Raw genomic sequence first — 72,089 nt, forward strand, 5'->3', positions numbered from 1 at the left:
ATCTAAATTGCTGAATGCATAAAAATTTTATTGGGGAGTGAGCTAAAACGCACGTTTTGAAACTCTGAGAATTTTATTAAGCAGGTGGGGAATGGTCCCTGGAACATGCGCTTAAGAACACAAACAATACAGATTGCTCTAAGATTATATTTTGAGAAACAATAGCTCATACTGATGTCATTATTGCCTTTAAGAAAGAATTGTGAGGAAGATAGTCAGAGTGAACCTTGAAAGTAGAGCTGACGTCGGTAATAGCAACAGAAACAGATCAGATCAATTCTTCTGGATAACCCCAGCATGTGGCCGAACAGCAGCTCCTATTCCTTCCTGTTGACTGGTTTTCCAGGCCTGGAGGCAGCTCATCACTGGATTTCCACACCTGTCTTTTTCGTCTATATCTCTGTCCTTTTTGGCAATGGCATCCTCCTCTTTCTCATTAAGAAAGATTACAACCTTCATGAGCCTATGTACTACTTCCTGTCCATGCTGGCAGCCACAGACCTGGGACTGACCTTGACCACGATGCCCACAGTACTGGGAGTCCTCTGGTTGGATCACAGGGAGATTAGAAATGCAGCCTGCTTTTCCCAAGCCTACTTTATTCACTCCCTTTCCTTTGTCGAGTCTGGAATTTTACTAGCCATGGCCTATGACCGTTTTATTGCCATCTGCAACCCACTTAGATACACTTCCATACTTACTAATGCTCGAGTGGTAAAGATTGGGGTGGGAGTTCTACTGAGGGGATTTGTATCTGTTGTACCCCCAATAACACCACTCTATTTTTTCCCCTATTGCCACTCTCATGTCCTTTCACATGCATTCTGCCTTCACCAGGATGTCATCAAACTGGCCTGTGCTGATACCACCTTCAATCGACTATACCCAGTAGTGCTTGTCATCCTCATATTTGTGCTGGATTCTCTCACTATTCTCATCTCCTATGTGTTGATACTAAAGAGCATCCTGAGCATTGCCTCCAGAGAGGAGAGGGCCAAGGCACTCAACACTTGTGTTTCCCATATATGCTGTGTCCTGGTTTTCTATGTCACAGTGATTGGCTTATCTCTGATTCATCGGTTTGGAAAGCAGGTTCCACATATTGTCCACCTTATTATGAGCTATGTCTATTTCCTGTTCCCTCCACTAATGAATCCTATAATATATAGTGTCAAGACCAAGCAGATCCAGAAGGGTATTCTTCACCTTTTTCATACTCACAGAATTGGAACCTGATGTCAGACAATCACAATCTCTCTCATAGAACATAAAAACCCTGATGTTTGGCAGAGGAATAAAGAAATCTCATACCTACTATGGATGCTCAGATCTCTTGGAAAATAGCTATTAAGTAAAGCTTCAAATTTCCAGAAGGTATCTCTTTAAGCCCAGGTCTTTAAACAGTTTTTTTTTTTTTTTTTTTTTTACATCCCTGTATCTTATTTCTCTGTCAGGTATTAAAATATTAATAATGCTCTAGGCATCTGTAGGTATTTCTGTAATTTAAGCAACATATGTTTTTGTGGAGGTAGAAGGTTGGTAGATAGGAACAGAGTCATAAGAATATGAAATAATGAGTTAATTTGGGTGAAATGAAATAGACTTTAATATATTATGTAAAATCCAATCTCTAACTCTCATAAATTCCCCCGCAGATATACAAAAAGTGGAAACTTATACATTTGGTTACTGAAGTTTGGGAATTTTTCTGCAAAGAAATGTGTAATATTTTTTGATAAGTCTGATAATTAGTTATCATCTTAACCAGGTCATTGGTTTCGCCTTTGTCCTTCAAATAATCATGACTTTGTTTCAAGAAACTGAAATTCATATTTATTCTTCAAGATAGCACCTATTTACAAATTGTAGCAAATGGATCTGAGAAGAGGAGCTATGGATAAATGACAGAAAAATATAGTCAGCACCTTCTTCCACCTTTGATCTCATTCTTATCCTTAGCTCTCATGTTGGTGCCACCTCCAGATCATCTCCCAGTGACTAATTAGTCTGCATGAGTAGAGGAAATGGTTCCCTCATCCTCCTTTTGATATAAAAAAAGGTCTGAGGAAATGAGGAAATAGGTTTCCACTTTTTTTTGGAATAATGATTGCTTTCTGTACATATAACCTGATTCCATTTTGTAAGTGTGAACTTCCCAGGGGATATAACAATATCATTCTTATTTGATTAATTTTTTTCTGATTTATGTAGGGACATGTAAGTCAAAATATCCTTAAAAGATGAGGGTCATGTCTTCATCCAACCAGAGCAGAAAAAGTCTTCAGTGAGCCAGGAGAGGGGACTGCATAGAATAGAAACTGTTCATGTCTTTGGTGCTTTGTCTGCATCACTTTATTTTGAGTGTGAGTGCGTGTATGTGATAAGCAGTTTTTGCTCTGCTTCAAATTATTCATGAAACCAAACATGCACCCCCTTTTCCTGCTCTATCTGCAATATCCACAACTTTTTAAAACTCATTATAATGTCATGAGGTCAATATTATCACTACTTTCTTTTTATTTATTTATTTATTTATTTTTATTAAATCATAGCTGTGTACATCAATATGATCATGGGGCACCATACACTTGGTTCATAGACCATTTGACACATTTTCATCACATTAGTTGACATAGCCCTCCTGGCATTTTCTTAGTTACTTTGCTAAGACATTTACATTCCACATTTACCAAGCCTCACATATACCCTTGTAAGATGCACCACAGGTGTGATCCTTTCAATGCCCCTCCCTCTACCCATCTCCCCCCTTCCTCCCTACCCTTTCCCCATCACTACTTTCTAGATGGGAAAACTAAAGATAAGTTAAATATCTCATCCAAGAACATAAAATTACTAAATGATATAGTTGTGATTCAAATTCATATCTTCTAAGTATAAGGCCTGTGTGAATTGTGTTTTACTACAATAGTCTATCCTTAGCAGAGTCTATTTTTCTACCTAAACTCTACTATGCTTATAGAAGCAAAAAAAAAAAAAAAAAATGTGGTTCCTTATAGCAACTGATATTTTTTTATCTTATCTCCAAGCCCCTGAGTTTAGTAAAATCTTTTTTAGAATTTTTTGATGTGAAATCATAACAAAAACCATGTCTTTATTATGGCACAAGTAGTAGCATGAAATGTTTAGACTTGTTAAGGATAGATAATGTTTTCCATCAAGTGAGTGACCTCAAACTATAATGAGTGTTGAGAATAAATTATAGAAAAAGAAACAATAATAATAAAAAACGAAGCCCCCTTGAGTTTCTGATTCTATGCTTTCCTAAGAAGAATAGTTCAAATTCCCCTTTGATTGTACAGCCTAATAAAGATTTCTTTTTGTATTTCTTTTTTTTTTTGTTCAAACTAGCTTCAATTGAGTTTCAATCACTTAAAATAAAATAGTGATTCAGAGATTAAAAAACTATACTTATTTGAACAGCAGACCTAAAAATGGCTGAAATCCACTTGGACATGTATTTCTATTTAAAATCCATTTTATCAATCAAGATAAATATAATAGAAGTTCAACATGTTAAGGATCTTCACAAAACTTAGAATTTCCTGTGGTTTTCTGCAAGTCTTCCTGTGGTAAATGCTGAGTACTATCAGAGGTAGTACTTCAAATTATTTACAACACTCTCTCCCAGGAAACATGGAAAATACGCTTGTGTTCAGAGACAGGGTGGACTTCACATTCCTGGACCTCCTTTATATAGCCAGTATGATTACTGAAGACTAATTGATTATTCATATAACTTGTGTGGAGAAGGGCTTCCTAATACCTAAATTCATGGATGCCTATTGAGAAGAATAAGCAGCATGTAGTCATAGGAAACCTAAGGTGAATAAGAATATAAACTTTAAAAAAGCTTTGACCCTTACTATCCTTTCTTTTCCATATAATATTACAATTGTATAGTATAGACTTGAAGGAACAATTTACCATGAGGATAGTGACTTTGAGTTAGAAACTGAAAGTCTAAATGTTCATTTCATTTCTGTGGATAAAAGAAAGAAACCAATCTTAAAAATAATCAGGAAGAGAAAAAGGAATCTTAGAGACAGGCTAAAAAAAAATATGGTATGAGTTAACATATCACTTCTCCAAATAAAATGGATTTACACTAGGTTAAGAGTCACATGAATTTTATTCAGTTAATTATCAAATAATTTCTGGGTTCCTTCACCCAAGATGCAGATTTCATAAGGCAAATTAGACACAGAGGTCATTATATCCACTTAAAGAATGTCAATATATTCTTATTTTAAAGCCTTAATTCTCAGTCATTATTATTCATAATAGACAAATACATTTTATAGGAAATTTAGGAGTTTATGTTCCTCGACTTCTAGTGCATGCCACTATGCTGACAGGTGATATCAATTAGTGATAACATACCTCAAAAATGAATAAAATGAGATGAGCCCTTGTTAGTCATGGTTCTCCAGAGACAAAAAACCAATAAGACACTCTCTCTGTCTCTCTCTGTCTCTCTCTCTCTCTCTATATATATATATATACACACACACGTATGCACTCTATATAAATATATGCATATGTAAAATATGTGTATATAAATTACACATATAAAAATATATAAATACGTGTGTGTATATATAAATCTATTTGTGTGTCTGTCTGTACACATGGAGACACAACTCAGAAGGTGCCAAAAGATGTATACACATTTTAAGAAAAGAAAAACTATATTAAAATTGTAATAATCAAGTCACATTTGACTTCTGTAATTGTAAGAGATACAATATACAAGTTAACAAACATTGGTATATATTGAGTATTACAATTTTAATAGAGTTTTTCCTTTTTTAAAATGTGTATACTTTTCTTGGCACCCTTTATATATAAAAGAACCCATAAGATTATATATACCTATGAGGGCTGTTCAGAAAGTATATGGCGATTGTTAATATTATTCTTCATATTACAGGGTTGGATGGTTTTTGAACAGTCCTGGTATACAAACATGCACACACACACAATAAAATATAAATCTACATAAACTACAATAATATTTTTATAAGAAATTAGATGTGGGTGGCATCTGTGGCTCAAGGAGTAGGGCGCCAGCCTCATCTGAGGCAGGTGTTGGGTTCAAACCCAGCCATGGCAAAAAAAAAAAAGAGAGAGAGAGAAAGAAATTAGATGATATTATTATGTTTCTGTTTTTGTTGAGATAGTCTCACTCTGTGACCCTGAGTACAATGGCATCATCATAAGTCACTGCATCTCCAGACCTGTGGGTTACAGTGATTTTCTTACCTTGGGACTATAAGTACATGCCACAATAGTCAGTTGGGGTTTTTATTTATTATTTTTTATGGAGATGGGCTGGTTGAAGATGAGACAACTCTTGAATGCAAGACTAACACAAGACAACAGAGACCCTCAGATCTCTCTGCTAAACTATGAGTATCATATTTTGCTACTCAGGTACATGTTTTTAGAGAAAGCCAGAGATGGAAAGGATATCTAGTTCATACCCTCATTTTTACCTTACTACTGGACACTTAAAATGAAAGATTTTTTTTTTACTTGACTTATATTGCTCCAGAAGCAAGAAACATAACTCCTTGGTAAGACTTATGAGGCAGATAAAAGCTTACTGATGAAAGAATTCACCAACGGTACTCATTTGTGAGAAAATATCACTTCGCGAATGCCTAAGCCAAGTACTGTAACAAGCAATCTCATTTGGAACCAAGGAAAGGTAAATGTCAAGGAATTGTTGAGCTTCATCTAAATTTACTGAGCTTACTTGCTCCAGGATTTAGGAGTGACAAATTTAAAAGCAGTTTGGATGACAGAGCTTCTTCCTGAGGTGGAAAATCGAAAAAAGACAAAGGTGTTTTGATGGCATGATTTTCTTCTGCTGGATGGAATAACAATTTTGATTTTTGCCCAGAGAGACAGGGGGTGTGACTCCAAAATATCCAGGGGTGAGCCCTATTGTTGCCAAAAACAGCTGCTGCTCAGCGCCTCAGGGCACCGCCGCTCCTGTGTGGTTCCATCTCAGCTGACCATCCTCTCCTCACTACCATGCCACAGAATCAGCACTGACTAGCTACAGTCCAGGCCTTGTCCATAGCTCTTGAGAAGACACCCATGAATCTGGACTCCTAGGGGACAGGCCTCCAGACCACAGAGTGAGAGTGGAGGGGAGTGCTGGGAGCTCAGAATTGCAGGTAGAGAGTATATACAGTTTTACACAGTTTTATGCCTGGCAGGAGAGCGTCCATGCCACCCTAGTAGGGGAAGTAGGTCCAGTTTTTAGAGGGTCTCTCCCATGTAGTATAATGGGAGGACTTTTGAACTCTGCTTTTTTGTTTATGGGTACTCTGAGCCATTGTCATCGGGGAGGGGACCCCTGTCCGCTTGGTGATGGATTTTGTATCTTTTTTTTGTACCTTGGGTTTGTAGTTTGCCTCAGCAGGGGTTGATGTACATTCTTCAACCTCTCTTGGTACAGCTCTAATTCTCCAGGTTACTTGCTAAATTTCTGTCCTTTAACTCTCCTGCTGGATGGGAGCCTCTGTGGAAAGCTGGCTTCAGTCAGCCATCTTGTCTCCACCCTGTCTATGTTCTTAATTTTTTCACACTTATGTTTCCACTTACATATATTAATTTATATAATTTTTACCATTGTTCTTAGAGATATTTAGTCAACAGTAATGTTTTAAATAACTCCTGTCACCCCCATTTCACAAATGAGGAACTGCAGTGCTGAGTATATACAGACACAAAGGCTGTGAGAATTTGACTTGGGTTTCACAGTCAGGGAGACTGGCTCCACAGCCCATGCTCTTAAGAATAATTCTAGTAATATGAAGTAAAGTTTATAATCTAATGTAATTGTATTACTGATTATTGTCAAGTCTTGTCTGCTTAGAGTACTTCTCTAAACTCAAGGTACCCATATACAACCACGGAGGTGACACGTCTACCTGACTGCTTACAGGCACAGAATGTCCAAAACTGAGCTGATTCTTCTCCTTTACTTGAAATACAGTATGTGGAACAATACTTAGTGCAGAAGAACCAATCAACACATAACTATTTATAATTAATAAAGTTGTGCTCTTTCTGTAATTCCTGTAGAGCTACTCTCCACCAACATAAAATCAGAATGCATAGGTCATTAATATCCAGGCATTGTGGTGGGTGCCTAGAGTCCCAGCTACTTGGGAGGCTGAAGCAAATGAATCGCTTAAGCCCAAGAGTTTGAAGTTGCTATAAGCTGTGATGCCAGAGTACTCTATTGAGGGTGACATAGTAAGAAAAAAAAAATGTATAGGTCATGTTTTTTTTATTCTCTCTCCTTAAGGAACCATTTTAGTCAATCACCAAGTTCTCTTCTTTCCAAATCATGGGCTCTCTCTTCCATCTACTTCTATCCAACCTTACTGGCAACAGGCCTTCACATCTACACCAACACTATTTCTCACTCGATTATATAATAGCAATTGTTTCGTATACCCTCCTCATTTACTCTTCTGATATGTTCTTCATTCTTTAATCAAAATAAACAATTGATTAGCTGATCATGACCTTACTTTATACTCATAATTTATAGGATAAAGTTCAAACACCTTACAGTATTTGTAAGACCCTCACAATGAAAACTTTTTACCACAGATATACTTTTTGTAAATTTCACCTTATCTTTTATTTTTCTAGCTTTACTAGAATTCTTTGTATTTGAATTTGTTATACTTTCCTTATCCCATAGACTGTGCAACTTGTTCTTTCTTAATAGAGCTGAACTCTATATTACCTCCAACTACCATATTTCTTATCATTCTAATTGCTTGATTCTCAGGTTAAATAGTTTGGTGGGCCATTTTCCGGGACCCCAGAGATATTTTTTATGGTCTCTCCTTAGTGTGTTGCCATCTATGCAGTAATGATAGTGCTATTAAAATTTATGATAAATTTTATTCATATTACACAGGACGTTTATATCTTATGAATAAAAAGAACACATTTCTCATCATGTAGAAGGCACAAAATGGTCAATGATTGAAACATAATGTAATTTTAAGGTGTATAGTTGGATGTCTTCACATACATGGGTGTTCATAGATCCATGGAGTTTCCTGTGGATTAGAAGTGATTTTTCCAAATCACAGAAAATACAAAAATGCAATCTGAATTCATAAGTACCAGGACAAGCAACGGCACATGTGACCATTGAGGATACATGATATACATTGATCTTTGAGATAAATAAAGGGAAGGACATGAATGGGTTTCGTAAAAGCTGATGCTCAGCATCTGTGTCTTGCATAACCAAACCCTGGCATCCCTGCATCAGCTGGCATTTGATATTCCAGTTGTCCACACTCATCCTTAGGGAAACACCTGAAAGTCTTAAGGACATCAATTCAGTGTCCCAACTCCTCCAGGGCAGAGGAGAGAGGGAGGAGATATCAAGGGGTCTCCTGAGAGTCTGGAAAGGTTCTACCTTGGAGAGTTGACTTTCATATACATGAGATTTTAAACAAAGTTCTATGGGGAACAGAAATAAGGGACTCACCTGCAATGAGTTCTCCAGTGGGGCAGAATAGGTCCCTCCTCCAGCAACAAGAGTGTGAGTGGGCGAGTGCCAGGAGCAGAAATATGGAGTGGATCCTCTCCCTCTTGATGTGAGATTCAGTCAAAACAGTGTAAGGATGTTTGTAGAGGTCTGCCTGCAGGTGAAGATCCAGCTGAGGTGAGAAAAACTACAACACAGATTATTTTATTCCTTCATAAGAAGAAGTATACAAAGAAAGCGTGCTAGACTTGAAATTTCTAACTCAGGAGTCTGAAATTGGCCTAAGAATAATTCTGAATGTGCTGAATAATACACATATGTGGCATTATATATTCTTATTCATTTCTCTAGGTCAGTGGTTCTCAACCTTCCTAATGCTGCGGCCCTTTACTACAGTTCCTGTGGGTTGTGACCCACAAGTTGAGAACCACTGCTCTAGGTAGATGTTTATAGCTTTTTATTAGGTCCAAATAGTAGATCTTTACAAGTATATCTCTGTGTGCACGTGCACACATGTGTTCAAAGAACTTCTCTCAGCAGAGTCATTGGTAGTTGTCATTAGGACTCACTAGAAAAAACTCTGACATCTATCCTGTCACTCTAGCACCGTCCTAGTCTGGGGGGAAGAAGGAAATTTATAAAATGAAAAAATGGGGAATAGAGGAATCACATTTGTCTTCTTTATTCACTTGTTTATTTAGACTGAGTGAAAGATTGACCAGACATATGTTTTTCTTGAATCCAGATCTTTTCCTACTTATATTTTCTTCATACGTCCAAGTTTCCTCTGTCTCTTTCACTACCCCATGTCTGTTCAGTCATGTTAATTTTTCAGACTGAGCATGATGGGCCATTTTGGTGAACATATGAGTATATGTGAGAGAGAGTATGTGTATTAGGGAGAGTGTCCTTACAAGTCTAGGATCTTTGTGCATATAGAAAAATATGATCATGTGAAAATCATGTAGATAGAACATCTAGAATGAGGCCAGATGCAAGCCTCGGATCTACGGTTATTTTTAGCATTGTGGATCCTATTGAGACACTGGGCAATATATAGCATAAAACTGTAAAGAGAAAATTAAGCCCAATTAAAAGCTTCATCTCTACATTGAGAGCTTCTTTAGGACAGACTGTGTTTATTAAATGGTTTTCTCACCAATCAACACAGTGACAGTCATGTGGTATGTAATCACTAATACTGTGCTTAGACAAAATAGCAACCTTTAAGTCCAAGATGATAGTAAGAAACAGTGCTTCTACAGGTTGTTTATACCTTCATGTATAAGGCACCCTTGAAAGAACAATCATCAGATATCAATAAGTAAGGACACTACCAATGGTAGGTAATTGCTAGAGAAAATGCAGGTACTGAATTGAATTGAGAGCTGCATAACAATTTCTCAACAATCTCTGCCAGACCTTGATCCAAATAACCTAGTTCTTATGCTTCTGATATAATTTTCTTTTCTTTCTTTTTTTTTTAGATTTTATTTTATTTATCTATTTGTGTGTGAGTGTGTGTTTTTTCGCTGGGGCTGGGTTTGAACCCACCACCTCCAGCATATGGGACCGGTGCCCTTCCCCTTTGAGCCACTTTTCAATAAATAGTCAAGCTGCCTTCAAGGAATTTTGCCATATAATGTAGCCTTGAGAGGATGCATGCACTATGATTCCATTTCTGATGAAATTGGCTACAGTGGGCCTCAGTTTTATGACAGTATCTTGTGCTTCTAGAAGACCTACACAGTTGCTTCTAGGCAATATCAAAATATCAAAAAATATCAAAAGCCTCTCAGTCCTAGGTAGAATTTTCCTGTGTTTCCTTTTTATACCAAAAATTCTCAGAGAAAGTCTTTTATATTCTTATGGCTACATTAGACTTCCCTGTTTTAATTTTAATCACCCAAACCTAATGGTAGAGGGATATGTAAGCTCATTTTCCATCTTGTAAAATAAAAGAAAAAGAAAAAAGAAATAAAAAAAACACATGTTGTGTTTTTGTTATTGAATAATTTATTGCCTATTCTTGTGATGATCTGATAAATTTCCAAAGAAGAGATCAGAAAATTTGTACAAAGATTGTGTGGTCTAACAATCTAGTTTGATTATCATTCTAAATTACTTTTAAAATGAATCATATATCTTTGGTCTTCTGATGTTACTACCCTTGAAGAAAAATATCATTATGTTACAATCTCTCTAATCTGCATTTTTCTTCCCCTTATACATTGTTCTACCATCCATGCTTTTAAACATAAAAAAACCTCCTAGAAGTGGAACAACATTTATATAATAATCATAACTTAGTCTTCTATAAAATTTCAATGTGTTATAATTTTACAAGATTCTTGGCTTTGGTGATTTCAATCTCAATCAGCACAAATCTGACACAGATGTAGCATCAGAGCATTACCTGAGACAAGAGTCAGATTCTTTGTGATTTGTTCTGATTCTTATTCATTTCTGATACTAAGACTATCTTATGAAGGAGATGGCTCAGTACCATAGACTTCCCCTTAGGCTTCAGAATTTATGGTATAATAAGATTGCACAAGAGGAGGTGAAGTGGGTTTTTTTTTTATTAAATCATAGCTGTGTACATTGATATGATCATGGGACATCATTCACTAGCTTCACAGACCATTTACCAAGTTTCATATATACCCTTGTAAGATGCACCGCTGGTGTAATCCCGCCAATCCCCTTCCCTCTACCCTCCTCCCTCCTCCCTCCCCTCCCTTTCCCCCTACCCCCTATTCTTAGGTTGTAACTGGGTTATAGCTTTCATATGAAAACCCTAAATTAGTCTCATAGTAGGGCTGAGTACATTGGGTACTTTCTCTTCCACTCTTGAGATACTTTACTAAGAAGAAGACAGGCGTGCAGCCTTCAGATATATGAAAAAATGCTCATCATCTTTAATCATCAGAGAAATGCAAATCAAAACTGCTTTGAGATACCATCTAACTCCACTGAGACTAGCCTATATCACAAAATCCCAAGATCAGAGATGTTGGCGTGGATGTGGAGAAAAGGGAACACTTTTGCACTGCTGGTGGGAATGCAAATTAATACATTCCTTTTGGAAAGAGATATGGAGAACACTTAGAGATCTAAAAATAGATCTGCCATTCAATCCTGTAATTCCTCTACTGGGCATATACCCAGAAGACCAAAAATCACATCATAACAAAGATATTTGTACCAGAATGTTTATTGCAGCCCAATTCATAATTGCTAAGTCATGGAAGAAGCCCAGGTGCCCATTGATCCACGAATGGATTAATAAATTGTGGTATATGTACACCATGGAATATTATGCAGCCTTAAAGAAAGATGAAGACTTTACCTCTTTCATGTTTACATGGATGGAGCTGGAACATATTCTTCTTAGTGAATTGTCTTTGGATTGTGGAAATAAAAAAAAAAAAGTGAATAGTTGGGAAGACTGGCATCATTAGGCTGGGGCAACATGAGAATGCTCCCAGTCACAGAGCTGCAGCAGCTCCGCAAGGAGGGGCATGCTGAAGGAAAGGTGCGGAGGATGAATCTAAGTAATTAATTATGTCGAATGATTTTGGAAAGTACAAGAGGCAGAAAGAGAACCAGTGAATGGTGAAGGAGCAATTTAAAAGAAAAATGACAAGATCTATGGAAAGAATGAGGGAATCAACCAGGAATCAAAAGTTTCCATTTCCATGGATGGATGTGATGTGAATCATCTGGGAATCATGACAAAATGGCAATTGCGATTCAGTATGTAGGGTAAGGGATGTGGTCTTAGGCGGCATGTCTGACAAGTCTCTGTGCTTGTGGATTGAAATTAGTCTGCAGCCCAAACATCTGGTAGCTAACTGTAAGAATAAAGGTAGGTGTTGTAATGACAAACTATTAATCGAAAGTGATGGCATAAAACACTGTGCTCCATAAGACAATGACATTTAATTAAAAAAAGTTTTTATTAACTGAAAAGAAAATGTATTTATGTGTTTCATAATCATGAAATATAAAACTAAGGTCAAATTTAAAGATGTTCCAAAAGTCAGCAATCAAAGCAAGAATACAGTTAAACAAGAATATTACCAATTTGAACATATTTATCTTGCTTTTTTTTTTTTTATGGGTAGAGTGCTGTGGCATTACAGCTCACAGCAACCTCCAACTCTTGGGCTTAAGCAATTCTCTTGCTTCAGCCTCCCAAGTAACTGGGAGTATAGGCTCCCGCCACAACATCCTACCATCCTACTATTTTTTGTTGCAGTTGTCATTGTGTTTTATTTTATTTTTTAAAATTAAATTGTAGCTGCGTACATTTATGCATTCATGGGGTACAATGTACTGGTTTTATATACAATTTGAAATATTTTCATCAAACTGGTTAACATAGCTCTCTCATTTTCCCAGTTATTGTGCTAATCCAATTATCTTCTACATTTAGTAAATTTCACATGTACCCTTGTAAGATGCACGATACGTGTGGTCCCACCGATTACCCTCCCTTCACACCCTAGGTGTGGTCGCTCCTCCCTCATCCCCTCCCCACCCTCTCTCCTTTCCCCATATTATTGGACTATAATTGGGTTATAGCATGCCAGGAAGGCTATGTTAACCAGTATGATGAAAATGTGTCAAACGGTCTATGAAACTAGTGTATGGTGCCCCATGATCACATTAATGTACTCGGCTGATTTAATAAAAAAAAAGAAAGCTATAAATTGGTTTCATAGTAGGGCTGAGTACATTGGATACTCTTTCTTCCATTCTTGAGATACTTTACAATTCCTCTACTAGGTATATATCCAGAAGACCAAAAATCACATTATAACAAAGATATTTGTCATTGTTGTCTTAGCTGGCCTGGGCTGGTTTAGAACCTGCCAGCCTCAGTGTATATGGCTGGCATTGTAACCCCTGTGCTACAAGTGCCAAGTGTCGTGTTTATTTTTTTTTAATCACTGTGTTGCAAATATTTTTAAGCACCCATACAACATTGTAACTGATGTTTTAAGAAAAATTAATATAAATTTTTCTTTTATTAAAAATTTAACTAGTACCTTAATGTTTTTCTCCAATTAGAGAAATATCATTTCTCATCTCTAATACTCTGAACATGACTATAGTTATTTTGCAGAAAAACAGTTGCAGACTCAAATTAATCATGCTAATTAATTATCCTTGAGTACGAAGATTGCAATTAGCCTATTGTGATATATTGTCACTGAAGAATCTGGGTTCCTGGCTTCAAAGACTCAAGCAAACCGTTCTCTACCTATGGAAACACTATGTGGACCAATATTAGTGAGGCCCCCTTTTTGCTTACTGGATTCCCAGGACTACAGATAGCTCATCATCAGATCTCCATACCCTTTCTTGCAGCCTATGACTATATCCTTTTTGGCAATGGTGCACTCCTCTATCTCATCAAGGATGACCAAAGTCTTCAAAAACCCATGTACTATTTCCTTGCTATGCTGGCAGGCACAGACATCATGGGGACATTGACCACTATGCTCACAGAGATGGGCATCTTGTGGGTGAATCACAGGGAAATTAGCCATGCAGGTTGCTTCTTGCAAGCCTACTTTATTCACTCCATTTCTATTGTAGAATCGGATATCCTCCTTGCCATGGCCTATGATCACTTCATTGCCATCCACAATCCTTTCAGGTATGCATCTCAGCAATACTCAAGTGGTAAAGTTCGGAGTGGGGATTTTTCTGAGGGTTTTGTACTCATCAGATGTTTAATTGTACGTCTTTTTTCATTTTCATATTGCCACTCTCATGTTCTTTCCCATGCTTTCTGCCTTCAAGACATCATGAAATTGGCCTGTGCTGATATAACTTTCAATAAACTTTACCCAGTAATTCTAATTTGTCTAACAACTTTCTTAGACTTTCTGATTATCCTTTTCTCCTATATTCTAATTCTCAGGACTATCCTGGGCATTGCCTCTGGTGAAGAGAGGGCCAAGGCACTCAACACCTGTATCTCCCACATTTCTTCTGTCCTAATCTTCTTTGGCACAGGCATTGGTCTGTCACTCATTCACAGATTGGGGAGGAATGTTCCAGAGGTGGTCCATATCATCATGAGATATGCCTACTTTCGCTTTCCTCTTTTAATGAATCCCTTTATCTATAGCATCAAGATAAAGCAAATCCATTATGGCCTTATCCACCTTTTCTCTAAACATAGATTTCATAGTTAACCTTGTATCTGAAGAATCAGACACAGAAAGAGATAAAGAGAAAATATGAAACGAATGTCTAGATTAGTAAAGGAAAAGAGGCAGAAAAGAGAACTGTAATGGAGAAGAAGTAACTTTTAAAAATTATATAAAAATATTTGGAGTGGATAACAGAATCAACCACGTCGAAGTATCAAAAGGTGTTTATCTGCATAGATGAATTAGATACCAATTGCTTAGAGCAGAGCTTCTCAGACATTGCTGTGCACTAGATCATTTAAGGATCAAGGTAAAATGCATGTTTTGGTTTCATAGATTGGAGTGGGTGTTGTCCGAGGCTGCATGTCTGATAAGTCTGTGAGCTTGTTAGCTGTGGCTGGTGTGGCCCCCACTTTTTTCAGCCAAGTTCAAGTAAAGTCATAACTGTTGGAATGACAAAGCAATTTATTGGAAGTGATGGGGATGCATGTTGTTCTACATAACATAATAATGTTCAGTTTCAGAAGGGAAGTACAACTCAGTGGAAATCAAGCAGGGAGTAAGGGGACGAGGGGTTGAATGAAAACCTACCTAATGGATGTAATGAACACTATTTGAGTGATGGGCACATCTGTGGTCCTGACTCAAGCATTACAAAAGTGATCAATGTAACCAAGAATGTTTGTACAACCACAATGTTTTGAAATTGAAAAGCATAATATTTGTATTACAAAAAATGAAAGTTTTATTAAATCGTAAAAGCATGTCTTCAACACAATTGTGAAAGATAAAAATAAATTCAAATTACTTATCGCCAAGTAGTTAGCAATTTGAAGTAGAAAAGCAGTTAAAAAGATTGTTATCAATATTAATATGCTATATTTTAGTTTGTGTTTTGATCACAGTTGTTTAGATATTTTAAGCACTCACATAACAGTTAGGCCTTATGCATTAGAAATATTAATGAAAAATTTCTTTAATTTGGCAAAATTTTAACTGTTAACTTAGTCTTTTTTTCTAATTAGGGGATGATCATCATTTCTCATCTCTCATACAGCTTGCCTACTTCTGAAAGTATGAAAGTAGTTGCAGACTTGTCTTTACCACACCTAGAAATTATTCCCAATTTTGAAGATTTTGATTGAAGTTACTGTCATATATTACCAAGACACATCCACGTTCCTGTTTTCAAGGTTTCAAGAAAGCTGCTCTCTACTTGTTGACACTATGTGGCCCAATATCAGTGAGGCCCCCTTTTTGCTGACTGGTTTCCCAGGGCTACCGGGAGCTCATCATTGGATCTCCTTCTCCTTCTTTGCAGTCTATGTCTCTATTCTTCTTGGCAATGGTGCACTCCTCTATCTTATCAAGGATGACCAAAGTCTTCACAAACCCATGTACTATTTCCTTGCCATGCTGGCAGGCACAGACATCATGGTGACATTGACTACTATGCCCACAGTGATGGGCGTCTTGTGGACAAATCACAGGGAAATTAGCCATGCAGGCTGCTTCTTGCAAGCCTACTTCATTCACTCCCTCTCTGCTGTAGAATCAGGTATCCTCCTTGCCATGGCCTATGATCGCTTCATTGCCATCCGCAATCCTTTGAGGTACGCATCTATTCTCAGCAATACTCAAGTGGTAAAGTTAGGAGTGGGGATTTTTCTGAGGGGTTTTTTATCCATCATACCTTTAATTGTACGTCTTTTTTCATTTTCATATTGCCAATCTCATATTCTTTCTCATCCTTTCTGCCTTCATCAAGAAGTCATGAAACTGGCCTGTGCTGATATAACTTTCAATAGACTTTACCCTGTAATACTTATGTGTCTCACAAACTTCTTAGACTCCCTTATTATCATTTTCTCCTATATTCTAATTGTTAAGACTGTTATAGGCATTGCCTCTGGTGAAGAGAGGGCCAAAGCACTCAACACCTGTATTTCCCATGTTAGTTGTGTGCTCATCTTCTACGTCACAGTCATTGGTCTGACATTCATCCACAGATTTGGGAGGAATGTTCCAAAGGTGGTCCACATCATTATGAGCTATGTCTACTTTCTCTTCCCTCCTTTAATGAATCCCATCATCTATAGCATCAAGACCAAGCAAATCCAATATGGCCTTATCCGCCTTTTCTCTAAACATAGATTTTGTGGTTAATCTTGTATCTTGAGAATCAGACACAGAAAGAAAGATAAAGAGAGAATATGAAACTAATGTCTAGACTCATCTCCTTGCAAACAGCAATGACATAGTGGAAAATGGCTTCAAAGAGTTCAAATATATTACCAGTTATGTCTAGACTCATCTCCTTGCAAACAGCAATGACATAGTAGATAATGGCTTCAAGAGTTCAAATATGTTACCATAACTGTGTAGCATATCTTAGGACAGTTGTTCCCAACCTTACTAACACCATGACCCTTTAATACATTCCTCATGTTGTGGTGACTCCCAACCATAAAATTATTTTCATTGCTACTAGCACAACATGAGGAACTGTGTTAAAGGGTCACGGCATTGGGAAGGTTGAGAACCACTGTCTTAGGAGAAACCTACTTACGTATCTCTCACTTAGAACTACGTAGAAGTGAGGAAGTCCATACACAGTTCCTTCGTTAAAATGTCCCTAGAAATTATGTACCCTGGTAATAAACACACATATGCTCTTAGAAAACGTTTTGAATTGGTTTGCATATGTGCATGTATATGTGTATGTGCGAGCAAAGCTAATACACACTGGTAAAACAACAAACATATTTCTAATTGGTATTCCACAGTATACGTATACCTCAATTTATTAATCTGTTCATGTGTTGAAGAGTACTTGGGCTGTTTCCAGATCTTTAAAATTGTGAATTGTGCTGCTATAATATTTGAGTGAAAATATCCTTATAGCAAAATGTCTTTTTTTTCTTTTGGATAGATATCTAGTAATGAGATTGCAGGATCAAATGGTAGGTCTACTTTTAGTTCTTAGGAATAAAAATAGATGGACAGGTAGTATCTTTTGTAACCACTTGGATCAATTTGGATCAATTTGGAAAATATCCTCCTAAGCGAAGTATTACAAGAGTGGACAAACAAGCATCATATGTACTCATTACTTAATGGAACCAATAAATTAACAAATAACATGTTCGCACAAGAGAATATCTCAATTAAATTCAAATATGGGGGGAGGGAGACAAGATGGCGGACTGAAGCCAGCTTTCAACAGAGGCTCCCGTCCAGAAGGAGAGTTAAGGGACAGGAATTTAGTAAGTATCCTGGTGGACTTGAGCCTCACCAAGAGAGAAGGTTGAAGAACGCACATCAACACCGCTGAGGCAAACTGTGATCACAAGGACGCAAACAAAAGGTACAAAATCCACCACCAAGCGGACGGGAGTCCCCCTCCCCCATGAGACCGGCTCAAGAACCCCACAATTAAACAAGCGGGCAGAAATTAAAGGCCCTCCCACTACACTCCACGGGAGAGACCTTCTAAAAACTGGACCTACCTCCCCTACTGGGGTGCCGTGGTGTTCTCCTGCCGGGCATAAAACTGAATAAAACTTTAAAAATCCTTTGCCGGCAACCCTGAATACCCAACACTCCCCTCCCGCCCACTGAGGTCTGGAGGCCTGTCCCCAGGAGTTCGGATCCTTGAGTGATTTCTCAAGGGGAGTGGACAGTCCCCGAGTTGCGACTGGTCAGCATTGACTCTGAGGCACGCGAGTGAGGAGAGGGCACCGGGCTGAGGGGGAGTCACGCCTCGGCGGCACTTCCCTGTGGTGCGGTGCAGCAGCCCTCCCCGTGCATCAATACAGCCAGACATAAAACTGAATGAAACTCTAGCTTCCCCCCCACTCTCACTCGGGGTCTGGGGACCTGTCCCCCAGGAGTTCGGATCCTTGGGTGATTTCTCGAGGGGAGCACACAGTGCCCCAGCCGTGACTGGTCAGCACTGACTCTGAGACACGTGGGCGAGGAGAAAGCACTCTACTGAGGGGGAGTCATGCCTCGGCGGCACTTCCCTGGGGATTAGGTGCAGCAGCCCTCCCCAGGCAACATTACGGGGCCGGGCACAAAACTGAATAAAACTCTAGCTTCCCCGCTGAGAGCTGAGAGTCCCTACTCTCACTCGGGGTCTGGAGGCCTATCCCCCAGGAATTTAGATCCTTGGGTGATTTCTAGAGGGGAGTGCACAGTGCCCGAGCTGCGTCAGGTCAGCGCTGACTATAAGACACGTGAGCAAGGAGAGGGCACTCTGCTGAGGGGAAATCAAGCCTTGGAGGCACTTCCCTGTGGTGCAGTGCAAAAGCCCTCCCCAGGCGGGCATAAAACAGAATGAAACTCTAGCTTCCCCCCCACTACCAATCGGGGTCTGGGGGCCTATCCCCCAAGAGTTCGGATTCTTGGGGGATCTCTTGAGGGGTGTGGACCCAGCATAAACTGCGGCCACTCAGTGCTGACTCTGGGGCATGAGACAGAGGAGAAAAGGGTCGGCTGAGTTCCCACACCAGAGCAGCAGTTCCCTGGAGGTAGATCAACAGCCGTTTTTTCTTTAACGGCAGAACGCTCACTTCTGGATATTCTGAGGCCACACCCCCTGTCTCCCTGGGCAACCAGAGGAGGCCACCGGTGAGCGGGGGATTTCCTGACACTGCTCACAAACCTGGGAAGCTTCCAGGGCGGGGCCGACCCAGAGAGGTGATCGGACGCAAACCTCCAGTAGCAAAGAGGACACAAACCTCCAGCAGCAAAGACGTTTGTACTCAGAACAGCCCGTCATCTGCAGGCGATTTCGGCAGGAACAGAGACAGAACCCCGCAAAGTTGTCTGTTCTGTTCTGTTAGCAGCATCCATCAGGGATGGGGCTAAGCCTGAGTGAACACCTCCTTCCCATCACCTGCATCAAGCACTCAAAGATGTCAGGCCCCATCTCCTCCTGCTAGAGAGCGGCAGTCTGTGGGGGCCTGGCAGACTTCCTTGCGATTCAGGCAGGTGCAAACCCCTGGAGTGTCTGTACACTGCAGGCAACTGGGTTAGCCATCTGCAGAGATACCAGTGACTGGGTCCGACGGAGGGGCAAAGTGGGGAAGGAGACGTCAACCTTCCCAGACTGCTCTGTTTGCTGGGTGGCTCCTCCTGACTCCACGCTGCACTGGGGTGAGCCATGTCAGAGGAGTCACCAGGCCCCTGTGATCCAGTTCCCAGAGACCTCTTGAACTCTCCCACCCGAGACAGGTGCCAATTGAGACAGTTGATTTGGACCTTTTGAACTGGGCTAATAGACTGAGGACTTTTCAGGCGGTGCCCTGGGTGTGCGGTTGTAGGAAGGTTTGATTCTCCTTTTCCAACTGGGGCCAGAGGTGGGCGGGCGGGGTGACTTAATTGCTGATTTTTCCACACAGCTGAGACTTCAAGCCAGAGTAGAAGTTGCAATAGGATCGAACAGAAACCAGCTGAAAACAAGACAGAACCACTTTGCTCCACCACACCAGACAGGGTCCCAGTTTCTCAGGCCACAACACTGTACGGCCCCTCGATAAAGCCCCAGGGGAAAAACCAAAGGGACTAAAATAACCATGGGGCGGAATCAGCGGAAAAACTCTGGTAACATGAATAACCAGAATAGATCAACCCCCCCCCCCAAGAAAAGATACGGCAGATGTGATTGAAGATCCCATTCATAAACAACTGGCTGAGATGTCAGAAATCAAATTCAGAATTTGGATTGCAGACAAGATTAATAAAATGGAATTAGGAATTCGAGGAGAAATTCAAAAGTTGTCTCAAGAATTTAACGAATTTAAAGACAAAACCACCAAAGACTTAGACACACTGAAGCAAGAATTTACAGCCCTCAAAGATATGAAAAATACAGTAGAATCCCTCAGCAACAGAATGGAGCAAGCAGAAGAAAGGATTTCTGACATTGAAGATAAAGTCTTCGAATGCTCCCAATCTCTCAAAGAGGAAGAGAAATGGAGAGCAAAAATGGATCACTCACTCAGAGAGCTCTCAGATAATTCAAAAAAAACAATATAAGAATTATAGGGATTTCTGAGAACGATGAAGTGGCCTCCAAGGGCACAGAGGCCCTTCTGCATGAAATTATGAAAGAAAATTTTCCAGACATGCCTAGAGAATCTGAAATTCAGATAGCAGACAGCTTCAGAACCCCAGCACGATTCAACCCCAATAAGTCATCCCCCAGACATATCATAATTAGCTTCACTAAAGTTAACATGAAAGAGAAGATTCTCAAAGCAGCCCGGCGAAAGAAAACTATAACGTACAAAGGTAAGAATATTAGAATAACTGCAGATCTCTCTGCTGAAACTTTTCAAGCAAGAAGAGGCTGGTCATCAACTTTTAATCTCCTAAAGCAAAAAAACTTTCAACCCAGGATCTTGTATCCAGCTAAACTGAGTTTCATCTATGATGGAGAAATTAAATACTTCAATGACATTCATATGTTGAAAAAATTTGCCATAAGTAAACCAGCTCTTCAGGATATTCTCAGACCTATGCTCCACAATGACCAACCCAATCCTATACCACAGAGTCTCACTGTACCGCCCTCGGGTAAAGTGCCGTGGCGTCACACAGCTCACAGCAACCTCCAACTCTTGGGCTTACGCGATTCTCTTGCCTGAGACTCCTGAGCAGCTGGGACTACAGGCGCCCGCCACAACGCCCAGCTATTTTCTTGTTGCAGTTTGGCCGGGGCTGGGTTTGAACCTGCCACCCTCGGCATATGGGGCCGGCGCCCTACTCACTGAGCCACAGGCGCCGCCCTAGCCTTTGTAAATTTTCAATGCATTTATTTCAACATGCCCAGTTCCTTAATATATTTATTCACTTCCTTCTACTGTGCACATTCTGTTACCCAAACTAAAACCGTGGAGGAAAAAAAATACAAGCTTCCTATGAGCTTGTAAGGAAGTAACTGAGGAAGTTGGAAAGAGTAAGTTTACTCTTCAGATGATTTCAATACATTTTTCTCCTAATCTAAGAACAGGAAGAAAGTGTTTGGACTCTATGGAGAAAAGAAAGTATATTTATTACAGAATTAAAAGTAGAAGAGAATTATTCTTTTATTTTATTTATGTATTTGCAGTTTTTGGCTGGGGCTGGGTTTGAACCCGCCACCTCCAGCATATGGGGCCAGCACCCTACCCCTTTGAGCCATAGGCACCACCTGAAGAGAATTATTCTTTACAAGTCATGTATATCTTCAGAGAGAAAAAATTACAAGTGATGACTTTTTTTGCAACAAATATTTTCTCTCTAAATCTCTATGTTGGGAAGATACTATGCTCAGAAATGGATTTCAAATCTTGCAATGTAAAAAGAAAGTTGAAATTGGAAGAAGTTTCTACATAACTGGCAAATCAATCTTCCAGACTGATTTGATTATGGAAATGAATTATTCATCTATAAATTCTGTTTTGGTAAAAATTGTCTGAGATTAAAATGCTTAAGATTGGTGCCAAGAATAAATACAAATCCTAAAATTTTTTTTCCAAGTGCTTCTTCTGTTCTTTGTAAAGTACTCAAGAGACCTATAATGTATCTATGCATCTTAATAGATTATTCCTACTTTGTTTTCCTGACCATGATGCAGGAGCTATTTTGGCTGAGGACAATCTGGTTTATAAGTTATATTTCTAGAGCAAAAGCTCGGGGAAATCACAAGTTACAGTGGCAGTCACCAGTTCTGGTGTAGTATCCATATTTGATAACTGCATTTTAAGGACGGGCTGTTTCTTTTGCAATGATACATTTGATGGAAAGACACCTAATAACTGGCTAGAGCCCTTCAAGTTAAAAGCTATTATTTTATCCATTTTAAGTGAGAAAGATCCAAGTTGCCTGGCATGAATCTTCTAGTTATGGTTAATTTATTTACCCACCACATATGCGTGAGGGGAAAGGTAGATTTGAGATGTGGTGACCCAGCATCATTGGCTGAAGTTGAGAACATGACAATATTTGTGTTTCCCTGAAGAGTTAAACCTGCTCATGTTGAGTAATTGGTGTTATTTCCAAGATGGAGAATGCATATTTAGTGAGGTGTATTTTTTTGTTAGTAAAGTTTTCCCCACTCTTTGGTTTAGAATTTGAGTTCTCTACTCTGGGTGCCCTCAGAGTTAATGTGTATATAGATAGATAGATAGATAGATAGATAGATAGATAGATAGATAGATAGATAGATAGATAGATATAGATATAGATATAGATATAGATATAGATATAGATATAGATATAGATATAGATAGAGAGAATCTCACTCTGTCACCCTAAATAGAGTGCAGTGGTGTCATAGCTCACAATCTCAGACTCTTGGGTTTGAGCAATCCTTTTGCTCAGTTTCCTGAGTAGCTGGGACTACAGGCGACCACCACCACTCCTGGCTAGTTTTCTATTTTTAGTAGTCCCAGGGTCTTGCTCTTGCTCAGGCTAGCCTTGAACTCCTGAGTTCAAATGATCCACCTGGCTCAGCCTCCCTAAGTGCTAGGATTGTGAGTCACCACATCCAGCAGAAAAAAAAATATTTTTCAAGATGATTCTAAGAGGACCATCTGATCCCCTAGTGTTCTGTTTAATTCAGACCATTCACACTTTTCTCCTCAGTAAGGTACCAATGCTCTAAAATTTCAACTTTTATCATAAAAAATACAGAGACTTCCTAGGGTGCAAGGCAATATTCCAATAGGAAGCCAATTATCTCTCTTTCATCATATTCTTAGAACTTCTTTCAGCCTTGTCTCTATACCACCAGGCCTCATTGCCTCAACTATTAACATTTTAAACACAACCGTGCTATTTTATTTTATTTTATTTATTTATTTTTTTTTAACTTCCAAAAGAAATCTAAGTTTTTAATGCAAAAAACATACTTTGAATGTAATTTTAACTCACAAAAAAAATCGCTATCCTGCTCCTATTAAATGTACATATATATAAATTGTCCAACAATTGTAACTCTGGATTCTTCCCTATAATTAATACTCTGTTTTTATACAATTATACATCTGTACGGTTTCTCTTATCTGAATTCTCTTAAAGTCTGACCAACTTATGGAAGGTTCCATGCTAGTACCAATTTGCCTATGCAAAAAAAACCTGTAATAGAAATAAAGGTATTGTAATACTCTTCATAATATTTTCTTAATATGAACACTTTGGTGTAGTCTAAGACTTTTACTTTCTGAATAGTATTTTGACAGTTCTTACGTTTTTATCACTACTACCCAGTATGACTCGGTTAAGTAATTATGCCTTATTAAAGCATTTATTAAAAGTTTTCCCACTTTCTTTACATTTGTAGGATTTTTCTCAAGTATGAATTCTCTCATGTACAGTAAGGTAACAGCACCAAGTAAAGGCTTTCCCATATTCTTCACATTTGTACAGTTTCTCTCAGATGTAAATTTTGCTCATGCATTGGTTAAAGGCTTTCCTACATTCTTTAGTAATGTTTGTCTTCAGAATGTATCATATTTAGTAGGGTATAAGCATCACTTGAAGGCTTTATCACACTCTTCACATTTGTAAGGTTTCTATGAATTTTGTTATGTACAGAAAGGAGCATTGATTAAAGACCTTGCCACATTCTTTACCCCTGTAGGGATTTTTTTTCTGCTATGTATTCTCTTATGTACGTTAAGGCTTGAGCTGTGATTAAAAGCTTTGTCACACTCTTCACATCTGTAGGGTTTTTCCCCAGTATGAATTCCCTCATGAATAGTAAGGTATGAACAACGATTAAAGGCTTTGCCGCATTCTTCATATTTGTAAGGTTTTTCTCCAGAAGGAATTCTCTTATAACTATTAAGGTCTGAACTGTGGTAAAAAGCTTTGTCATATTCTTCACATTTGTGTGGTTTCTCTACAGTATGTATAAGTCTCTTATGTATACTAAGGCTTGAGCTGCGGTTAAAAGCTTTGTAACATTCTCCACATTTATATGGTCTCTCTCCAGTATGAATTCTCTTATGAATAGTAAGGTCTGAGCAACGGTTAAAGGCTTTGCCACATTCTTCACATTTATATGGTTTCTCTCTAGTATGAACTCTCTCATGATTTTTAAGGTCTGAGGAATGGTTAAAGGCTTTTCCACATTCCTCACATTTGTAGGGCCTTTCACCAGTATGATTCTTTTATGTATACTAAGGCTTGAACTGGGGTTAAAGACTTTGCCACATTCTTCACATTTGTATGGTTTCTCTCCAGTATGAATTCTATGATGTTTAGTGAGGTCTGAGCATTGATTAAAGACTTTGCCACATTCTTCACATTTGTAGGGTTTCTCTCCAGTGTGTATTCTCTTATGTTTAGTAAGGACTGAGCAATGAATAAAGGCTTTGCCACATTTTTCACATTTGTAGGGTTTTTCTCTGTTATGAATAATTCTTTTATGTAGATTAAGGTTTGAGCTATGGTTAAAAGCTTTGCCACATTCTTCACATTTATAAGACTTTTCTCCAGTATGGATTCTGTTATGTATACTTAGGCTTGAGCTGCGGTTAAAAGCTTTACCACATTCTTCACATTTTTAAGGCTTTTCTCCAGTATGAATTCTATTATGTATACTGAGACTTGAGCTGCGGTTAGAAGCTTTGCCACATTCTCCACATTTGTACGGTTTCTCTCCGGTATGAATTCTGTGATGTTTAGTGAGGTCTGAGCATTGATTAAAGACTTTGCCACATTCTTCACATTTGTAAGGTTTATCTGCAGTATGAACTCTTATGTTTAATAAAGACTGAGCAATAAAGGCTTTGCCACGTTCTTCACATTTGTAGGGTTTTTCTTTGGTATGAATAACTTTTATGTAGATTAAGGTTTGAGATGTGGTTAAAAGCTTTGTCACATTCTTCACATTTGTAAGGTCTCTCTCCACTATGAATTCTCTTATGAATAGTAAGGTCTGAGCAATGGTTAAAAGGCTTTGCCACATTCTTCACGTTTGTATGGTTTCTCTCCAGTATGAACTACTGTTATGATTTTTAAGGTTTGAGCAATGGTTAAAGGCTTTTCTACATTCCTCACATTTGTAGAGTTTATCTCCAGGATTGATTCTTTGATGTTCAGAAAGGTATGAGTAGTGCTTAAAGGTATTCCCACATTCTTCACATTCATAGTATTTTTCTCTGGTATCAATTCTTTCAAGTATACTAAGGTTTGAGCTGTGGGTCAATGCTTTGCCATAATTTTTACATTTATACCATTTCTCACCAGTATAAGTTATCTTATGATTAGAAAGGCTTGAGCAGGATTTTAAGACTTGGCCACATTCTTCACAGTTGTAAGCTTTCTCTCCATTATGAATTCTCGCGTGTTTAGTAACGTGTGAGCACTGGTTAAAAGCTTCCCCACATTCTTTACAAGATTTCTCTACAGTATGTCTCATCTTATGTCTATTTAGATTTAACAAGTTTTTGAAACGTTCAGACATGTATTACATTGGAAGATTTTGCTATGGCCAGTTGCTGAACATTGGTTAGATTCATTACAATAACTGCTCTGCTTCTTATACTCATCCATCTTTTCCCAGTCTTTCCTTAAGTTTAAATCCTCAAGACCACAGCTTCTGTAGCTTCTTAGTAACACTTTTTGGAATGAAACATTTATTCCCTTCTCTGGCAAATGGTCTTGGGTGGAATGAGAAGACACAGCTTTCACCTGCATCGTCTGCCTCCCTCCTACTTGAGTGTTCTGCAACTCTCTCATGTCTTTTCACATTCCAGGGCTCTTTCCTTTGCTCCACACAGGTGATCAGGTCTGGTTTAGAGGCTGTAAGACCTAGGAAGGCCAGGTTTCTGTAGTTCTCTAACATCACATCCCTATACAAATTCCACCAAGCAGGGTCCAGGCATGCCCACTCTTCTGGAGAAAATTCTATGGTCACATCCCTGAATGTCAACAGTTCCATTTCCTGGCTTTCATGGTGTCCAGACATTCTCCCCGGGATCTTTCAGCACTTGCAAGACACAGGGTGACAGCGGCTGCGCAGAACCACCCGGCCCTCCGAGGAGAAACAGCTAACCAACCATGCTATTTTAAACACAATATCCTGTCCATAAACTACTTGTTGATGAAGCTGATAAAAAAAAATAGAAACACAATATGTTGAATTTTTCCAAAATATGTTTTGTGTGACGCACTTAGATGAAATTAAAGTGTCTTCTTAGGTGCTAGTTTGGCTTGTTGATAATCTCGGTATTTTCCAGGATTAGGTAGAAATAATCTGTTTCTATATACACAAATTTTAAAAAAATTATTTCAGCTTTTAAAGTTTTGATCAGCTTTCAGTTACTGGTTTACAAACTGGGAAATAAATAAGCTGACTAATTTCCATACAAAATTCTATCATTTTATATAAACAAACATACAAAGCAAACAATCAGTCTGCATTACATGACTAAGAAGAAGGGAAACGATATATGTAAGACAAATATTAAAGCAATGTGATACAAGTAAGTGTAGTAAGTTTAACAGAATTCTAAGTTTCCTTTTAATATATGATCCCAAATTGGCTTTAAAAATGTGTTACATGGAGGGGCATTGCCTGTGGCTTAGTGAGTAGGGTGCCAGCCGCATATACTGAGGGTGGTGTGTTGGAACCGGGCCCTGGGTGAACTGCAACAACAAAAATATATCTGGGCATAGTGGTGGGCTCCTGGTGTCCCAGATACTTGAGAAGCTGAGGCAAGAGAATTGCCTAAGCCCAAGAGCTAGAGGTTGCTGTGAGCTGAGGTGCTATGGCTCAATCTCACTTTGAAAGTAATTTGCCATTTATTTGTCTACACTATTGGTAGACACTGCGGCAGCCTGTGATTGAGATTCTGTCTCTAAAAAAAATGTGTTATATGCAGCCAACAAGTAATAAAGTATGAAGTATCAATGTCAGTTTATTAAAAGACATCATTAAGGGAACGGAAAAGAAGCCTCAGAGTTCAATAAGATATCCATGTTATGTGTAACTAACACAGGATTCATATGCAGAATGTATAAAGATATTGTTCAAAAAAATTTTAAATTACAAATGACCCAAATAAGAAATGAATGTAAAGCTTGAAGGAATACTTCACACAAAAATGGTTTTCAGTCAGCAAGCATATGAAGGAACATTTAACTTACTTTGTCATCCAGAAAATGCAATCTTAAATCACAGTGTGATACCACATTGCATCCATCATTGACTGAGATGTAAAGAAGTCTATCAATACTAACTGTTGGTGGGGACATGGAGCAACCATAACTATCACTCACTGTTAAAGGAGTATGAACTAGTTCACGTCAGATAACTACTTGTCAACATCTACTGAGGCTGAACACGTGCATACCCACAACCCCGGACAGTAATACATATTTATATTCACCAAAGGCATGTACCTGAATGTTGCTCATTGCACTTTCATTAACTGCCCCAAATCACAGGCTGCCGCGGTGCTTACCAATAGTGTAGACAAATAAATGGCAATTTGCCTTCATATGGAATATTATACAGCAATGCAAATGAATTACAAACAGTATGTAACAACAGGAATGACATCAATGAATCGTACAAACCTAATGTTAAATAAAAGAAAAAAGCCGAATTTTTGTGTGAGTCCACTTATACTAGTACAAAAACAGGCAAAATCAACCTCTGTTGCTACAAATAAGAAAGATTCTTATTCTGGGAGGGAGAAGTTATTCAGGAAAAGCACAGAGGTGCTTCTATAAGTTCTATTGAAGGATCTGGGAGTTGTTCACATCTGGGTGGGTTCAGTTTGTGAAAATCCTTTGACCTGGACAAATATAGTATATTTACTTTTTTGTATATACTTCGTGTTTAAAAAGAAGTTAACAATGCATGGGAAAGGAATGGCATACAAAACAGAGGCAAAAGCAGGCACATACGCACACATATACATTTATTTGATTAGTGTTGATATTTTGGAATTAATGCATCTGAACTAAAAATTTGATTCCACCCAATGCTACTAGTAGTACCTAGCCATGAACACCCGAACGCTATTTTGCATGTGTATTGCTGTGTCATGATATTCATCTTTTATCTTCTTCCCTCTTCCCAGTATTTTCCTCATACTGTAGCCAAAGTGACCTTAAAAAAAAAAAATTACATGATCACAGATGCCCACCTTTTTTTTTTTTTTTGAGACAGAATGTCACTTTGTTGCCCTCAGTAGAATACCATTGTATCATAGCTCAAAGCAACCTCTAACTCTTGAGTTCAAGAGATTCTCTTGCCTCAGTCTCCCAAGTAGCTAGTACTACAGGCATCTGCCGCAACTTCCGGCTATGATTTGTTTTAGGTGTCATTGTTGTTTAGCATTCCTGGGCCAGGTTCAAACCCGCCAGCCCCAGTCTATGTGGCCGACAGCCTCACCACTGACCTATGGGCGCCGAGCCATAGGTGCCCACCTTATCACTTATTTTACACTCCCTGCCCTTATGTTAAAACTTCGTTCGTAAGTTTTTTGTTATTGTTGTTCAGAACCTGCTACCACAGATTTATTTTCTGTCAAGGTACTCTCATGTCTTTTTATTCCAGTAAAGCTCTAATTCTTTAGCAGAGATTCGGTTTAAAAGAATGTTGGTGTGAATTCATCATATTTTATCCTGCCCTATGTCCTGTGAACATCTTCTGCATTTGGATATTTGTTTGTTTTTTGTTTTGTTTTGTTTTCTCTGCATGGAACTAGTACCTCATGACACCAAAAACTACTGTAGTTCTATCTTTACTCATTATCAATTCTCATCCTAGGTAGCATTTAGTCTGGGAAATTTTCCAAACAAAGACTTATCTGATGTCTTCCCTATATAAATCACTAACATTCATATAGTAATGGCATCTCTACGTAAATTTATGGTTAATATTTTCTTTCTGGTACCCACTATGCTTTTAGTTCTGTTTAGTTCCGTCGATGAAGAAAAAAGTCAATCATCATGAACATTGTATAAAACAAGCTTTAATCTGGTACCAAGGAACTGATTTAAGACAAAATGTATGGTGGCTTTCATTCACATAGCTCTTAACAGATGCATTGGGGTCCTGTTGATTAGAACTGATTTCTCAAAGCAACAGAAAAGATAAGAACACAATCTGAATTCACAAGCACTAGGGCTGGTAAAGGCAGTATAACCCCTGAGAATACCTTGTATCCCCTTGATCTTTGTGATAAACAAAGGGAAAGACCATAATGCATTTCCTAAAAGCTGATACTCAGAATCCCCAGTGCACCTAAACAAGCCTTTGTCATCCCTTCATTGGTTGGCATTTTATTGTCCAGTTTTCCTTGTTTGTCCTGGGGAAACCACTTGAAGTTTCTGAGGACATCAGTTGCATGCTCCAGCTCCTCCTGCACAGAGGAGAGAGGGAGGGGAGATTAAATGGTCTCCTGAGAGTTTAGAAAGGTGTACCTTGGGGGGAGGTGTAATTTTCACACAAACAAGTTTTCAAACAGGGCCCTATGGGGAGTCTACTTGAGGGAGTCACCTGCACTGAGTCCTCCAACAGGGCGAGAACAGGTTCCTACTTTAGCAACAATTGAGTGGGTGAGTGCAAGGAACAGAAATATAGAACAGCTCCTCTCCCTCCTGATGTTTGATGCAGTGCAGGACAGCATGTAAGGATGTATCCAGGGGCCTGCCTAAAGGTAAGAAGCCAAGCCAAGAAGGGAAATATTGGCACTTCAATATAATAGGTGTTTCAAGAAATTGTGTTACATTTGGGGTTTCTAATTTGGGACACTTGGATTAACATAGGAATAATTGTACATAGATACATATCAGACCACGTGTTTCTCATGCAGTTTTCTGGGTAGAGGTTTATAGCTTTTTGTTAGGTTCAAATAGCAGGCCGTGAGATACACATTAACACCTATGTGTTTACTAGAAAACTGCTACCAAATGCTGTTGGTGGGTGTCCATGGCACTCACTAGGAAAAACCTGGGAGCCTCATCCTCCACTCTAGGGATTATGTGGCCTCTCTCCTATTGCTCTCTGGAAGAAATGGATTGTGAATAATCAGAAGATGAGCTGTTGGAGGAATCACTTCTTATTCTTAGTTTTATTACTTGTTTGGACTGTTTGATAGATTCACTATTCACTACTTCCTATAGAATCAAGAGAATCTTCAGTATCTCTGCTTTCTACATATAACCAAGTTCTTTCACTTCCCCTATACGTGTTAATAGTATGTTTTGTTCTTCAACAAACCATGCTGACTTGTTTCCAAGGATTTATTGGGGAGGGGCTTGTGTTTTGTGTAAAGTGTCATTACAAGTCTATTAAACTTATACATCTAGAAAAATATTAACATGCGAAAAATGGAGTGAGTAGAAATTCTAGAATGGGGCCAGGAGCAGGCTCCAGATGCAAACTTTCTTCATGCTTTCAGAGACACAGCTCCTATTGAGGCATTGGTAGGCAATACTTAGCATAAAATTATTGGGAAATTATTAAGCCCAATTATAAACCTTTGGTCTACACTGAGAGTTTCTTCCATATGGACTTTGCTTAGAAATGGTTTTCACAATTCTCAACACAGTTGCAGCCCGCTGGCCTATGCACACTAATTGCAGGGTGAGTCATAGTAGCATTCATTCCACTAGTCCTAAATGATATTGAGGAATGATGCTTCTACTATATGTTCATATATAATAAACGTTTGGAAGAATAATTCATCAGATATCACTAAGTCAGGAAACTGTAGGAAATCATCAGGGAGAATACAAGTACTGAGTTTAGAGCAGACTTTATATATCACAGGCATGTCTATACACCTCCATCCAGAAAAAAAAAAGAAAGAAAGAAAGAAAGAAAACTAGTATTCATATTTCTCATGTAATTTTCTCAACATTTTTCAATCAAAAACCAAGCCACCTTCAAAGAATACTTTGCTACATAACACAGTCCTGGGAGGATGTTTGTACTGCAGTTATATTTATAGTGAAACCTGCCCTACTAGGCCTCAGTTGGTTTCTTGAAGCTTTACATACCTGCTTTCAGGTAAATATGAGGGATCTCTCAGTCCTCAGGTTTGTCCTGTCTTTTCTTTTTGTTCCAAATGTGTAAGCTATATGTCTTTCTTTTCACATTTATAGAGCTACTGTAGACTTCTCAGTCTGGTAGTTAAAGACTCAGCTGAGGTATGGAAAAGAACGAGAAAGTCAACATTTTTCACGTCATAAAAATAGTAGCAACATATATAATTTTTTTCTTGTATGCTAAGTTCTTTTTTTATTATTATTATTGTTGGGGATTCATTGAGGGTACAATAAGCCAGGTTACACTGATTGCAATTGTTAGGTAAAGTCCCTCTTGCAATCATGTCTTGCCCCCATGAAGTGTGACACACACTAAGGCCCCACTCACCTCCCTCCTTCCCTCTTTCTATTTCCCCCCCATAGCCATAATTGTCATTAATTGTCCTCATATCAAAATTGAGTACATAGGATTCATGCTTCTCCATTCTTGTGATGCTTTACTAAGAATAATGTCTTCCACGTCCATCCAGGTTAATACGAAGGATGTAAAGTCTCCATTTTTTTTTAATGTCGGAATAGTATTCCATGGTATACATATACCACAGCTTGTTAACCCATTCCTGGGTTGGTGGGCATTTAGGCTGTTTCCACATTTTGGCGATTGTAAATTGAGCTGCAATAAACAGTCTAGTACAAGTGTCCTTATGATAAAAGGATTTCTTTCCTTCTGGGTAGATGCCCAGTAATGGGATTGCAGGATCAAATGGGAGGTCTAGCTTGAGTGCTTTGAGGTTTATCCATACTTCCTTCCAGAAAGGGTGTACTAGTTTGCAGTCCCACCAGCAGTGTAAAAGTGTTCCCTTCTCTCCACATCCATGCCAGCATCTGCAGTTTTGAGATTTTGTGATGTGGGCCATTCTCGCTGGGGTTAGAAGATATCTCAGGGTTGTTTTGATTTGCATTTCTCTAATATATAGAGATGATGAACATTTTTTCATATGTTTGTTAGCCATTCGTCTGTTGTCTTTAGAGAAAGTTCTATTCATGTCTCTTGCCCATTGATATAAGGGATTGTTGGCTTTTTTCATGTGGATTAATTTGAGTTCTCAATAGATCCTAGTTATCAAGCTTTTGTCTGATTGAAAATGTGCAAATATCCTTTCCCATTGTGTAGGTTGTCTATTTGCTTTGGTTGTTGTCTCCTTAGCTGTACAGAAGCTTTTCAGTTTAATGAAGTCCCATTTGTTTATTTTTGTTGTTGTTGCAATTAGCATGGCAGTCTTCTTCATGAAGTCTTTCCCCAGGCCAATATCTTCCAGTGTTTTTCCTATGCTTTCTTGGAGGATTTTTATTGTTTCATGCCTTAAATTTAAGTCCTTTATCCATCTTGAATCAATTTTTGTGAGTGGGGAAAGGTGTGGGTCCAGTTTCAGTCTTTTACACGTAGACATCCAGTTCTCCCAACACCATTTATTGAATATCAAGTCTTTCCCCCAAGGTATGTTCTTGTTTGGTTTATCAAAGATTAGGTGGTTGTAAAATGTTAGTTTCATTTCTTGGTTTTCAATTCGATTCCAAGTGTCTATGTCTCTGTTTTTGTGCCAGTACCATGCTGTCTTGACCACTATGGCTTTGTAGTACAGACTGAAATCTGGTATGCTGATGCCCCCAGCTTTATTTTTGTTACAGAGAACTGCCTTAGCTATACGGGGTTTTTTCAGGTTCCATACAAAATGCAGAATCATTTTTTCCATATCTTGAAAGTACGATGTAGGTATTTTGATAGGAATGGCATTGAGTAGGTAGATTGCTTTGGGAAGTATAGACATTTTAACAATATTGATTCTTCCCATCCATGAGCATGGTATGTTCTTCCATTTGTTAATATCCTCTATCCTCTCCTATTTCCTTTCTGAGGATTTCATAGTTTTCTTTATAGAGGTCCTTCACCTCCTTCGTTAGGTATACTCCTAGGTATTTCATTTTCTGTGAAACTATGGTGAAGGGAGTTGTGTCCTTAATTAGCTTCTCATCTTGACTGTTATTGGTGTACACAAAAGCTACTGACTTGTGGACATTGATTTTATATCCTGAAACATTACTGTATTTTTTGATGACTTCTAGGAGTCTTGTGGTTGAGTCTTTGGGGTTCTCTAAGTATAAGATCATGTCGTCAGCAAAGAGGGAGAGTTTGACCTCCTCTGTTCCCATTTGGATTCCCTTTATTTCCTTGTCTTGCCTAATTGTATTGGCTAGAACTTCCAGCACTACTTTGAATAGTAATGGTGACAGAGGACAACCTTGTCTGGTTCCAGTTCTAAGAGGAAAAGCTTTGAGTTTTACTCCATTCAGTAAAATATTGGCTGTGGGTTTGTCATAGATAGCTTCAATCAGTTTTAGAAATGTGCCACCTATGCCTATACTCTTCAGTGTTCTAATTAGAAAAGGATGCTGGATTTTATCAAATGCTTTTTCTGCATCTATTGAGAGGATCATGTGATCTTTATTTTTGCCTCTGTTAATATGGTGGATAACGTTTGTGGACTTGCGTATGTCAAACCAGCCCTACATCCCTGGGATGAAACCTACTTGATCATGATGTATGACTTTTTTGATGATAAGCTGAAATCTATTGGCTAGGATTTTGTTGAGAATTTTTGCATCTATATTCATGAGTGAGATTGGTCTGAAATTCTCCTTTTTGTTTGGGTCTTTTCCTGGTTTTGGTATCAGGGTGATGTTTGCTTCTTAGAATGTGTTGGGGATGATTCCTTCTTCCTCAATTTTTTGGAATAATTTCTGCAGTACAGGAATAAGCTCTTCCTTGAAGGTTTGATAGAATTCTGGTGTGAAGCCATCTGGACCAGGGCATTTTTTGGTTGGAAGATATTTTATTGTTTCTTTAATGTCATTGCTTGAAATTGGTCTGCTCAGGAGCTCTATTTCTTCCTGGCTAAGTCTAAGGAGAGGGTGTGATTTTAAATATTGATCCATTTCCTTCACATTGTCAAATTTCTGGGCATCCCATTTTCTGGTAGTATTCAGAGATGATCTCTTGTATCTCTGTGGGATCAGTTGTTATTTCCCCTTTATCATTTCTGATTGAGGTTACTAGAGATTTTACTTTTCTATTCCTCGTTAGTCTGGCCAATGATTTATCTATTTTATTTATTTTTTCAAATAACCAACTCCTTGTTTCATTAATTTTCTGAATGATTCTTTTGTTTTCAATTTCATTGATCTCTGATTTGATTTTGGATATTTCTTTTCTTCTACTGAGTTTAGGCTTAGATTGTTCTTCTTTTTCCAATTCCATAAGATCTCTTGTGAGATTGTTGATGTGCTCTCTTTCTGTTTTTCGAATGTAGGCATCTAAAGCGATGAATTTTCCTCTCAAAACTGCTTTTGCAGTATCCCACAGGTTTTGGTAGCTTGTGTCTTCCTTGTTGTTATGCTCAAGGAAGTTAATGATTTCCTGTTTTATTTCTTCCTGCACCCATCTGTTATTCAACAGAAGATTGTTTAATTTCCATGCCTTTGGGTGGGGTCGAGCATTTTTGTTAGAGTTGAGTTCCACCTTTAGTGCCTTATGGTCTGAGAAGATACAAGGTAAAATTTCAATTCTTTTGATTCTGTTGATATTTGTTTTGTGTCCCAGGATATGATCAATTTTGGAGAATGTTCCATGGGGTGATGAGAAGAATGTATATTCTTTATCTTTGGGATGGAGTGTTCTATATGCGTCTATCAAGCACAGTTGTTCTAGGGTCTCATTTAAATCTCTTATATCTTTGTTTAATTTCTGTTTAGAGGATCTGTCCAGCTCTGTAAGAGTAGTGTTAAAGTCCCGTGTTATGATGGTATTATCAGATATCTTATTGCTCAGACTGAGTAAGGTCTGTTTCAAGAATCTGGGAGCATTTAAATTGGGTGCATAGATATTTAGAATTGAAATGTCTTCTTGTTGTATTGTTCCCTTGACCAATATAAAGTGACCATCTTTGTCTTTTTTGACTTTAGTTGCTTTAAATCCACATGTATCTGAAAATAAGATTGCAACTCCTCTTTTCTTCTGAATGCCATTTGCCTGAAAAATTGTCTTCCAACCCTTGACTTGGAGCTTTAATTTGTCTTTTGAAGCCAGGTGTGTTTCTTGCAGACAGCAAATGGATGGCTTGTGTTTTTTAATCCAGTCAACCAATCTATGTCTCTTCAGTGGGGAATTCAAGCCATTAACATTTATTGAGATAATTGATAAGTGTGGTAGTATTCTATTCGTCTTATTTGGTGAGAGTCCATTGCTTAGTTTTATCTTTTGCATCAGTGTGGAGGTTAGGTTCTGTCCTTTAATTTCTGAGTTCTTACTTTGCTGCTGATCCATTGTGGTGGTCAGTGTGCAGAACAGGTTGAAGTATTTCCTGTAGAGCTGGTCTTGTTGTGGCAAATTTCCTCAATGTTTGTGTATCCGTAAATGATTTGATTTCTCCGTCAATTTTGAAGTTTAGCTTAGCAGGGTACAGAATTCTGGGCTGGAAATTGTTCTGTTTAAGTAGATTAAAGGTAGATGAGCATTGTCTTGTTGCTTGGAAAGTTTCATTAGAGAAGTCTGCGGTCACTCTGATGGATTTGCCCCTGTAGGTCAACTGGCGCTTACTCCTGGCAGCTTGCAGAATCTTTTCTTTTGTCTTGACTTTGGATAGGTTCATCACAATGTGTCTTGGAGAAGCTCAGTTAGAGTTGAGGCGACCTGGGTATCCGATATCCCTCTGAAAGCAGTGTGTCAGAATCTTTGGTGATGTTTGGGAAATTTTCTTTTATAATATTCTCTAGTATGGCTTCCATTCCTCTGGGGCATTCTTCTTCCCCTTCTGGAATTCCTATAACTCGTATGTTGGAACGCTTCATAAAGTCCCATAATTCTGACAGTGAACGTTCTGCTTTCTCTCTCTTCTTTTCTGCCTCTTTTACTGTCTGAGTTATCTCAAGAACTTTGTCTTCTACCTCTGAAATTCTTTCTTCTGCATGGTCTAACCTGTTGCTGATACTTTCCATTGCATCTTTCAGTTCCCTGATTGACTGTTTCATTTCCTTCAGCTCTTCTATATCCTTTTTATATTCTTCATATCGTTCATCTCTTATTTGATTCTGTTTTTGAATTTCCTTTTGGTTATTTTCCACTTTATTAGCAGTTTCCTTCATTGTTTCCATCATTTCTTTCATTGTTTTCAACATGTGTAGTCTAAATTCCCTTTCTGTCATTCCTAACATTTCTTTATAGGTGGAATCCTCTGCATTAGCTACCTCATGGTCCCTTGGCGGGGTTGTTCTGCGTTGGTTCTTCATGTTGCCTGGAGTTTTCTGCTGATTCTTCCTCATGGGTGATTTCTTTTATCTGTTTCCTTGCCCTAATTTTCCTTTCACTTCCACTTGCTGTTTAAGTTCTTGTGCCTGTGGACTAAGGGTTACAGGACCAGAAGGGTGAGAAGGTTGAAGAGCAAAAAAGGGATGAACGAAAGGGGACTGAGTGATAAGAAAAAAAAAAAGAAAAATAGAGAAAGTAGAGGGGGTGGGTAAAAGGAATATTGACAAAAAGAAGAGAGGCACAGAAAGAGGGAGACAGAGCAATATAGGTGTACAGTAGAGTACTTTGATACAACCTTAAAAGAAACCACCTTCTGGGGGTGCCCAGTTGGGTGGTGGTTCCCTTGAGGTCAGCAGCTCTTTGCTAACCTGATCAGACACAGTACCCCACCTCCACCAAGTAGAGAGGAAAGACAAAAATGCTATAAATCAAACCAAAACAAGCAAACAGAAAACTTTACAGGATAAAATTGGCTGGAAAAATGAAATAATAGTGGTAGAAACACTAACAAAAATGAAGTTTTAATTATTGAAATAGGCAGCAATGGGAAATTATAATTAAACTAGAAAAATTGAGAAAGAAAAAGGATCTGTATGGAAAAGGTTGAACTTAAAAAACAAAACAACAGGAGGCGGAGCAAGATGGCAGCCGAGCAACAGCTTCCTTGCATCTGGGCACCGTGAGTCTGGGGAGATAGGACTCCAGGCGTCTCTGGCTGGTGGGAACTGCCTATCACCACTCCTATGAGGATACAGGGAGTCAGGGAGAGACTTCTGGACCCCAAGAGGAGGACTAAATCCGTGGAAAACCGGCAAGTGGTCGCGTGTGTTCAATCCGTCTAAACCCGCCCACAACTGTAAGTTCAGTAGCAGCGAGACTGCAAACCAGAAAGGCCTTACCTGTGAACTGTTTTGATGTCCTTGGACTTGGCACTGAGTTGAACTGCCTTGGGGAAGGCCTGAGCGGGAGTGCGAGAACTTTGGCCGTTGTCTAGGGCCCCAGTCTGAGCCGCTGAGCCAGACGGAGCTAATAGTGTTTGGCGGTGGGTCACACGGATCCATTGTCAGCGATCTGCCCCGGCAAGCTCCGCCCTCAGGGTCGCAGAGCTAGAAACGGGTGGGAGCTGGTAACCCAGCAACCAAGTAGCCTAAGGGTGGGGTCTGAGCCGCCTTGCAGCCCTAACCCTCAGGGGCAGAGTGAGACCGGTTTTGGCACACTGAGTAAGTGGATAGCCACTTCAGCAGCGATTCTAGCAAGAAAGCTGGGAAAGCTTCTGCTCAACAAGTTTACAATTTCGAAGTGCCTTTCAAGTAGGCTGAAGAGAGATTCAGGGTGTCTACCTGCTGGGGTTTGAGTAATCAGCAGCCTCCAGTCGTATCTGAACTGTGACTAACATCTCATACCCCAGAAGACCACGTGTTGCCCAGACAATATTCAATAACATATACAAACTGCTTTGTTTTTGGTCGTGTATTTTTTTCTTTCTTTTTTTGCTTGGTTGTTTTTTTTGTTTGTTTATTTTGATGTTGCTGATATTCTTTTGTTTTTTTAATTTCAATCTTTTCCACACAGATCCCTTTTTCTTTCTCAATTTTCCTAGTTTAATTATAATTTCCCATTGCTGCTTTTTTTAATAACTTCAACTTCATTTTTGCTAGTGTTTCTACCGATATAATTTGGTTTTTCACCCAATTTTATCCCTGTAAAGTTTTCTGTTTGCTTCTTTTGGTTTGATTTATAGCATTTTTGTCTTTCCTCTCTACTTGGTGGAGGTGGGGTACTGTGTCTGATCAGGTTAGCAAAGAGCTGCTGACCTCAAGGGAACCACGCAACTGGGCACCCCCAGAAGGTGGGGTTTTTTAAGGTTGTGTCAAAGTACCCTACTGTACACCTATATTGCCCTGTCTCCCTCTTTCTGTGCCTCTCTTCTTTTTGTCAATATTCCTTATAAAAACCCCCTCTCCTTTCTCTATCTTTCTTTTTTTCTTATCACTCGGTCCTCCTTTCTTTCATCCCCTTTTTTTTTGCTCTTCAACCTTCTCACCCTTCTGGTCCTGTAACCTTTAGTCCACAGGCACAAGAACTTAAAGAGCAAGAGGAAGTGAAAGGAAAATTAGGGCAAGCAAACAGATAAAAGAAATCACTCATGAGGAAGAATCAGCAGAAAACTCCAGGCAACATGAAGAACCAGTCTAGAACAACTCCACCAAGGGACCATGAGGTAGCTACTGCAGATGATTCCACCAGTATAGAAATGTTAGGAATGACAGAAAGGGAATTTAGAATACACATGTTGAAAACAATGAAAGAAATGATGGAAACAATGAAGGAAATTGCTAATAAAGTGGAAAATAACCAAAAGGAAATCCAAAAACAGAATCAAATAAGAGATGAACGATATGAAGAATATAAAAAGGATATAGCAGAGCTGAAGGAACTGAAACAGTCAATTAGGGAACTTAAAGATGCAATGGAAAGTATCAGCAACAGGTTAGACCATGCAGAAGAAAGAATTTCAGAGGTAGAAGACAAAGTTCTTGAGATAACTCAGACAGTAAAAGAGGCAGAAAAGAAGAGAGAGAAAGCACAACGTTCACTGTCAGAATTATGGGACTTTATGAAGCGTTCCAACATACGAGTTATAGGAATTCCAGAAGGGGAAGAAGAATGCCCCAGAGGAATGGAAGCCATACTAGAGAATATTATAAAAGAAAATTTCCCAAACATCACCAAAGATTCTGACACACTGCTTTCAGAGGGATATCGGACCCCGGGTCGGCTCAACTCTAACCGAGCTTCTCCAAGACACATTGTGATGAACCTGTCCAAAGTCAAGACAAAAGAAAAGATTCTGCAAGCTGCCAGGAGTAAGCGCCAGTTGACCTACAGGGGCAAATCCATCAGAGTTACCACAGACTTCTCTAATGAAACTTTCCAAGCAAGAAGACAATGGTCATCTACCTTTAATCTACTTAAACAGAACAATTTTCAGCCCAGAATTCTGTACCCTGCTAAGCTAAGCTTCAAAATTGACGGAGAAATCAAATCATTTACGGATATACAAACATTGAGGAAATTCGCCACAACAAGACCAGCTCTACAGGAAATACTTCAACCTGTTCTGCACACTGACCACCACAATGGATCAGCAGCAAAGTAAGAACTCAGAAACCAAAGGACAGAACCTAACCTCCACACTGATGCAAAAGATAAAACTAAGCAATGGACTCTCACCAAATAAGACGAATAGAATACTACCACACTTATCCATTATCTCAATAAATGTTAATGGCTTGAATTCCCCACTGAAGAGACATAGATTGGCTGACTGGATTAAAAAACACAAGCCATCCATTTGCTGTCTGCAAGAAACACACCTGGCTTCAAAAGACAAATTAAAGCTCCTAGTCAAGGGTTGGAAGACAATTTTTCAGGCAAATGGAATTCAGAAGAAAAGAGGAGTTGCAATCTTATTTTCAGATACATGTGGATTTAAAGCAACTAAAGTCAAAAAAGACAAAGATGGTCACTTTATATTGGTCAAGGGAAAACTACAACAAGAAGACATTTCAATTCTAAATATTTATGCACCCAATTTAAATGCTCCCAGATTCTTGAAGCAGACCTTACTCAGTCTGAGTAATATGATATCTGATAATACCATCATAACAGGGGACTTTAACACACCTCTCATAGAGCTGGACAGATCCTCTAAACAGAAATTAAACAAAGATGTAAGAGATTTAAATGAGACCCTAGACCAACTATGCTTGATAGACGTATATAGAACACTCCACCCCAAAGATAAAGAATATACATTCTTCTCATCACCCCATGGAACATTCTCCAAAATTGATCATATCCTGGGACACAAAACAAATATCAACAGAATCAAAAGAATTGAAATTTTACCTTGTATCTTTTCAGACCATAAGGCACTAAAGATGGAACTCAACTCTAACAAAAATGCTCAACCCCACCCAAAGGCATGGAAATTAAACAATCTTCTGTTGAATAACAGATGGGTGAAGGAAGAAATAAAAGAGGAAATCATTAACTTCCTTGAGCATAACAACAATGAAGACACAAGCTACCAAAACCTGTGGGATACTGCAAAAGCAGTTTTGAGAGGAAAATTCATCGCTTTAGATGCCTACATTCGAAAAACAGAAAGAGAGCACATCAACAATCTCACAAGAGATCTTATGGAATTGGAAAAAGAAGAACAATCTAAGCCTAAACTCAGTAGAAGAAAAGAAATATCCAAAATCAAATCAGAGATCAATGAAATTGAAAACAAAAGAATCATTCAGAAAATTAATGAAACAAGGAGTTGGTTTTTTGAAAAAATAAATAAAATAGATAAACCATTGGCCAGACTAACTAGAAATAGAAAAGTAAAATCTCTAATAGCCTCAATCAGAAACGATAAAGGGGAAATAACAACTGATCCCACAGAGATACAAGAGATCATCTCTGAATACTACCAGAAACTTTATGCCCAGAAATTTGACAATGTGAAGGAAATGGATCAATATTTGGAATCACACCCTCTCCCTAGACTTAGCCAGGAAGAAATAGACCTCCTGAACAGACCAATTTCAAGCACTGAGATCAAAGAAACAATAAAAAAGCTTCCAACTAAAAAATGCCCTGCTCCAGATGGCTTCACTCCAGAATTCTATCAAACCTTCAAAGAAGAGCTTATTCCTGTACTGCAGAAATTATTCCAAAAAATTGAGGAAGAAGGAATCTTCCCCAACACATTCTATGAAGCAAACATCACCCTGATACCAAAACCAGGAAAAGACCCAAGCATAAAGGAGAACTTCAGACCAATCTCACTCATGAATATAGATGGAAAAATTCTCAACAAAATCCTAGCCAATAGATTACAGCTTATCATCAAAAAAGTCATTCATCATGATCAAGTAGGCTTCATCCCAGGGATGCAAGGCTGGTTTAACATACGCAAGTCCATAAACGTTATCCACCATATTAACAGAGGCAAAAATAAAGATCACATGATCCTCTCAATAGATGCAGAAAAAGCATTTGATAAAATCCAGCATCCTTTTCTAATTAGAACACTGAAGAGTATAGGCATAGGTGGCACATTTCTAAAACTGATTGAAGCTATCTATGACAAACCCACAGCCAATATTTTACTGAATGGAGTAAAACTCAAAGCTTTTCCTCTTAGAACTGGAACCAGACAAGGTTGTCCTCTGTCACCTATACTATTCAACATAGTGCTGGAAGTTCTAGCCAATACAATTAGGCAAGACAAGGAAATAAAGGGAATCCAAATGGGAGCAGAGGAGGTCAAACTCTCCCTCTTTGCTGACGACATGATCTTATACTTAGAGAACCCCAAAGAGTCAGCCACAAGACTTCTAGAAGTCATCAGAAAATACAGTAATGTTTCAGGATATAAAATCAATGTCCACAAGTCAGTAGCCTTTGTATACACCAATAACAGTCAAGATGAGAAGCTAATTAAGGACACAACTCCCTTCACCATAGTTTCAAAGAAAATGAAATACCTAGGAATATACCTAACGAAGGAGGTGAAGGACCTCTATAAAGAAAACTATGAAATCCTCAGAAAGGAAATAGCAGAGGATATTAACAAATGGAAGAACATACCATGCTCATGGATGGGAAGAATCAACATTGTTAAAATGTCTATACTTCCCAAAGCAATCTACCTATTCAATGCCATTCCTATCAAAGTACCTACATCGTACTTTCAAGATTTGGAAAAAATGATTCTGCGTTTTGTATGGAACCGGAAAAAACCCCGTATAGCTAAGGCAGTTCTTAGTAACAAAAATAAAGCTGGGGGCATAAGTATACCAGATTTTAGTCTGTACTACAAAGCCATAGTGCTCAAGACAGCATGGTACTGGCACAAAAACAGAGACATAGACACTTGGAATCGAATTGAACACCAAGAAATGAAACTAACATCTTACAACCACCTAATCTTTGATAAACCAAACAAGAACTTACCTTGGGGGAAAGACTCCCTATTCAATAAATGGTGTTGGGAGAACTGGATGTCTACATGTAAAAGACTGAAACTGGACCCACACCTTTCTCCACTCACAAAAATTGATTCAAGATGGATAAAGGACTTAAATTTAAGGCATGAAACAATAAAAATCCTCAAAGAAAGCATAGGAAAAACACTGGAAGATATTGGCCTGGGGGAAGACTTCATGAAGAAGACTGCCATGACAATGGCAACAACAACAAAAATAAACAAATGGGACTTCATTAAAGTGAAAAGCTTCTGTACAGCTAAGGAGACAATAACCAAAGCAAAGAGACAACCTACACAATGGGAAAGGATATTTGCATATTTTCAATCAGACAAAAGCTTGATAACCAGGATCTATAGAGAACTCAAATTAATCCACATGAAAAAAGCCAACAATCCCTTATATCAATGGGCAAGAGACATGAATAGAACTTTCTCTAAAGACGACAGACGAATGGCTAACAAACACATGAAAAAATGTTCATCATCTCTATATATTAGAGAAATGCAAATCAAAACAACCCTGAGATATCTTCTAACCCCAGTGAGAATGGCCCACATCACAAAATCTCAAAACTGCAGATGCTGGCGTGGATGTGGAGAGAAGGGAACACTTTTACACTGCTGGTTGGACTGCAAACTAGTACAACCTTTCTGGAAGGAAGTATGGAGAAACCTCAAAGCACTCAACCTAGACCTCCCATTCGATCCTGCAATCCCATTACTGGGCATCTACCCAGAAGGAAAAAAATCCTTTTATCATAAGGACACTTGTACTAGACTGTTTATTGCAGCTCAATTTACCATTGCCAAAATGTGGAAACAGCCTAAATGCCCACCAACCCAGGAATGGATTAACAAGCTGTGGTATATGTATACCATGGAATACTATTCAGCCATTAAAAAAAATGGAGACTTTACATCCTTCGTATTAACCTGGATGGAAGTGGAAGACATTATTCTTAGTAAAGCATCACAAAAATGGAGAAGCATGAATCCTATGTACTCAATCTTGATATGAGGACAATTAATGACAATTAAGGTTATGGGGGGGGAAGCAGAAAGAGGGATGGAGGGAGGAGGGTGGGGCCTTAGTGTGTGTCACATTTTATGGGGGCAAGACATGATTGCAAGAGGGACTTTCCCTAACAATTGCAATCAGTGTAACTGGCTTATTGTACCCTCAATGAATCCCCAACAATAAAAAGAAAATAAAATAAAATAAAAAAAAAACAACAATCAACAACACCAAAATAAACAAAAAAAACCAACCAAACCAAAAAAAAAAAAAAAAAAAAACACAACCAAAAACAAAGCAGTATGTATATGTTATTGAATATTGTCTGGGCAACACGTGGTCTTCTGGGGTATGAGATGTTAATCACAGTTCTGACACGACTGGAGGCTGCTAGTTTCTCAAACTCCAGCAGGTAGATACCCTAAATCTCTCTTCAGCCCACTTAAAAGGCACTTTGAACTTGTTCACTTGCTGAGCAGAAGCTTTCCCAGGGAAATGCTTGTCGCTGGAATCACTGCTGAAGTGGCTATCCACTTACCCTGTGTGCCAAAACTGGTCTCCCTCTGCCCCCGAGGGTTAGGGCTGCAAGGCAGCTCAGACCCTGCCCTTAGGCTACTTGGTCGCTTGGTTACCAGCTCCCACCCAATTCCAGTTCTGCGACCCTGAGGGTGGAGCTTGCTGGGGCAGATCGCTCACAATGGCTGCCTGTGACCCAGAGCCAAACACTATTTGCTCCGTCTGGCTCAGCGGCTCAGACTGGGGCCCTAGACAAAGGCCAAAGTTCTCCGCACTCCCGCTCAGGCTCTCCCCAAGGCAGTTCAGCTGAGTGCAAAGTCCAAAGACACTAAAACAGTTCACAGGTAAGGCCTTTCTGGTTTGCAGTCTCCCTGCTACTGAACTTACAGTTGCGGGCAGGTTTAGACGGATTGAACACACGTGACCACTTGCCGGTTTTCCGCTGTTTTAGTCCTCCTCTTGGAGTCCAGAAGTCTCTCGCTGACTCCCTGTATCCTCTCAGGGGTGATGATAGGCAGATCCCACCAGCCAGAGATGCCTGGAGTCCTATATCCCCAGACTCACGGTGCCCAGATGCAAGGAAGCTGTTATTCTGCTGCCATCTTCGTATGCTAAGTTCTAATAAATGTTCTAGTAGAAATTTACAAAAAGTGTACAGAATCTTTATTTATATTTGGAAGTCTAGTTTGTTCATTCTGAATTTCTTTTATTAGCCCTGAGGTTAAGTATCACTAATTTGATGTCTTCTTACTGTCTTTTTCTCCCTTTTATACTTTGTTTTCCCTTCAGTGTTTTTCATTTATTATAATTTTCCACCAAGCATGGGTATTGCCACCCACTTTTTAAAGCATTAAAATGTTACAGAGGAAGAACCTGATTTCTGCAATAATCATATTTTAATCCCGTATATGATTTCAATGTGCTTTAGAAGACTCATAGGGCTGTTGATTTCAATCTCTAGGAACACAAGCCTGTTGCACATATAACATCAGAGCATTTTCTCATACAGGATAGGGGTTCTTTGTAATTTGTTCTGATTCTGTCTTATTTTTGATATTATGGCTGTCTAATAAAGGAGTCTACTTATTCCTGGAGACTTCAAGCTTCTGAATTTGTGATGAAATAAGGCTGTAATTGAGCTGGAAATTTGATCCCTTTGGATTGTGGAGACTAATAAAATGGAAATAGTAGAGGTGACTGGCATCCTTACGTTATGGAAAGATGAGAATGTTCCAATCACAGAGCTGCAATAGCTCCTTCAGAGGAGCATGGTAAAGGAAAAGTATTCAGAGAAGAGACAGAGGAAGAATCCAGGAATTTAATTATGTCAAATAATTTTGTAAAGGAAAAGAGGCAGAAAAGAGAACTGTAATGGAGAAGAAGTGACTTTTGAAAATTGTATAAAAATATTTGTTTTTTTTTTTTAATTTTTTTATTAAATCATAAGTGTATACAATGATATGATTATGGGGCATCATACACTCACTTCATAAACCATTTGACACATTTTTATCCCAGTGGTTAACATAGCCTTTCCGGCGTTATCTCAGTTACTGTGCCAAAACATTTATATTCTACATTTACCAAGTTTCGCAAATACCCCTGTAATATGCACCACAGGTGTGATCCCACCGATTCCCCTCCCTCTACCCACCCCCCCTTTCCCACTTCCCCCTATTGTTAAGTTGTAGCTGGGTTATAGCTTTCATGTGAGAGTCCCAAATTAGTTTCATAGTAGGGCTGTGTACATTGGGTATTTTTTCTTCCATTCTTGGGATACTTTACTAAGAAGAATATGTTCCAGCTCCATCCATGTAAACATGAAAGAGGTAAAGTCTCCATCTTTCTTTAAGGCTGCATAGTATTCCATGGTATACATATACCACAATTTATTAATCCATTCGTGGATCGATGGGCACTTCGGCTTTTTCCATGACTTAGCTATTATGAATTGGGCTGCAATAAACATTCTGGTACAAATATCTTTGTTATGTTGTGATTTTTGGTCTTCTGGGTATATGCCCAGCAGAGGAATTACAGGATTGAATGGCAGATCTATTTTTAGATCTCTGAGTGTTCTCCATATATCCCTCCAAAAGGAATGTATTAATTTGCATTCCCACCAGCAGTGCAGAAGTGTTCCCTTTTCTCCGCATCCACGCCAACATCTCTGGTCTTGAGATTTTGTGATATAGGCTAGTCTCATTGGAGTTAGATGATATCTCAAAGTAGTTTTGATTTGCATTTCTCTGATGATTAAAGATGATGAGCATTTTTTCATATGTCTGAAGGCCGTGCGCCTGTCTTCTTCAGAGAAGTTTCTCTTCAAATCCCTTGCCCAACCGGCGATGGGATCCCTTGTTTTTTTCTTGCTGATGCGTTTGAGTTCTCTGTGGATTCTGGTTATTAAACCTTTGTCAGAGTTATACCCTGCAAATATCTTCTCCCATTCTGAGGGCTGTCTGCTTGCTCTGCTTACTGTGTTCTTAGCTGTGCAGAAGCTTTTTAGTTTGATCAAGTCCCAGTAGTGTATTTTTGAAGCTGCTTCAATTGCCCGGGGGGTTCTCCTCATGAAATACTCACCCAGACCAATTTCTTCAAGGGTTTTCCCTGCATTCTCCTCTAGTATTTTTATAGTTTCATGTCTTAAGTTTAAATCTTTAATCCAATGAGAGTCTATCTTAGTTAATGGTGAAAGGTGTGGGTCCAATTTCAGTCTTCTGCAGGTTGCCAGCCAGTTCACCCAGCACCATTTGTTAAATAGGGAATCTTTTCCCCACTGAATGTTTTTAATTGGCTTGTCAAAAATCAAATAGCGGTAAGTAGCTGGATTCATCTCTTGGTTCTCTATTCTATTCCAGATATCTACTTCTCTGTTTTTGTGCCAATACCATGCTGTTTTGATCACTATCGATTTGTAGTAAAGTCTGAGGTCTGGTAGTGTGATTCCTCCTGTTTTGTTTTTATTTCTGAGTAATGTCTTGGCTATTCGAGGTTTTTTCTGATTCCATATAAAACGAAGTAATGTTTTTTCAAGATCTTTAAAATATGACAGTGGAGCTTTAATAGGGAGTGCGTTGAAAGTATATATTGCTTTGGGTAGTATGGACATTTTGATAATGTTGATTCTTCCTAGCCATGAGCATGGTATGTTTTTCCATTTGTTAACATTTTCAGCTATTTCTTTTCTTAGAGTTTCATAGTTCTCTTTATAGAGATCTTTCACGTCTTTTGTTAGGTAAATTCCCAAATATTTCATCTTCTTTGGCACTACTGTGAATGGGATAGAGTCCTTAACTGCTTTTTCAATTTGACTGTTGTTGGTGTATATAAAGGCTACCGATTTATGAATGTTGATTTTGTAACCTGAGACGCTGCTGTATTCCTTGATCACTTCTAGGAGTTTTGTAGTAGAGTCCCTAGTGTTTTCCAGATACACAATCATATCATCTGCGAAGAGCGAGAGTTTGATCTCTTCTGACCCTATATGGATACCCTTGATCGCCTTTTCTTCCCTAATTGCGGTGGCTAAAACTTCCATTACAATGTTGAAAAGCAATGGAGACAATGGGCAGCCTTGTCTGGTTCCTGATCTGAGTGGAAATGATTCCAATTTAACTCCATTCAATATGATATTGGCTGTGGGTTTGCTGTAGATAGCCTCTATCAGTTTAAGAAAAGTCCCTTCTAGACCAATTTTCTTGAGTGTTCTGATCATGAAGGGATGCTGGATATTATCAAAAGCTTTTTCTGCATCAATTGAGAGAATCATATGGTCTTTGTTTTTTAATTTGTTTATGTGCTGAATTACATTTATAGATTTACGTATATTGAACCAGCCTTGAGACCCTGGGATAAAACCAACTTGGTCATGATGTATAATTTGTTTGATGTGTTGCTGGATTCTGTTTGTTAGGATCTTGTTGAATATTTTTGCATCTATATTCATTAGTGATATTGGTCTATAATTTTCTTTTCTTGTTGGGTCTTTTCCTGGTTTGGGGATCAGGGTGATATTTGCTTCATAGAACGTGTTGGGTAGTCTTCCTTCTTTTTCTACATTTTGGAACAGGTTGAGTAATATAGGTACTAATTCCTCTTTAAAGGTTTGGTAGAATTCTGACGTGAAACCATCTGGTCCCGGGCTTTTCTTTTTAGGGAGGTTTTGTATAGTTGATGCTATTTCTGAACTTGATATGGGTCTGTTCAACATTTCCACTTGATTCTGGTTAAGTCTTGGAAGGTGGCGTGCTTCCAAGTATCGGTCTATTTCCTTCAGATTTTCATATTTCTGAGAATAAAGTTTCTTGTAATATTCATTAAGGATTTTTTGGATTTCTGATGAGTCTGTGGTTATTTTGTCTTTGTTGTTTCTGATTGATGATATTAGAGATTTTACTCTTTTTTTCCTGATTAGGTTGGCCAGAGGTTTATCTATTTTATTGACCTTTTCAAAAAACCAGCTTTTTGATTTATTGATCTGTTGTATTATTCTTTTGTTTTCAATTTCATTTAATTCTGCTCTAATTTTGGTTATTTCTTTTCTTCTACTGGGTTTGGGGTTGGAATGTTCTTCCTTTTCCAGTTGCGTGAGATGTCCCATTAAGTTGTTAACTTCCTCTCTTTCCGTTCTCTTGAGGAAGGCTTGCAGTGCTATAAATTTCCCTCTTAGAACTGCCTTTGCAGTGTCCCAGAGGTTCTGATAGCTTGTGTCTTCATTGTCATTTTGTTCCAAAAAATTGGTGATTTCTTTCTTAATCTCATCTCTGACCCAGCTATCATTCAGCATAAGGTTATTTAACTTCCATGTTTTTGTATGGGTATGCAGATTCCTGTTGTTACTCAATTCAAGTTTTATTCCATGATGGTCCGAGAAGATGCATGGAATAATTTCTATTCCTTTAAATTGACTGAGGTTAGACTTGTGACCTAAAATGTGATCAATTTTGGAGTAAGTTCCGTGGGCTGATGAGAAGTATGTGTATTCAGTTTTGTTGGGATGAAATGTTCTGTAGATGTCTGCTAAATCTAAATACTGGATGGTTAGGTTTAGATCTAAGATTTCTTTGCTCAGCTTCTTTCTGGAGGATCGATCCAACACTGCCAAGGGAGTGTTGAAATCTCCAACGATTATGGAGCTGGAGGAAATCAAGTTACTCATGTCTGTTAGAGTTTCTCTTATAAATTGAGGTGCATTCTGGTTGGGTGCATAGATATTAATAATTGAGATCTCGTCATATTGAGTATTACCCTTAACAAACATGAAGTGACCATTCTTGTCCTTCCTTACTTTTGATGGTTTAAAGCCTACTGTATCTGCAAATAAAATTGCAACACCTGCTTTTTTCTGATTACCATTTGCCTGAAATATGGATGACCATCCTTTCACCCTGAGTCTGTATTTGTCTTTTAAGTTGAGATGTGACTCTTGTATGCAACAAATATCTGGCTTAAGTTTTTGTATCCAGTCAGCTAACCTATGCCTCTTTAGAGGACAGTTTAAGCCATTCACATTGATGGAGAGTAAGGATAAGTCTGGTGGAATTTTGGGTATCGAGTTTTTCAAAGGTCCAGTGGACATTTTTAATCCTTTCGCCAGTGTGGAAGTTGGAGTTTGATCCGAAGTTTCTGAGTGAGTTTACTTTTGTGGTATAGGATTGGGTTGGTCATTGTGGAGGATAGGTCTGAGAACATCCTGAAGAGCTGGTTTACTTATGGCAAATTTTTTCAACATATGAATGTCATTGAAGTATTTAATTTCTCCATCATAGATGAAACTCAGTTTAGCTGGATACAAGATCCTGGGTTGAAAGTTTTTTTGCTTTAGGAGATTAAAAGTTGATGACCAGCCTCTTCTTGCTTGAAAAGTTTCAGCAGAGAGATCTGCAGTTATTCTAATATTCTTACCTTTGTACGTTATAGTTTTCTTTCGCCGGGCTGCTTTGAGAATCTTCTCTTTCATGTTAACTTTAGTGAAGCTAATTATGATATGTCTGGGAGATGGCTTTTTGGGGTTGAATCGTGCTGGGGTTCTGAAGCTGTCTGCTATCTGAATTTCAGATTCTCTAGGCATGTCTGGAAAATTTTCTTTCATAATTTCATGTAGAAGGGCCTCTGTGCCCTTGGCTGCCACGTCATCAGCCTCCGAAATTCCTATAACCCTTATGTTATTTTTTTTCGAATTATCTGAGAGCTCTCTGAGTGAGTGATCCGTTTTTGCTCTCCATTTCTCTTCCTCTTTGAGAGATTGGGAGCGTTCGAAGACTTTATCTTCAATGTCAGAAATCCTTTCTTCTGCTTGCTCCATTCTGTTACTGAGGGATTCTACTGTATTTTTCATATCTTTGAGGGCTGTAAGTTCTTGTTTCAGTGTGTGTAAGTCTTTGGTGCTTTTGTCTTTAAATTCGTTAAATTCTTGAGACAGTTTTTGAATTTCTCCTCGAATTCCTAATTCCATTTTATTAATCTTGTCTGCAAACCAAATTCTGAATTCGACTTCTGACATCTCAGCCAGTTGTTTATGAATGGGATCTTCAATCACATCTGCCGTATCTTTTCTTGGGGGGGTTGATCTATTCTGGTTATTCATGTTACCAGAGTTTTTCCGCTGATTCCGCCCCATGGTTTACTCCCTTTGGTTTTTCCCCTGGGGTTTTATCGAGGGCCCGTACAGTGTTGTGGCCTGAGAAACTGGGGCCCTGTCTGGTGTGGTGGAGCAAAGTGGTTCTGTCTTGTTTTCAGCTGGTTTCTGTTCGATCCTATTGCAACTTCTACTCTGGCTTGAAGTCTCAGCTGTGTGGAAAAATCAGCAATTAAGTCACCCCGCCTGCCCACCTCTGGCCCCAGTTGGAAAAGGAGAATCAAACCTTCCTACAATCGCACACCCAGGGCACCACCTGAAAAGTCCTCAGTCTATTAGCCCAGTTCAAAAGGTCCGAATCAACTGTCTCAATCATCACTTGTCTCAGGTGGAAGGGTTCAAGAGGTCTCTGGGAACTGGATCACAGGGGCCTGGTGACTCCTCTGACACAGCTCACCCCAGTGCAGCGTGGAGTCAGGAGGAGCCACCCCGCAAACAGAGCAGTCTGGGAAGGTTGACGTCTCCTTCCCCACTTTGCCCCTCCGTCGGACCCAGTCACTGGTATCTCTGCAGATGGTTAACCCAGTTGCCTGCAGTGAACAGACACTCCAGAATCTGCACCTGCCTGAATCGCGAGGAAGTCTGCCAGGCCCCCGCAGACTGCCGCTATCTAGCAGGAGGAGATGGGGCCTGACATCTTTGAGTGTTTGATGCAGGTGATGGGAAGGAGGTGTTCACTCAGGCTTAGCCCCGTCCCTGATGGATGCTGCTAACAGAACAGAACAGAACAGACAACTTTGTGAGGTTCTGTCTCTGTTCCTGTCGTCGCCTACAGGAGACGGGCTGTTTTGAGTTCAAACGTCTTTGCTGCTGGAGAATTGCGTCTGAACACCTCTCTGGGTCGGCCACGCCCTGGAGGCTTCCGGGTTTGTGAGCCGTGTCACCGGTGGCCTCCTCTGGTTGCCCAGGGAGACAGGGGGTGTGGCCTCAGAATATCCAGAAGTGAGCGTTCTGCCGTTAAAGAAAAAACGGCTGTTGATCTACCTCCAGGGAACTGCTGCTCTGGTGTGGGCACTCAGGCGACCCTTTTCTCCTCTGTCCCGTGCCCCAGAGTCAGCACTGAGCGGCCGCAGTTTGTGCTGGGTCCACACCCCTTAAGAGATCCCCCAAGAATCAGAACTCTTGGGGGATGGGCCCCCAGACCCGGATTGGGAGTGGGGCGGGGGGAAGCTAGAGTTTCATTCAGTTTCACGCAATACTACGGTCCGGGGAGGGCTCCTGCACTGCACCGCAGGGAAGTGCCGCCAAGGCTTGATTTTCCCTCAGCAGAGTGCCCTCTCCTCGCTCACGTATCCCAGAGTCAGCGCTGACCTGACGCAGCTCAGGCACTGTGCACTCCCCTCGAGAAATCACCCAAGGAGCCGAACTCCGGAGGGATAGGCCCTCAGACCCCGAGTGAGAGTAGGGGCTCTCAGCTCTCAGCGGGGAGGCCAGAGTCTTATTCAGTCTTGTGCCCGGGGAGGGCTCCTGCACTGCACTGCAGGGAAGTGCCGCCAAGGCTTGATTTCCCCTCAGCGGAGTGCCCTCTCCTCGCTCACGTGTCCCAGAGTCAGCGCTGACCTGACGCAGCTCAGGCACTGTGCACTCCCCTCGAGAAATCACCCAAGGAGCCGAACTCCTGGGGGATAGGCCCTCAGACCCCGAGTGAGAGTAGGGGTTCTCAGCTCTCAGCGGGGAGGCCAGAGTCTGATTCAGTCTTGGGTCCCCTATGCCCGGGGAGGGTTGCTGCACTGCACCGCAGGGAAGTGCCGCGAGGCGTGACTCCCCCTCAGCCCGGTGCCCTCTCCTCGCTCGGCGCGCCTCAGAGTCAATGCTGACCAGTCGCAACTCGGGGACTGTCCACTCCCCTTGAGAAATCACCCAAGGATCCGAAGTCCTGGGGGACAGGCCTCCAGACCTCAGTGGGCGGGAGGGGAGCGCCGGGGATTCAGGGTTGCCGGCAAAGGATTCCCAAAGTTTTATTCAGCCCTATGTCCGGCAGGAGAACGCCACGGCACCCCAGTAGGGGAGGTAGGTCCAGTTTTTAGAAGGTCTCTCCCGTGGAGTGTAGTGGGAGGGGCTTTAATTTCTGCCCACTTGTTCAATTGTGGGGCTACAGAGCCGGTCTCATGGGGGAGGGGGACTCCCGTCCGCTTGGTGGTGGATTTTGTACCTTTTGTTTGCGTCCTTGTGATCACAACTTGCCTCAGCGGTGTTGATGTGCGTTCTTCAGCCTTCTCTCTTGGTGAGGCTCAAGTCCACCAGGATACTTACTAAATTCCTGTCCCTTAACTCTCCTTCTGGACGGGAGCCTTTGTTGAAAGCTGGCTTCAGTCCGCCATCTTGTCTCCCCTCCTGAAAATTGTATAAAAATATTTGGAGTGGATAACAGAATCAACCACGTTGAAGAATCAAAAGATGTTTATCTGCATAGATGAATTAGATACCAATTGCTTAGAGTAGAGCTTCTCAGACATTGCTGTGCACTAGATCATTTAAGGATCAAGGTAAAATGCATATTTTAGTTTCATAGATTGGAAGGGGCATTGTCCAAGGCTGCATGTCTGATAAGTCTATGAGCTTGTTAGCTGTGGCTGATGTGGCCCCCACTTTTTTCAGCCAAGTTCAAGTAAAGTCATAACTGTTGGAATGACAAAGCAATTTATTGGAAGTGATGGGGATGCATGTTGTTCTACATAACACAGTGGTGTTCAGTTTCAGAAGGGAAGTACAACTCAGCGGAAATCAAGCAGGGAGGAAGGCAAGGAGGAGTTGAATGAAAACCTACCTAATGTGTACAATGAATACTATTTGGGTGATGGGCACATCTGTGGTCCTGACTCAAGCATTACAAAAGTGATCAATGTAACCAAGAATGTTTGTACAACCACAATGTTTTGAAATTGAAAAGCATAATATTGTATTACAAAAAATAAGTTTTATTAAATTGTAAAAACATGTCTTCGACACAATTGTGAAAGATAAAAATAAATTCAAGTTACTTATCTCCAAGTAGTTAGCAATTACAAGTAGAAAAGTAGTTAAAAACGGTTGTTATCAATATTCATATGCTATATATTACTTTGTTTGTGTTTTGATCACTGTTGTTGAGATATTTTAAGCACTCACATAACAGTTGGGCCTTAACCATTAGAAATATTAATGAAAAATTTCTTTTAATTTGGCAAAATTTTAACTGTTAACTTAGTCTTTCTTTTTCTAATTAGGGGAAGACCATCTTTTCTCATCTCTCATGCAGCCTGCCTACTTCTGTATGAAAATAGTTGCAGACTCATCTTTACCACACCTAGAAATTATTCCCAGTTTTGAAGACTTTGAAGTTACTGTCATATGTTACCAAGACACATCCACGTTCCTGTTTTCAAGGTTTCAAGAAAGCTGCTCTCTACTTGTTGACACTATGTGGCCCAATATCAGTGAGGCCCCCTTTTTGCTGACTGGTTTCCCAGGGCTGCCGGGAGCTCATCATTGGATCTCCTTCTCCTTCTTTGCAGTCTATGTCTCTATTCTTCTTGGCAATGGATCACTCCTCTATCTTATCAAGGATGACCAAAGTCTTCATGAACCCATGTACTATTTCCTTGCCATGCTGGCAGGCACAGACATCATGGGGACATTGACCACTATGCCCACAGTGATGGGCGTCTTGTGGGTGAATCACAGGGAAATTAGCCATGCAGGCTGCTTCTTGCAAGCCTACTTTATTCACTCCCTTTCTTTGGTAGAATCAGGTATCCTCCTTGCCATGGCCTATGATCGCTTCATTGCCATCCGCAATCCTTTGAGGTACGCATCTATTCTCAGCAATACTCAAGTGGTAAAGTTAGGAGTGGGGATTTTTCTGAGGGGTTTTGTATCTATCATGCCTTTAATTGTACGTCTTTTTTCATTTTCATATTGCCACTCTCATGTCCTTTCCCATGCTTTCTGCCTTCACCAAGAAGTCATGAAATTGGCCTGTGCTGATATAACTTTCCATAGACTTTACCCTGTAATACTAATTTGTCTCACAATCTTCTTAGACTCCCTTATTATCCTTTTCTCCTATGTTCTAATTCTCAAGACTGTGTTAGGTATTGCCTCTGGTGAAGAGAGGGCCAAGGCACTCAACACCTGTATCTCCCATATTAGTTGTGTCCTCATCTTCTATGTTACGGTAATTGGGCTGTCATTCATCCACAGATTTGGGAGGAATGTTCCAAAGGGGGTCCACATCATCATGAGCTATGTCTACTTCCTCCTCCCTCCTTTAATGAATCCCATCATTTATAGCATCAAGACCAAGCAAGTTCAATATGGCCTTATCCGCCTTTTCTCTAAACATAGATTTCATAGTTAATCTTGTATCTGGAGAATCAGACCAGAAACAAAGATGAAGACAGAGTATAAAATCAAAGCCTGGATTCCTCTTTGAGAAAAGAGCAATGACGCTATAGAAAATGGCTTCTTTCACAAGCGCTCGATTATGTTACCAGAAAGTTACAGTATACTTTCAGAGAATCAGAGAAACCTAATTACAGATCTCTGAGTAGGACCACATAGAACTGAAAAAGTCTGTACCTAATTTTTTTTTCTCCAAATTCCCCTAAAAATCATCCATTTCAATTTTTATCTAAGAACAGAAAATATTTTCTAAGAATCTTTTTTGCATTGGTGTTCACATTTGCCTGTGTATGTTTATGTGTGGTCACAGCTAATATACGCTTGTACAGCAAAGAAAAATATTTTTCAACCAAATAAATTTTGATTTTAAACCTTTAATTATTATAAGCATAAAGTTAATGATGAGAAATGAGTATTTTAAATTTACATTTAAATCACCTATCTTAATCCCCTTTGACTATCCCCTAGTACAGCTTCCCTCGACATTTTTGGCACAAGATTTCATGAAAGACAATTTTTCTACAGAAGTGGGGGAGGTATTTGTTTGGACTGATTCAAGCACATTACATCTCCACCTCAGATCATCAGGCACTAGATTCTCAAAACAGAACACCTTGATCCCTAACGTGCAGTTTATAGTACGGCTCCTGTTCATATGACAATCTAATGCTGCTGCTTCTCTGACAGGAGGCAGAGCTCAGGCAATGATGTGAGTCATGAGGAGTACAAATGAAGGTTCACTTGCTCTTTGGCTGCTCACTTCTTGCTCTGTGGCCTGGTTTCAAAAGGCCATAGACTGGTACCAGTCCGCAGCCTGGGATTGGAGACCCCAGATATAACTGGGGTTAGAGGACACTCTATCGTGATTTTTCTTTTCTCTTTTCCAAATGAAGTAGTAGCGAGGTAACTCAAAGAATTAAAAGTAAATCTACCATTCAGTCCAGTAATCCCACTGCTAAATATTTACCCAAAGGGGGAAAAAAAGCATTTTATAAAAAAGGCACTCACACGCAAATGATGATAGCAGCACAATTCACAATCACGACAATGTGGAAACATCCGGAGAGGTCATCAACACATGAATGGATTATTAAACTGTGGCAACTGTTTATGAAGTACTACTCAGCCATAAAAATATGATGACCTAGTATCTTTTGTAACAATCAGGATGGAACTGGAGACCTTTCTACTAAGTGAAGTTCCACAAGAATGGGAAAAGAAGTATCTTGTGTACTCAATACTAATTTGGATCTAGTAGATCAATTCTTATGTGCACATATAGAAGCAAAACGTAACAGAATTGGGCAGCACCTGTGTCTCAGTGAGTAGGGCACCAGCCCCATATACCAAGGGTGGTGGATTTGAACCCAGCCCCGGACAAACTGCAACAGTAACAACAAAATAGCCAGATGTTGTGGCGGGTGCCTATAGTCACAGCTGCTAGGGAGGCTGAGGCAAGAGAATTGCCTAAGCCCAAGAGCTGGAGTTTGCTGTGAGCTGTGAAGCCACAGCACTCTACCAACGGCCAACTTAAAAAACAAAACAAAACAAACTTAACAATATTCACATTCAAGTGGGTGGAAGGAGGAAAAGTGGGTAAACTCACGCTATAATTCATGCAGTAGTGAAGGGAACCACATAACTTTGACTTTAAATAAGCAAAAGGAAAACTGCATGATCAAAATATGTGCATCCCATAATATTCTGAAATTTTAAAAATGAACATAGAAACCTTAATTTTAAAAAGAGATTGCACATTATGGCAGAAAGAATGTGATTTTTAATAACAGCAAATTTACTCCTACCTTCTTCACTTAAATCATTGTCACCTTGAATGAATCACTTAATCTCTGACCCTAAATTATCTCTATCAATTAGGAATAACAAAATGCACATTGTAAGAGTTTTTCACTGAAGATTTGAGACAGTATATTACATTAGGATGTACATATTAATTTCTACTAATATCATCAACATCAAGAGAAATTAAGTACTGAATATTTGACAAATGTCACCTGTCATATAGTTCAAGGAAAGAATAATCGGCAGGTGGGCAGTTACTAGCTGTTATGATTCTGTCGTGCGATGAAATGTAGTTAATTAGAATCTTATTAAAAGATACGGTTTTTGAAAATGATTGTAATCCTTCCAGCTATTTCTCTTGATTATTTTCAATATAAAATTTCCTGAAATCAAGACCTCTAATATTTTAGCTGTTCCATTACCTATTACTATTTATTTTAATTTATCTTCATCTTTGGGTCAATGTCTGAGTTTTCTGAAACTCTCTTGCCATGGCGCTATACACCATTCTTTCACTTTCAGTCCATCTAGGCTTTTCACTCTTTCAGAATAAAATAAAAAATAAAATTAGCTTTACATAAACTCCTAATATTGCCAAGTCTTTGCTAAACACTAAGATAAAATAATTTATTGATATATGTCATTATTCCTCAACATGTTTATTTAATCCTCATAACAGTCCTTCCAACAACCATCATCTCCATTTTGCAGGTGAGGAAGCTAAGGTGTTGAGTGTATAAAGATACAGAACCTGTAAGGAGAGTTAGGTTTCACACCTAGTGTGGGCCAAAACTCATGTTTATATAATTAATTCTAGTTACTGGAAGTAAATTTTCTAATTTAATCTGATCATTGTTATTATTATTATTATTATTATTTTTTGTATGTGGTAGGTATCAGCTCTTGGTATGGTGTCCAGGCTGTTGTGGACTTCCTGGATTTAAGCAATCCTTTAGCTCCAGTTTCTGAAAACACTGGGACTATCGGCTTATGGCACCACAATCAGCCAAAGCTAATTATTGGTCAATCTCCAGTCTCTTCTCCTCCTCTCATATTTATTCTCTAAACTCAAGACATACAGAGAAAGATACATGTCTATTTGAATGTTTATAGACAAATAATGTCAAAAGCGATTCTTTTCTTTTTTTCTCCAAGTCCAAAGTGCAAATCAATAATTAATGCAAAAGGGCCCATTAACAATTAACTGATGATTGATCAACAAACTCATTCTCTTCCTTTGATCACCATGGAAGTGTGTGGAACTAATCTCCATTCAGCTAAGTTCAGAATGTGGATGTCATCTCTTATGATTCTTTCTTCTTAATCTACTACATTCAATTAATCACTCCATTTCACTCTTTCTAAGTCATAGAATCTCTCTTCTGTCCCCTTCTATCCAGTGCTACTGACAATATCTAATCACAATAACACCAACACAATAGTCCATGTGTGTTGCTCTATCCTGATATCGTTTTTGTACAGTATATCCTGCCCCCTTTCCAATGTGTTCATGGCTCATGCTGTAAACACAGTGAGCTTAGATAGAAATTACCTTATCGTAAGAATTCGCACTATTTCTTATTCTATAATCATTGACTGGACTTATTTCAAAAGTTTTCATAAGGTTTGTAAGACCCTCTGAATCAGAAGCTGCTGCCACTGATTTTTCTATCAAGCTTTCTTTCATGTCTTGTTTTAACAATGCTATGAGTTCTTTAGTACAGGTTCAATATAAATTATTTTGGTATGAATTCATCATATTTTACCCTGTCCCATTACCACTGCACATTTTAAAAATTTATTTGTTTGTGTTTCTTTCCAGGCATGGAAGTAGTGCCCTACACTTCCAAAAACTATGATTTTCACAACTATTCTCATTATTCAACCCTCAATCTAAGTGGCATTTCCACTCTGAAATTTTTCCTGATGCCAGGAACATATTTTATGTGTTCCCCACAGCCTACTAACATTCATCTAGTAATGATTGTTCTCTCATATGTACTTTTTAAGCATGAAACAGCTTTCAGAGATAGAATGATATTTATGAGATAATCATGGTCCTCTATATCATTTCAGTGTGTCAGAGACTCGTGATGTTGGTGATTTTAATCTCAATGAGCATCAATCTGTTATAGATGTAGAATCAGAGCTTTCTTCTCCTATGATGGTTAAATTCTTTGTGATTTGTCCTAATTCTGACTCACTTATGAGACTGTGGCCATCTAATAAAGGAGACTTCTCAAAGCTGTAGTCTTGAATTCAGGCTTCCAAATTTGTGGCAAAACAAGACTATAGAAGAGCAGGTAATGTGATTCATTTTTTTCATATTGTAGAGCCCAATAAAATAAAAATACTGGAGATGACTGACATCTTCAGGGTGTGGAAAGATGAGAATGTTTCCAGTCACAGAGCTACAAAGCAGAGTGTTGAAGGTCAAGTATTTAGAGATAGGAGGAGGTAGAGGGGGCTCTAAGCATTTCATATCTAGCCATCTATGGAGATAGAAACATCTTGCTACCTCCACCTGGGTAATTCCTTCATTAATTTCCTCTAACACATAGCTGGGCACTGTGGCATGTGCCTGTAGTCCTAGCTACTTGGGAGGCTGAGGCAAGAGATTGCTTAAGCCCAGGAGTTTGAGGTTGCTGTGAGCTGTGACGCCATGGCACTCTACCAAGGGTGAGTGACAAAATGAGACCTCTGTGAGGTAGAGGAAGAATTTGAGCATTGAATTATGTCAGTGATTTTGGAGAGTAGAAAAGGCAAAAAAAAAGTAGTAAACATTGGGAGAGCCATAACAAAATTACATGAGAATATTTTGAGGAAATTGAGGGAATTAACCAGGTGGAGGTAGCAAAATGTTTTTATCTCCATAGAGCTGCTGGATATGAAATGCTTAGAACATTGCTTCTCAGACATTGGCCTAGGCCTGAATCACCTTGAGATCCTGATATAATGTAAATTTTGACTTAAGAGTTTGGAGACAGTAAAGTCTAAGGCTGCATATCTGACAGTTCTCCATGTGTGTTTTCTATGGCTAGTCTGTGGTCCACAACTGTGGGAGTCAAACTCAAGGAAAGGGGTAACTATTGCAGTGACAAGTAATTAATTGGAAGTGATGAGCATGCATGTTGCATGCCATAAAGCAATGGAATTCACTTCAGAAGGAGGCAAATAAAGTTTATTACTGGAGAGAGGTCTATACAATAATTTTGAAATATAAAATTAAAATTTAATATGTCTGAAAAATTAACAATCATAGCAAGAAATAATCAATTATTATCATTTGCATTTATGTATGTTGTTTTCTTTTTTATCACTGCTGCAAATAATTTCTAAGTGCTAACATAACAGGTGGACCTAATCTTTTAGGAAAAATTAATTAAAACTTGTCTTTCAATTTTAGAAACGTAGAATCATTAACTTAATCTCTTTTTCTCACAAGGGAAGATCACCATTGTTTGCCTCTAGTCCAGCCTGCCCATGCCTACTCATCTTCTGCAGGAAAATAGTGGCAGGGTCGAATTTATAGCAGCAATTAATTTTCCTACTTGAGGAAAATTATGATGAGGCTACTGTGACATGTTACTACTGAAATACTGGGGTTCCTGGTTTCAATATGTCAAGACAGCTTTTCTCCACCAGTGGACACACTGTGGCTTCATGCTAGTGAGACCTCCTTTTTGCTGGCTTGTTTCTCGTCACTGGATCTCCACCCCCTTCTTTGCAGTCTATGACTTTGTGCATCTTGGCAATGCTGTGTTCCTCTGCCTCATCAAGGACAAACAAAGTCTTCAATGAGCCATGTACTATTTCCTTGCCATGCTGGCAGGCATAGACATCCTGGTGACATTGACCATATGCCTACTGCTGTGGACATCTGGAATGTGAATTACAGGGAGATCATCCATGCAAGCTGTTTCTTGAAGGCCTACTTTTTCCATTACATTTATGTTTTAGAAGGATTGAATACACTCTTCTAAGGGACTATGACTATTTCATTAACAATTGCAATTTTTGGAAGTATGCTTCCATTCTTTGCATTACTCAAGTAGTAAGGTTAGCAGTGGAGTGGGAGTTTTTCTGAGGGGTTTTATATCCCCCATGCCTGCAATCCTGGGTATGTTTCTCATTTTCCTTTTTTTTTTTTTGTTTCTCATTTTCATATTACTGCTCTCTTGTTTTAGTCTCAGTATTTGACTATACCAAGAAGTTTTGTAACTTACCTGGGATCTTTCAACAGACTTTACTCTGTAATTATAATTTATTTTACAGTCCTCTTAGACTATCTGATCATTTTCTTCTACTATATCCTAATTCTGAAGACTCACTCACCCACTCACCCACAGAGTCATGGACCCTGCCTCTGGTGAAGAGAGAGCCAACGCTCTCAACACCTGAATCTCCCAATTGGTTGTGTCCTCCACTTCTGTGGCATAGTGATTGGTTTGAAAGTCAGCAACAGGTTTGGGAAGTATACATCAGAGGTGTTCTACATTGTCATGAGCTATGTCTACTTCCCCTTTCTTCCTTTAAGGAATCCTATCATCTATACCACCAAGACCAAGCAAATCCAATAAGAATATATCTATCTTTAATCTAAATGCAGATTTGGAAGTTAATCATGGATCTGGAGAATTAGACACAGACACCAAGGAAAAGACAATGAAAAACTAAAGCCCCGACTCCTCTCTGAGCAAAGAGATAACTTAAGTAGTGTCTTTCTGGGAAATTTTTCCTGACCTCAGAGATATATCTGATGATTTTCCATAGAGTACTAAAAATACTAACATTCATGCTGTGATGATTATCCCATGTAATTCATGATCAATATTGTTTGTCTTGTACTCACTAGATTTTTCAGTTCTGATACTAGGAGGGAATAAGCTTATCACTCTTAACCTGACATAAAATGAGGAATATCCTGAATATAAACTAAGTGATTAAAAAAAATATTTGATGGCATTAATTCACATGGCTCTTAGTAGGTGCATTGATGTCCCTGTAAATCAGAACTGATTTTCCCATAGAAATAGAAAACACAAAATGTAATTAGAATTTGTAAATCTATGACTAATAGATACATGTCACCCTGGGTATAAGAGATATTTTGACCTTTGTGGTGGTCACCAAGAAAGACTTATTTGTTTTATCATATACTAGTGTTTAGAATTCTGGGGAATTACATAAGTAAGTCCAGAGGTTTCCACACCTCTGTGGTATTTGAGTTTCCATTTTTCCTCACCCATACTTGAGGAAACACCATAATGGCCTGATGACACTGGCTGAGTTGCTCTGCTCCTCCCAGACAGGAGAGAGGGAAGAGGGATCAAGCAGTCTCCTGAGTATCAGGAAAGATGGTACTCTGCAAGATGCTTTCCACATATATAAACACTCTATCCTGGCTTCCTGAACAGTCTTTGAGAAGGGAGTATTTGGTGTGATTCCCCAAATATGGTAGGAATGGCTCCCTATTCCAGCAGCAAGATTATGAGTGGGTGAGTGCCAGGAGCAGAAATTTGGAGTGATTCTTATTTTCTCTTCTGTTAGAAGCAGTCAAAAGAAGACAGAAAGAATTTCCAGAGATCTTTGGAGCAGAATATGTCCCTCTCAGCTTGGATAACCCCCACCTATTGCATGGTTTTTGTTTTTATGTGAACAAATTTGTTAAGGCAGGTTTCAGTTTCTTTGGTAGGACCCATGGATGGGCTTCAGGAAAACCAAGAACTTTTTTAGACTAAATGTGACATATCCTGCCTTTATCTATTTTTCTCCATAGTGGTTACATGTCTTTTGCTGAAGTTCCATAAAATGTTAACATTCAATTTTAAAACTAAACTTAGAAAAGTTCTCCAATAAAACACAATGTCTGTATTGTGATTGTGGAATATAAAATTAAAATCAAGTTAAATATATTAAAATTTTCCAACTATCAGTCTAGCTAAGCAAATTTATTATTAAATTGTGTATATTTGCCATCTTTTCTGATAAAATTTTGATCAAAAATTGTATAGCATGCAATCAACAATGAGAATTATTTATCTAATGTGGTTTTATAAATACAAAACTTTAACTATTAACCTAATACTATTTAGAACATAAAGAAGATCTCGTCTCTAGAATAGTCTATAAGTCTCTTTTGCTCTTTTGAAAGACAATAGTTCTATAACTTTACATTTCTCAATCAATTATTCCTAAAGAGAAATATTGTTATATATTCTCACAAAGATTTAGTACACACTGAAAAAGTTGAGTGTGGGGACTAATAGTTCTCATGCATCTGCTCTTTCCTTGTGGACACACTATGTGGCCCAATATTAGTGGGGCCCCCTTTTTGCTTACTGGCTTCCCAGGCCTGGAGGCTGTTCATCACTGGATCTCCATCCCCTTCTTTGCAGTGTATGTGTCTGTATTTCTTGGCAATGGCACACTCCTCTACCTCATCAAGGATGACCACAGCCTTCATGGACCCATGTACTACTTCCTTGCTATGCTGGCAGGCACAGACCTCACAGTGACGCTGACCACGATGCCTACGGTAATGGGTGTCTTATGGGTGAATCACCGGGAGATGAACCACGGGGCCTGCTTCTCGCAGGCCTACATCATCCACTCTCTTTCGATTGTGGAATCGGGTATCTTGCTTGCCATGGCCTATGACCGTTTTATTGCCATCCGCATTCCTCTGAGGTATAACTCTATCCTTACCAATTCCAGGGTGATAGAGATAGGACTGGGGGTACTGTTGAGGGGCTTTTTGTCCCTTGTGCCTCCAATCCTGGCACTCTATCAGTTCCCATACTGTCGGTCCCACGTTCTTTCCCACGCCTTTTGCCTCCATCAAGATGTCATGAAACTTGCCTGTGCTGATATTACATTTAATCGCTTATACCCTGTTATTCTGGTTGCTTTAACTTTCTTCCTTGATGCTCTGATCATTGTCTTTTCTTATATCTTAATCCTGAAGACAGTTATGGGCATTGCCTCCGGGGAGGAGCAAGCTAAAGCTCTCAACACTTGTGTTTCCCATATTAGCTGTGTCCTGGTATTTTACATCACTGTGATTGGCCTGACTTTCATCCATAGGTTTGGGAAACATGCCCCTCACGTAGTTCATATTACAATGAGCTATGTTTATTTTCTATTTCCTCCATTCATGAACCCCATTATATACAGCATCAAGACCAAGCAGATTCAGAAAAGCATTGTTTGTCTATTTTCTGGGCACAGGAGGGCTTGAGCCATTATTTTAGAATTAAGATGTTCAGAGTTTATGGGCATTTTGCCTAAGTGGAAGATATCTTAGCTTTATACCCAATATCTCTTTTATCTGTATTAGACAGACTTTAATTATTACATGAAACCCAAGCTAAGTTCACCAGAAATGCAATCAGTATATCTATCAATTGATTGATAAACAAAAGGTAAGTATAGATCTATTCATATTGAAAGATATAAAGATATATATGGAGAGATATCTATCTAGTTTTCTATTTATCTATCTGTCATTCTATCAAGAGATATTAGGAAATTGGGATTCAATTGAGTTTGTAGATAAAGGCCATAAAAGCATACATGAAAAAGCAGAAAAAACAAATGCAATTCTAATCCAATGCCCATTAGAAGCAAAAGTACCATTTCAGAAGAGGTAAAGTGAAGTAGGAAGCCTAGTTCAACCACAGACTATGTTAGGAAAAATGTGCAATTGCAGATCTATTTTTTTGGCTATACTATATAAACATGAATTATAGAATGTGGAGTGAGGGCCCAAAACAACTCCATTTGAAGGAGCTTTTAAAAAATGTTCCTAAATGATACAATGGCTATTATAAAATTTAAATTTGTCTCCATGAATTCATAAATTTGCCAGTAGTTTATTTCGTGTGTTGGTTTCCTTTTATCCTGTGTTCTCACTAAATGCTGAATGGAAACACTTAGAAATACTTCTTATATGTCTTGGAGATGAAATTTAATTTTATATGGCAGTTTTTCTGTATTCACTTTTTTATTTTTTGAAGTACATTTCAGCTTGTTTACATCAAATAATTTAAATTTCACATGTAAATTATTTTATTATTATTTTCTCTTGTGAGATATCAGGGCCACATTGACAAAGCCCTCCCTGATATCAGGTTTATTTGCATATTTTTTACTTTTACATAATTTATTTTGCATGTCTTGTATTAAAATATGTGTCTGTTGGAAGAAGCATAAGGACTTTGAATCATTCGTTGTGTGTTTATTTTCATAGAACTAGAACCAATATTCAGTCATTCTTTTGGCTGATTTTTTTTAAGTCATTACCATGGGACAAATATTTTGCTAAGCAAAAATGACATAACAGAAGCAAACATAAGAAAATTTTTCTTCTTGGAGTTTTCAAATAAATGGCAAGTCAAAAAATAAAATAAATAAATTCAACTTAAAATAAATTCTATGATAAATTGTAAAGCATAAAGAAGGAACTGCTTTGAAATCATGGATCTCAAAAAGAGGTCACATTATGGCTTAAAATAAGAGTTAGATTCCCTGAGAAAGTGTCCCTTCAGCTGAAAGCTTAAGATGGATTAGAAACTACCCGGTGGATGTAGGCAAAATATTCTCAGATAAAGCAACATGTGTGGAGACTTCAGAGGCAATGATAATAAGTCAATTTAGGACATTAAAGATACAAGGTAATAAATATGACCAATATTTAGGGTCTAGATTTATTAAGTTAACAGGTTGTTTATAAAATAGAAGGAAGAGAGTATTGGGAGGGATCAGAGATAATCTCATATATCTGATTTATTTTATTTAAATAAAGGTAGTGCCAATGAAAAAGCAATTATTGGTTATATATTAAATCTATAAATAGGAAGAATGATAATGCAGTTGAACCTCCATAGTTGACCACTCCCTACACTGACCCAATTCTCATAGACTGGACATGTACCTCATGTATGTATTAGTACAGTAGGCATAGCTCCTTACAGTGACTACCTCTGTATATTGACCAGTTTGTTATAGTCCCCTGAGTGGTCAATTCATAGAGGTTCTTCTGCATTTTTTTTAATTGTGGGACTTTAAAAATGGTACAAATGATGAAATTGTGAATTAATAAAAGTAACTACTAAAGCAAATAATGCACACAAAACATTAGTGTGTTAGTTAGGAAGTAACTAATTAAAATTGTTTGTAAAATGTGTTTCATTTTACCCAATCCTGAGAGTCATAATAAAGGCATTTGTCAGAATGTGCTGAAAATTTGGGGGTATAGAACAACAGAAACCAACTCAAGTTGATGACAATAAAAGAAAATCATAGAACATATGGGAATTGGGGTTCCCATCCAAAGAGAAGGCATGATAAATCTGGGTTGTTTCTGAATTGCTTTCACTGAAAAGGAGCCAGTTCTAAGTCAGAAGTCTGAAAAATATTACTAAATATGAAATAAAACATAAATTCCAGTATAACACAGTGGACTAAAAATAGGCGATCTGATACAAACATAAATATGAAGATGACATGAAGAACTAAATTGGAAATACAAATAACAGTAATATATTGGATGATGAAATTCTCTCACAAGGATTTAAGTAAAGTTATCATAGCTTTAGGGCATACCCTCACCAATTCCCCATAATAGATCTTTGAGAAGGAACATATAAAATTGAAAAATATCTTTTGATTCCCTCAAGTAAACTTGTTGAATGAACTATCTTTTCAAATTTATAAAAACAAATTAATCTTTAAGATTTAAGAGACTTTATACTAGTATGAATATGTGTAATTATATGAATATGTGCCCAGGTGGACACCTGTATACCTGGAGTAAATATTTCAATCTATCACCTAAAAATAATTGCAGATCTCGACCTTTCCATTTTTTTAGCTTTCATGTTCAATGTAATGAAGTAGAATATGTTTATTTTTATGTTAATATATGCATGTGTGCATCTATATATAATACAATTTGACATTTTAACCTTAACTATACAATTCTGTGGTATTTATAATATTTACAATGTTGTACAATCATGACAATGATTTTTTTCTTATATTTTTCATTATACCAAACAAAAGCTCTGTATTGATTATCAATTACTCTCCATTCCACCCCTGGTAACTTTTGGTTTACTTTTCACTCAATGAATTTTCCTATTCTATATAATTCATAAAAGTGGAATCATGAAATTTCCTTTTGTGTCTAGTTTGTTTTACTAAGTATAGTTCATAAGGTTTATCTATGTTGTAACGTATCAGAACTACATTTTACAGGTGAATCATATTCTGTTGTATTATTTGCATATTAATGTCCAATACATTTTGTTTATATATTCTTCCATTGGAAAAGGAGATTCACACTGTAATGTAATGGACCAACATCATCGATATGCTTATTGAGGCATGTAGTGAGCTGTGAATATGACAATGTTTAGATTTCTCTGAAGAGGTGCATCAGTGTTAGATAAGCAGAGTTATTTCCAATCTGTTTCCAGATTTTAGGAAGATAAACTTATTAGTGAGGTTGTTCAAAAATTTGACTTAGAATTTGAGTACTCAGCTCCAGGTGTTACCATTGGTCCTGAAGGAGAGTTTTATCAAGGTGACTGTGGAAAACTACAATTCCTTAGGTTTGTGTTTTGTTGACAAAGATTCTTATTTAGCGGGGACCCAAAGTGTAAGTGCTCTATAATCAACTCTTCCATACATCTTTAGACATTTTCCAGATAGCATGTCATCACTAGAGACACTTGGTTAGTCTTCCCACCTTCATAACCTCCCTGGATTAGACCTATTATAACTTCTCTCATTGTCTCCAAAGGGCGGCATTGTCTTCCTCTGCCTGTGCTCAGAGCACCAAAACATCCTCTCCTTTCAGCCTTGTCCCTGAAACTTTAGGCCTAATTGAACCTTACCTAGATGTGAGACTATACTCAGTGATTGCAAATATAACTCTTTGTTCTTTTTCTATATGCTGACATAGCTGATAAAACATAAAGATGGAAAAAAAGGACTCTTCAATTTCTGACATAGTATTGGTATCATATCATCTGGGTAGATTCTTTGGTTGGGATTCAAATTTTCTTTCCAAGCATTATTCTGACTCTTTAGTAGTTGGGTAGATCACAGGAATAGGCAGACAGTGAATTTAGACACCAACACATTATCAAAGCAGTCTTTATAGCAGGATAGAGAATATACATTTCATAATAGGTGGCTGAAAAATCTTCCATTGAGATTCACTATCAACAACAGCACTCTCAGAAGAAAAAAAGACATAGGAATCTCTTTTCTTGTCCCTGCCATGTTATGCATTTACTTCTCTTGGTACTATGATTGATTCAAAAGTTAGAGATACAAAAATAACCATTAAAGCAAAGGAGATAGCCTGGTGAACTATTAATCTTATTACAAAAAAAGGCAAAACTCTACAATTGGGCCAGTGGCTTGGTTACATGCTTAGCAATCCTTCCTTCAGCTGATACTTATTGATCAGCAAACATCTATCAAGCTCTGTGGTGAGCAGTGAGAATACAACTTACATAAAATCCTTCAGAAACCTTTGCTTGCTGTGATTCCAATGTAAATTGATTTTATAATGAAGTTATTAAAAAGCTATACTTTTTAACTATACTCTAAAGCTAAAAGGCTATGCAAAATGAACTATGAAATACATTTATTATTCATATGATCTAAAATCACATTGTGGCAAAGTATTACCTGGTCATATGAGAAAAATTTGGTCTTTATCTCCAGAATAAAAACAAATGATATTTTACAAGGTTTTAATTATTGGAGGTGTATATATCTTATGTAGTATTTGATTTTTAAAATCTGAAATATTGAATTCTGACTTTTTTCTCAAGACAAGCATTTGGAGTTCAGAGTTGAGAACTTGCCCAATCTTTTAAGATCAGCACATGATGTAATGAGGGAAATTTTCAGAATAGAACTGATATGATGGCACTTGAATCATCATGTTTAATTGGGAGAAATGTCATTGGAAATGATTCAAGATTAGAAATTATTATGTCATAAACAGTTATTATTATGTCATAAACAGTTGAAAGACTGGAAGTTCCTCAACCATCAAGAAAGACGTCTTTGATGTATTAATGCCTATGTCTTTACACATCTAGAAAGAGTATAAAAATGTGATTGCTTATAGTCGATTAGTTTTAATCTGAAGATCAGAGGTAGAAATAAGAAGCAGATATTATGGAGACTTCTCAATGAACTAAAAGTTTATCTTCCATTTGATCCTACAATTCCATTACTAGGCCTCTATCCAGAAGAACAAAAGTCAATTTACCACAAAGACATTTGCATCAGAATGTTTATTGAAGCTCAGTTCATAATTGCCAAGTTGTGAAAACAATCCAAATACCCATTAACCCATGAATGGATTAGCAAACTGTTGAATATTTATACCATGGAATACTATTCAGCCATGAGAAAAGATGGAAACTTTACATCTTTTATGTTTACCTGGATGGAGTTGAAACACATTCTTCTTAGTGAAGTATCTCAAGAATGGAAAAAAAATCCAATGCATCCAATACTAATATGAAATCAATATATAAACATTTAGATGCTCACATGAACCATAAAACACAAATATAGTCTAGCAGGGGGAGGGAAAAGGCAGAAGAAGGGAAGGCAGAGGAAGAGCTACTGGTGGGAGGAGGAAGAGCAATTGGTGGGACCTCACCTAATGTACACAATGTGAGGGTCTTCAATACTCTTCTCAGGTATAGGGCTCAACTACATGAACTTTATCTTGGAAGTGAGAGCAATGTAACCTAAGAATTTATATTCTCATATTAATTTTTAATAAACATAAAATAAAAAAGAAGTAGATATTAGCTATTTCAGGAAGTAGCTTTCTCTCTCTATATATGTATGTATGTACATGCATACACACATATATATGTATATTTATAGTAAATACAATATACACATATGTTTAAAGTAAATGCAATATGTGTGTGTGTATGTACATATATCCACATAAAGTAGCGAGTGTTTTCAACCCATGAAAAGAACACTGAAGAACAATGTCGAATGGACAATCACTAAGATAAGATAGTTAAGTGGTGGCTCAAGAATTTACAGAGAGTTGGATTAAATCTTCATCCTTAAAAATACTACAGTCTTTGATAATATAATGCATCAACAGTTTGCAAAGGGGGAGATGTTCTTCAAATCCCAACATTTAGAAAGCAAAAGTGGCTGAACTTCCTACTCTATGACCCATAAAACACATGAAAGTGATTAGATAAGTCATGCTTCATTAGATATTACAGACACAGCTTCTCATAGGAAATATCTATCCAAAGAAGAAATGGAGACTGGGGGACCAACTCCAATGCGCCAGATCTTTCTTAGATTGGGGAGAGAAAGAGGATTATTTGGTATAGTATTCTCACATAGCCTATGTGGCAATGAGCTAAAATGATCCCTAGGGAGTTGTTTCTTTAGAAAACATCTCTCTCATCAGGAATTGAATAAATACTGAGGCTACAGCAAACAACAGATTCCCAGATCAAGCTCAGAAATCACAGATAAAACTGTGGCTCAGGTAAGGAAGTTCATGGATTCAAATACAGCAAGGATGTTTAAGAGTTTCTTTTCTACTTGGCTTATGTAACCAATTCTTGAGTGACAAGTTAAAACACAAGAAGTTTTTTTTCCTCAATTAAATGAGAAATTGAAGAAATGGAATACCATATGAAAAAGTAAACTTGGATGGACAGGAGAACCTCCATTTATATTCAATGGATATTAGCTAATAGTGTGAATTTGGGATTTGGGCCAGATAAAGTGGAGTTTGAATTCCTTTATGCAATCTTCTCTGTGTGCTGTTAGGCAAATTACTTAACCTAAGGCTCTATTTCCTTATCTGAAGATGTTATTTAGTATATTGTCTTCACTGTCTTGTTTTCAATCACTTTTCATTTCACAATCATTAGACATCTATTGCTGCCATTCTATTAAAATTGTCAAGATCACCAAAGATTTAGTTGCCAAAAACAATGGACATTTTTTAAATTTTTACATCATTTGATAATTCTGATATTTTTCATCATTAAACTACCACGTGTGTATTACTTTTTCTTTCACCTTTTTGAATGAATATAGATCATCTTTGCTATTCTCTTATATTTCTGCTTACTTCTTTATTCCCTTGAGATTTTTTTCATTCCAATGTGAAGTTTATTCCCTAGGTTCCCAATCTTTCTTTCCACATCTACTCTCCCATTTTAACTTGTATTTAAAGTAAGATTTGAACAATCGTTTCAAAGCCAAGACTTTTCATTTTGCTGCCATTGCCTCTGTCCGATGGCTTCTCACTGTTAGTTGAATTTAAAATATTTATTCACTTATGTTCACTAATTTCTTCTAAAGGAATGCAGATTCTTGTCCAATAGGTGAGGTGAAAAAGTGGAATCAGGAGACACTGATTGTGCAGAGTGTGTGCAGATTATCTAGAACTATTTTTTTTCAGTTTTTTAATCATTGTCTTAATGTTCTTCCTTGGCCTTCCATTTTCAACTTCTCATAATTTTATTACTGGTTTCTGAAATAGTTACTCAGGCTT

General features: G+C 38.4%; 5 protein-coding genes across 5 annotated transcripts; all 5 read left to right on the top strand.

The window, feature by feature from the left end:
- The first annotated feature begins 253 nt into the window (after positions 1-253).
- On the top strand, positions 254-1,302 carry LOC128565423 (olfactory receptor 51B5). Its single transcript, XM_053561854.1, has one exon. It carries the CDS (start codon positions 298-300, stop codon positions 1,234-1,236), a length of 939 nt encoding a protein of 312 aa, XP_053417829.1. The 5' UTR covers positions 254-297; the 3' UTR covers positions 1,237-1,302.
- A 12,540-nt stretch (positions 1,303-13,842) lies between these two features.
- Positions 13,843-14,772, top strand: LOC128566073 (olfactory receptor 51B2-like). Its single transcript, XM_053563004.1, has one exon. The coding sequence runs from the start codon at positions 13,843-13,845 to the stop codon at positions 14,770-14,772; it is 930 nt and encodes a 309-aa protein (XP_053418979.1).
- Positions 14,773-15,954: 1,182 nt separating this feature from the next.
- LOC128564449 (olfactory receptor 51B2-like) lies at positions 15,955-16,896 on the top strand. The gene has a single exon (XM_053559925.1). The coding sequence runs from the start codon at positions 15,958-15,960 to the stop codon at positions 16,894-16,896; it is 939 nt and encodes a 312-aa protein (XP_053415900.1). The 5' UTR covers positions 15,955-15,957.
- Positions 16,897-54,713: 37,817 nt separating this feature from the next.
- On the top strand, positions 54,714-55,655 carry LOC128565435 (olfactory receptor 51B2). Its single transcript, XM_053561872.1, has one exon. The coding sequence runs from the start codon at positions 54,717-54,719 to the stop codon at positions 55,653-55,655; it is 939 nt and encodes a 312-aa protein (XP_053417847.1). The 5' UTR covers positions 54,714-54,716.
- Positions 55,656-63,806: 8,151 nt separating this feature from the next.
- On the top strand, positions 63,807-64,742 carry LOC128565415 (olfactory receptor 51B2-like). Its single transcript, XM_053561840.1, has one exon. The coding sequence runs from the start codon at positions 63,807-63,809 to the stop codon at positions 64,740-64,742; it is 936 nt and encodes a 311-aa protein (XP_053417815.1).
- The last annotated feature ends 7,347 nt before the right edge of the window (positions 64,743-72,089 follow it).

The sequence above is a fragment of the Nycticebus coucang genome, chromosome 14 (genome assembly GCF_027406575.1).
Source record: "Nycticebus coucang isolate mNycCou1 chromosome 14, mNycCou1.pri, whole genome shotgun sequence".
NCBI classification, from domain to species: Eukaryota; Metazoa; Chordata; class Mammalia; order Primates; family Lorisidae; genus Nycticebus; species Nycticebus coucang.

Bases quoted from the DNA above. Each gene is read 5' to 3' on its own strand.
- LOC128564449 (XM_053559925.1), top strand. From the start codon at position 15,958: ATGTGGCCCAATATCAGTGAGGCCCCCTTTTTGCTGACTGGTTTCCCA.
- LOC128565415 (XM_053561840.1), top strand. From the start codon at position 63,807: ATGTGGCCCAATATTAGTGGGGCCCCCTTTTTGCTTACTGGCTTCCCA.
- LOC128566073 (XM_053563004.1), top strand. From the start codon at position 13,843: ATGTGGACCAATATTAGTGAGGCCCCCTTTTTGCTTACTGGATTCCCA.
- LOC128565435 (XM_053561872.1), top strand. From the start codon at position 54,717: ATGTGGCCCAATATCAGTGAGGCCCCCTTTTTGCTGACTGGTTTCCCA.
- LOC128565423 (XM_053561854.1), top strand. From the start codon at position 298: ATGTGGCCGAACAGCAGCTCCTATTCCTTCCTGTTGACTGGTTTTCCA.